The sequence below is a fragment of the Oryzias latipes genome, chromosome 15 (assembly GCF_002234675.1).
Source record: "Oryzias latipes chromosome 15, ASM223467v1".
NCBI classification, from domain to species: domain Eukaryota; kingdom Metazoa; phylum Chordata; class Actinopteri; order Beloniformes; family Adrianichthyidae; genus Oryzias; species Oryzias latipes.
This window is the reverse complement of record NC_019873.2, coordinates 15,298,150-15,362,843: the sequence shown is the minus strand read 5'-3', so window position 1 is coordinate 15,362,843 and position 64,694 is coordinate 15,298,150. Positions and strand designations below refer to the sequence as shown.

Genomic DNA, 64,694 nt, shown 5'->3' with positions numbered 1-64,694 from the left:
AAACTTGCAATCATTCTCCAATAGAATTCCAATATTGTTCAAAAAACTGTATTTTAAATGTTTTGCTTTACTTTACTTTTATTATCTCCCAAGTTTAACCTTAGGCTGTTTGATAGTTTCAAGAATAAAAATGTTATTCTTTTTTACCAAAGCAATTAAATTATATTAAGGTATTAAGGTTTTTCTAGAGTAATGTTTTCACGTTTTAAAAAAATCATCTGGTTGCAAGGTGAACCCCTGACCAATTAAACGTGTAACCTGTATGAAGCAAAATTATGTTTATCGCTGTTTAATTCCTAAAAATGCACCCTTCTTTTTGAGAGGTTTTGAAAACCGTTTTGTTTAAAATGCTTTCTCACAAACAGGTACACGCGTTCTCAATCATTTTTAGAGTCAGCCTGCATGCATATATTTTAGAAAAACAGAAGAAATTGGGTCAGATAAAGTTGGATCTGTGGTTATCTTTTATCACTTCAACTGTGATTTTAAAAACAATGCCGTCAGAAATGTTTCAATTTTTAACTGAGTTAGGGTAAGATATGAGAGCTATAAACTTGAGCTTATTCACTTTTTAAAAAATTGAAGACATTTTCGAATATGGGGGGAATTTATTAAAGGCAAACAAGCCTATTAAAATTTGTACAGCTGTACAGTACAAATAATGACTGTCTGGACAAGTGAAACAATGTTTTCACTTTTGCTAAATATTTTGTTCACCAAAGTATTTGTAAAAGGCGTATGTAAAAACTCTTCAAAAAACACTTGTATGTGCCCGAAATTATATCTTTTATGTTTCAAATGTGTCACAATGGTCACTTTGTTACTTTGTAGAAATGATTGCTGCCTATTTTTAACAGTTTGGCAGTAAATATTCTGCAAAAAATCTAATTCTGTTTGCTTTTTGATTCTAAGGTAAATTAGTCATCAACGTCACACAGCCCTTTTCAGGCTTTTCGTTTCAAAAACAGCTTGAATTATTCTAATTCTGTTAGTTGACAACTGAAAATGATGGTTTGGGATTTTGTAGGATGTTCTTGTGGCATTTTCTCATGTTGTAGGACATATATAAAGAAAATTACGCTTAAAATGACATTTCTGAGTATTTCTTTATTGTAAATGCTGTGAATGAGGAGCAGACAAAAAAAGTGCCACAAGCTCCCTGCTCTGCTATTCCGATATATGTCTTTCTTTTCCTCATCTGAACAGGTATGTGGTTTTAAAACTTTACAGCTGGATAGCTCCAATACTGCTCACCATTTCTGTTGCACTGCTAATGTTAGGTTGGGGTTGTGAGGGGCTGTAAGATAGCGGGAGAGAGTGTAAATAGATGAATGATGGGAAGTGGCTGAGCTTATTCCTCATCAACAGTTCGGCCCAGAACTCAGAGGGCAATTTCTACTAAACTCCTATCCCTCTGCAGAAACTATGTCCTAGAAAACGTCACAGATTTTAGCTAAAAGAGGCATAATCATAATTTAAAGACTATTGGGAATGCTTTAACAATAGATCAAAATATGAAAGTCAAAATCAATTCAATGAATCACCCAACAGGGTTTACATGACTAAAACACTCATGGCTAGGATGCTTTGCCCGGGGCAAAAAAGACAGGTGGGCTGCCAACAGAGCAAAATACACCACTTGTTTTCTTCAAGGACAGATAACTGGAACACAGAGGAATCATACAGTAACATTTGTGCTATCCTAGGCACTTTACCATTGGGAGTTGGGTCATCTAGACCGTGCGCTGAACCTTTTTTCTTCACTGATTTGTGAACCTCACTGGTGTCCATGGATTACATGAAATCTTTCCACCTTTATCCACCTTTGTCATGGTAGGAAGAAAACGTCAATGCAAGGGTGGGGTCATCTAAGACAGCACAAGGTTAAAAGATGCAGAAAAGGAGATGAGCACAATAAAAGCAAAACTCTTCAAAATAATATTTTCATCTGCAAAATAGCAGAAATTAATGAGTAATTAAACATACAACTTCAGGTAACTATTTCCTGAGCTAATGTTAGAATGAATTGCTCATGTAGAGAATATGGGACAATTTATATATGAAATAAAATAAGTACTCTCTGTTGCTTTTTGTAGTGTTTACACCTTTTGCCAAAGCAATTAGTTTCATGTTTTTAAATAACATTGAATGTGCAATGTTGACCTGTTTGAGTCAAGGTTGGGAGTAGCTCAAAAGTACTTTTTAGAATATTTCTCTTTGCCATAATGAAGTTATATATAGCATTACTAATGACTTTAAAGTAACATTTTATCCTTTAGGTTGAGTAACTCATTTATTTAAACAGACGAACAAAATGTAGTTCAAAGCAGCAAGACCAGGAGGCATTAACATAACCAACAAACAAAATCTATTTCTGCTCAAAGCTTGTCACTTTGAGCTTTTTTTGTTCCTATTGACTTAAATTACTGAGCCAAATTTCCTGTTGGGGTTCATAGACCTAAACACTTTCATTTCCTTTTTGTGTTCCTAATAAGTGTTTCAGTCTTTGTTTTGTTTTTTTTCTCAAAGCCAACCGCTGTTTGTCCTGTTGTAGGAGACTAGATGAATTGACATTAACCTGCTTTTATGAAGTTGTGTTTTTCTTTAATATTTTATATTTGACATGTTTTGGTCTATACTGGTTAAAGCTGCTTTGTTTGGGCTTCCTGTGCTTTCATTGTACAAAATATCAATGATCATATTATGGACTTGCACCTGTGTGTTCCCTGTCTTCTTCCTTCTTCCTCAGAAGCAGGAGCAGGTTTTAGAAAAGGAGCAATTTACCAATGACTTCAAGAAAAAGCTCCAAATTTATACACACACATACACGCACGCACGCACACACACACACACACACAAAACTTTAGTACTGCCTGGTTTTAAACACTCTTTAGTGCAACATTGTTTGATAATTGTGAAGTTGATGGGTTATGTTTTTCTTGTTTTAAAGCTAAATTTGTGCACAATAAGGGTCATTTTAAAAAAGAAAACCTTGTTGGAAGGTCGGTGGACCCAACTAATCCTTCACTAACTTTGCTAAGTGGGGCAGTTAACTCTAGTCAACATGGCCGTGCCACATCAAGCTTCACTGCTGCAGAGTCCTTTAAGTGACGTCAAAGGTTATCCGTCCAGTTGTTACACTTTTCTATAATTTTCACAAAGGGCCCACATAATAAATGGACTGCGCATATTTTATTTTTCAAACAGCCAAAATCCCTAATGTTAGTTGATCAACTAAGGTACATGATGGGCTGGCTTTTGTGAACAGACAGTCATTCTGATTATGGGAACAGAAAAGCTTGTGGTTAGTGAGGTGGCTCAACAGATCAGTGTGAACAGAGGAAATGGAAAAACAGAGATAGCTTCTTTAAAAGATGGTCTCTACTGTGTTTGTTGGTTGTAATACCTGCTGGGGTCAAGTCAAAGAGTGGAAAAAATGCTGTACTGTTCGGTGCACATGTACATTTTGTCTCGTTATCTCTGAGAAAGATCTGCAAAATGTTTTGGCCAGGCCTGGTCTGATTTTGAACATTTTCCCCTCTGTGTGCCAAGATGAATACATATTTAAGTCATTCAAGTTCTGTAACCTCAGGCGTAGAAATGTGTGCTGCAAAAATAGTGCCAGCTTTGTTTAACTACAATACCACATCGCCTGCTTAGATGCAGTTGGATTTCATGACATAACTTAAAATCTTTTAATTGTGTGAGAAAAAGTTAGGGCTGCTGAAAGTGACCTCTTTAATGAGGCTGTTTGGCCTTTGATTGATCTGCAGCACCTTGGTTACCTCAGTTAGTCACTGTGGGCAGAAGCACGCAAACACTGGTCAGACCAATTTATCTCTGTTAGAATTCAGAAAGACCTCCCATGAAATGAAAACTAGAAATGAACCAAAAGGCAGAACATTTTGCAGGTGCCATGTATTACAAGCATGAAATGAAGATTTTAACCTACGAAGCTCTTCATTATCTCACTTTTGGCAATACTGCACATAAATGTTGAAACTGCTAACCACATGTGTTTTCAGGTAGATCTGCCTTTCTCAGGCTTTGGTTAATGTTTATGTACAAATTAAAAAAGGTTATATTCCCAACACTGAGAAATGAAAGAATTTTAACCACATTACCATCTGAAGGAAAGCAGAGATTACGTTGTATCCACTTTGGTAAAAAGCATCAGCAGTTTAGTTAAGGAAGCAAAATTCAAGAGATTATTCATTTGAATATTCTTTTGAATATTCTTTTGAATATTCAAAAATAAAAAGTTACCTTAAGATAGAAAACAGTGGAACGTTTTGTTCCGTAAAGTTCCACAAATATATTTTCTCAATGCAGCTAAATTAATAACGGCACTCACATTAAAGGTAAACACAAATCTGTCAGTGAGTGGTGATCTATTGTAACCCTTGTGCTATCCTAGGCACTTAAACGTTGGGAGTTGGGTCATCTAGACCCACTAGACAGTGCGCTGAACCTTTTTTGTTCAATGATTTGTGATCCTCTCTGGGGAGCCGGTTTAGCTCGTGCTGGTTTGCAGCCCCTTCCATCTGTGAAACCAGGGTTCAACTCCGGGCTGCTCCCTGTTCCCTTCTCTACTTCTGTGCCAGTCCCAAGCCCGGTTGCTTTGAGAAGGTTGCATCAGGAAGGTCATCCAGTGTAAAACATTGTCAAGTTTACCATGCGACTCATTCGCTGTGGCAACACCTGATGGGAAAAGCCAAAAGAGAATCATCATTTGTGATCCTTTCTGGTGTCCATGGATTACATGAAATCTTTCCACCTTTATCCACCTTTGTCATGGTAGGAATAACACGTCAATGTAAGGGTGGGGTCATCTAAGATTGTACAAGGGTTAAACAATCATTAATGAAGATGTTAGTCTCATTTGGAGGAAGACTCCAAAATGGAGATGAAAGGGAGCCATTATAGACAGTTGATTTGAAAAAAAAAAGTAAACAGGCCATGGAAAACACATTAGAAGCAAATTAGACTTTTGTTTAACTTCAAGACTCAGCTCAATGAAAATCATGTTTTTGGTGTTTTTAATATGTTCTTGTGCTGTTTTTCTCGTGAAGGAGGACAAAAAAATACTAAGATAGCCAAGGGTTAAAGTGGTTAGGATCCATGTTTTTGTGATGCTTAAAAAGAATAACCATTCTAAACTTCTTTTTCTTTTTAGGATTTGGGTTGTGTTTACTGTCATATCTTCTGAAATTAATTTTTAGTTTTTCATTTTTGTTGCCTCTTTCATTTTAAATTATCCTCTTGGCTTTAAGGTTTTGCTCCTTCCATCAAACCACGCCTTTTGCAGAATCAGACTTTATTCTGTTGGGCCTCCCCTTTTGTTCAATGCTAAACATTGTAAAAATTAGACCTTTCTTATTCATAAATTCATGGGCATAGAGACATTTGTGCTGCACAGGTTTCCCCTAACTGGCTAACTGTCTGGTGTGTGCCCACCCTAGCACCACGGGATTGCAGTGGGTTTAGAAAATGAATGAATGGAGGAATTTTCTGCTCATATTTGTTTTTCAAATAAAACTCTGTCTATTTAATGTTGTTTCTCTTTCAGCTTTTCCCATCAGGGGTCACCACAGCAAACAAGTTGCATGGAAAATTCAGCAATGTTTCACACCAGATGCCCTTCCTGACACAACCCTCTCAAAGCAACTGGGCTTGGGACCGGCACAGAAGTAGAGAAGGGAACAGGGAGGAGCCCAGAGTCAAACCCTGGTTTCACAGACAGAAGGCGCCACAAATCAGCACAAGCTAAACCGCCCCCTAAAACTCTGTCTATTTGATATTGGTACAAATAGAAGCTTAGTTCATACGTTTTTTTTTGTATATTTGACATTTATATTCATGAATTTTCAACATACTAGGCTTCACAGCTAGAAATGCAATAGGTAAGTGACAAAAAATGTTTCAAGTTTGCTGCTTTGAGTTTTGTAACTTATGGCAAACATTGACTAACTACGATATAGAAAAGAAACTGATTACAAGTATGTAATCAGGGTCTGTTCCTTTCTGATAACATGTTGATAAAGAAGAAGAAAAAATCCCAAAATAAATTTTCATTCTTTTCCAGCACAACTACTGTGCATATTTGAAAGGAAAAAGCCTACTAGAAATAATATTTTTAATGTGAGATGCAGGTATTTAGATGGAAGATTAGGAAATAGTAAAAAGAAACCTTGATTAGTTTCCCTCAAAGGGGGGGGGGGGGGGTAATTTGAAGTGCATTTGAAGTGGTACATTTTTACAGAAAAGAAAAGAGACATGCTTTCTTTAAACTTGTATTTGGAGAAGTAAAAAAATCTCGTGCCATAGGAAGTATAGGTGACGACTCAGATAGAAAATGAGACTCTGAACTCGCTTAATGAGCATAGGCCCACTGCCAACAGTACAAGGAGCTGCTCATGCAGCTGGTGTAAAGAAACACATTTACTTTGATCACAATCTGATACGGCTGTGTAGTAAGTACGAATGTGTCCTTTGGTTTTGTAAATGGTAAATCAACACCAAGTGAAACAAGCACATTAAATAATGGTTTCATCTCAAATTTGACAGATTAAAAAACTTACTGGTGTGATTTCAGCTAACTCGTTTAAGTGTTTTGTTTTTTTCCAGATAGTGTGCCGACATTAAAAACCCAGCAGGAAAATCTCATACGAGACGCAACTTTTTTTTTTTGCATTTAGACTATATGATGCAAAACATGTTTACAGCATGTTCAGTCATATAGCCTTGTTGGTGTGTGAAGTTTCCACAGAGAGCAGTGGGCTGACTCAAAATGAGAGCTTATGGGTTTCCTCTAGAAGCCTGTGAGGCACATGGTGAGTGGAAAACTGCTTTTACTTACAAATAACAACACAGGCACACATGATGCATACACAGTTGATGTTACATACTGTGTCACAAAAAACACATACATTGTGTCTTTGACATGTGTGATTTAGTGCAAAAAAGTGGCACACACAACTCTTCAACGAGCCGTCAAAAGAAAGTCACAGTTTGATAGAAGCCTAAGAATTTTGCAATCAGACAACATAGCAAGAACATCAGTACATCCGCATTTATCTCCATAATGGAGGATAAATAGGATGTGAGGATGTGCAGCAACTATACTGAGTGGGAATAGGGGCTCCATTTGTTAAATGAAGTAGGAGGAACTCCCAAAATACTCTTCCAACAAACACTAAATTTGTTGTAGACTGGTTATGCCATGGATTTTGCACCCTCTTTGCATCTGCATTTGGAGGAGGCACACGGGCTTAAAGCGAAATCTTCACATATTTATTTATAGCTAAAATCAGAACTCTTGTGGCAAACATAAAACAGCAGTACAGAAAAGACAGCAGCCTGCAAGGCAAAGACACCTGCCACAACAAAGCAGAACACCTTAAACCTTTTTTGTGTTTCTGTTTTACTCCTTTTCATTCCTGTTGTTTTTGTATGCTTTTAACTCAGTTGCTCTTCACACAGCAGCTGTTAAAAAAAAAAAAAAAAAAAAAAAACGTTCATAATTTGACTTGCTAACATTGCTAGTGTTTATTCTGGCTTATAATGTTTTATTCCTCGTTGACTATTTAAAAGTTCTCTTGTCTGTCTGTGTGTGTGAAGATTCAGAGCAGGCCAAAACGGCTGATGGTCTCAAAGGTGTGAAGTAGTGTTGTTTTTCTCCTCCCCCCTTGTTCCCACAATGCCAAACATAAGCACAAAACTGATTGCAGATCAGATAAGGCCTACACTCATTTTCCCCTTCAGCCCTTATTCCTCTTGCATTTTTTTTTTCTGATGAAAGTCTATATAAAAACAAATAACAGACATGTCTCTGATGCACAAATTGCAATTGAGACATGTCATGTTCTTTGTGTGCACTGAAGACGCAGGAGCATCTTAGTTCAGCTTTCCAAATGAATTATACATTAGATCTATATAATAATTGCTAGCCAAACATAATCAAATGCAGTTGTACAGCAAACTAGCCAATATGTCTCCCAATTAGCTCTTTAAACTCATGTTCTAGAAAGTTCAAATCTCCAGTTCTTTGGACAACTGTCTACAGTTTTGTGAATAAAATGCTCTACATCTAATATTTTAAGGATAGTGCTAAGCCACACTTTGTGAAACTGCTTTCATTTTAGATCTTGTCATAATTCAATGCTTAAGACTTTGAAGACCTACTCCAAAGAAAATCGTATATTTGATGTTTTTAGCATGTTCTTGTAAAAAAAAAATCATGATGGAGGACACATATAAACAAAATTAAGATTAATATTGTATTTCTTAGAATTTCTTTATTCCAATCATTGTGAATCAATAGCAGACGAAAAAATGCCATTTGTAAAAACTTGTAGCTGTTTTGTAAAATCTACAGTTGGCAGGTTAGAAGCTCCCTATTCATTCTAACGCATTCACTTGCAGACTAATAGATCCATTAATGTCAGGTTTTTTAACATTAACAATCTATTCTGTGCATAATATTATATTGTTAGTAAATTAATTAAAGCAACAAATCAATGTGAATAGCTGATTGGTCTGAAAGAGTCAGCTCTTTTTATTGAGCTGAACCAGAAGAAACTGTTTTGTTACAGCTGTGGCCGTAATATTTGTTTATTTGCACTTTTGGATCTGTATCTGTTTTCTTTTGTTTTCTGCTGCAGTGGGAGGTTCTGTCTTTCCCTTTTCCCCCTCCTATAGTTGTGTGCAGATTGGAGCCCAAAGTGTCCAGAGCACCTGATTGGCTGTGGACGTCCAGGCTTTGGACCTTGTATTTTGGTTTGGTGGTTTTTGTGTAGTTTTTCCCTGTAAATATGTATATAATAGGTGTTTGTGAGAGTTTTTGAGTCATTGGTCAATTTAGTTTTTCCTTTTACCTTTATGTTACATCCTTTTTTTTACATGGCCCTAGACAGGGCGGTAACAGTTTTATAAAAAAAGAGCAAGAATTTCCTTCACTGAATGAATGAATAAAGATGACTTAAAAGACATAATGACTCTTTCATGACATGCTGGTCTTTTGTGTTACATACTGATGCAATTTTGCAGTATGGTCAATGAATGTCACTAGTTTCAGCGTGTCAAATCTTCACGACCCTGAACCATTTCAACACAACTTGATTCATTTTGGTTCAGTGGTTCAGAAAGCTTTGGTTTCTTCATCACTACCTGTTGCAGAATCAGCCCATAAAATTACTTTTTGGTGGAACTTCTGGCAAAAGACCCAAACAGATAGGATACCAAGCTCGGTGGCAGAAACTCAAACATTTTATAAACAAAATTGGAGATGAGAAAACCATGAAGGGAGCAACAAAAGTGTAATAAAGCGGATGCCTAGACCAGGAAGAAATGAAAAACTAAGCATGGAAATACACTGAGGGTCATTACCTGAAATGAAGACACATGTGGATGATTAACAACCAGAACCTGATGTGACTTTGACACGGGGTCAAACGCAAAACCTGAAAACAGAATATGAAAAAGACAACAGAAAACCAAATCTATCTTTGAGACCATTTTTAGAAAACTGTGTTGATTTCAGGTGTAAAAGTATCCTTTGAATGTGATTAAACTTAGGTAAATAGGTTGCCATTTTTCAATGAATTAGTCCTTCAGAAACATCAAAGCGTTTCTTAAAAAGTTGATCATACATAAAACCAATAATCCATTTAATATTTTTTTGATTAATTTGATTGAGCTTCACTGTCACGCAACAGCGAAGCCCCTAAAAAGGAACAAGTTTTATTAATGTAAATGTACATTGTCAGCACTGATAGTGAGAGAAAAGACAGTGTTTTAATAAAAGCAAGACAAGAGGCCGGAATCTTCTTATAAGGAAATTTTAAGATCCAAGGAGCTGCTAATTCTTTCAGGGATCACATGAGTAGATAGAAAAGTCCATTTAAAATGATTTTTATTCCTTTTAACAGACCTTTTTTTGATAATGTATTTCTGGAATACCCATGCGAATCTGGTGTTTTCCAACATCAACAATGAGCATCCTCATTGTGCCCTCGCTTGGCCACAAGATGTGATCCATGTGCTTCTCATGACTGCTTTTATTGAGAAAAAGCGAGTGTAGCGTTAACCTAATTATAACGCTGCATCTCTACAAATGTTGTAGACTTAGTCACCACAGATCAAGACAGCCAGTTTTCCCATCTGTCTTTAATGCAAGAAAAATCTGGTTTGTCTGCATTAGTAGTAGATGCTTAATAAACTCAGGTTTCAGCAGAAGATGGCTGAAGCCGAACAGAAAAAACATGAGACCAAATGTGGAAATTGTTCTGCAACAAATAAGAAAAAAAAATTCTGATTGTAAAATGACTCATGGAGGGTTTGATTGTCATTTAATCACTCTGTCTGAACACTTTGCCAACAGAAAATCAAAAAAAAATCTATCCATCTTTTTTCTTCCACTATATCCCTTTTGGGGTAACAGGGTTGCCAGAGCCCTGTGATCTGTCTGGTACCCTGCCAACCTACTGTTAGCAGGGCACACCCTGGACAGGTCACCAGTCTGTTGCAAGGCACACAATCACTCTCACATGCACACCTAGGCACACTTCAGGGTTCCTAGGAAGTAAGGAAGGAAGGAAGGAAGCATGCCCAGAGAAAACCCATGGGCATGCACAGGGAGAGCGTACAAAGTCCACACAGAAAGGAAGCTGAGATTCAAACCAGGGCCTTCTCGCCATGAGCCAAGAGCGCAAACCACTGCGCCGCCATGCAGCCCACAGTATCATCATTACAGCTATATTGTGAAATATAATGTGAAAAAGGTTTGACTCAGTGTTTTAAGTTCTATAGTTTTTTTTCTTCAAAGTTTGATATACAATCCAGCCGGGTGGATGATCCACAAAAACCTTCTCAGCTGTACGCCATTAAACAAAAGATGTTTCATATTTGACAGATATTAATAAACCTTTTTTAATGCTATAACATGACCCAGATGTTCATAACACTTAGAATTATGGAGCAGCTGTGTCATGAAGCAGAGTTTATTGTGTCAGCGATGCAATTCTTTACTTTTGAGTTTATTAGGAGCAACAGAGTCTGCCAGAGGTGTATAAATGAGTCTAGGATTAGTCCACGCTGGGATGTGCCATGCTTCTTCTTCAAAAGTTATTTTGTTTTTGTTTTTTAAAAAAAAAGGTCATACAACTACCAGAGTGTTTCATTAGGTAAAAGATAAAAATGCACAATGTTATGTTTAGAAGATAGAAACATGACAATATGTTGGATCTTGGAAATCTGATGGGAATTTTCTTTTGACAAATGACTTTGACTACTGGTTCAGAAAATCCTATTTAAAAGAAATACATTTACAACATCTCTCTGTGTCCAAAGACTGTATAACCGCAGATGCCGCAGCAAACGATCCTGTCGATCTCATGCTCCGATCTCTCCTCACTTGTGAACAAGACCCCAAGATACTTATACACCTCCACCTATCTTCTAAACCATTAACATAGCTTGGAGGGACAATGGCCTGTGAAAAATGACAAAGCCTAGTGAATGCGAAAATTCCTAAAAACACACGTTAAAAGTAACATTCTTTATTGGGTCGTTTAATAAAATAAGAAGTACTGGCAAGAAAAGGAGACTAAAAGAAACTTTTAAAGTCGAAATAATAATCAATTTCCCCACATTAAAAATAAAAGTCAGCAACAGGGCATGACATAATCAGGGCTTGAACTCCCGGAGGTCTGGCAGAACAGCAGAGTGTGAAAAATACAGTGTTGCACATTTACACAGCTTTACCCTATAGTTAAATAAGTGCAGGACAGGCACATGGGAAACCAGGGTTAAATTCCCAGGGGGTGCACTGAGCTTCATCCAGTGTGAGTCCTTGGGCAAGTCCGTTTGTGCAACTGTCTAACAAGATAGCCACAAGAGGGCCCAAGCCTGTGTTGGTCCCCAGCGTGGATAAAATAAAGGGTTGTGTCAGGAAGCGCATTAAGCGTAAAAATCTCTGCCAAACCACCTGTGGTAATCAGTGTAAGCTTATTTGCTGTGGTGACCCCTGATGGGATTTGCCAAAAGGTGAACAGCAACCCTAAAAAATTGTTTATATATCAACACAAACCATAATAAAATTGACATTATAAGCGGATCATGCATATTGGGAATACACGTTTAAACACTTGTTTGTGCAAAGTAAAATGGGAATTTTCAACTGTTGCGTCTCTTTAATTCATTTTTAGTCAAACCCTGAATTTTTTGCTAAAACCACAAGAGAACCCTAGACGCATTCAAGCACAATCTGAGATATGGCTGCTGTACCCTTGCTTTAACTCATTTACGGCGCTATGACTATATAATCTGACAGAAATCACAAATGTTTAATTGCTTTCTGGAAAGATAAAAAAAGGATACATAAAGAATAAGATAAACATTTGAGGACTAAGTTTCCCCTAGAGTGTCTTGTGTTTTTTTTTCCGTGTTTGTCTCCCCACCGAAGCATGAGTGTAACTGATGTGGTAAAACACAGACTCATACAAACATGCAGTGGCATCATGCACCTGGCTGTAGTTTGAAAAGACTTTATCAGCAAAGTAGATCTAGTCTAAACCAACAATGCAGGTGTCTCGGATGTGCATGTGCACACACGAGATCCCTTTCCCGGCTGACGTCAGCGCTGCTGTTTAGTGTTCTTCATCTTTGATTAAAGTCGGAATTACAATTGGATTTAAAACCAGAAATGTCATATTTCTGAATATAACTGACTATCATCTCCAGAGCATTTCCCTGCTCTTATCAATGATAAAAAAACATTCTAGAATGTTTTATTTTAGGGCTGGAAAAACTTTAAATAACGAATTTGTCCCTGTGTTTCTGAGAACAACTCAGGAGAAACATGCAGACAAAGTCTGATTAGTAAAAAGCATGAAAGCAAATTCTTATGCTTAGATAAACTATCTTCTGCTTTGCCTCCCCCATGTGGATCAGCTTTTGTTGTGTCTGTATTGAGAAGATGTCAATATTTTATTATTGCAAACCAATTCATGTTTTGACCTTAATCTAAATTTAAAAAATTGACAAATCAGACAAACGAGTTTATAACTGTGATTTTGTGTGTTCTCTATCAATTAACACATTTTCATTTCAATTTTAGTCAAGCAGAATAACAGATTGTGTGTTTGTGCATGTGTGTGTGTGGATGGCTATGTGTGTGAGTGTGTAATTGCAAGGGGAAGTCCTTTTCTTTACTGTGTTCGGGGATGCCAACCTCAAAGGAAACCTCTCCTCTGCCTGCCTCCCACGCACCCACCTACAGTGGAAACCTGTGTTTTAGAAACACAAGTAAACACACACGTACACATATACACAAGCGTACAAACACAACAGGCAATCACCAAAGCCACATGTCAGCCTTTCTGGTGACATTTGTGCACTTCCGGCAATCACATTGACTCTATCAGAGAGCAGCTGATTTACTCAGTAATTACAATATTACTTCATACATATTTATTTACTTTTTGCTTTGAGAGGCATTTATATGACAGAATTCACTTAGGCTTGACAAGAAACAGAGTAAGGCTGTCGTATGAAAAACCTTTAACTTATAGGAACCAATTTAAAGCCATCAGTCAGTCACAAAAATGGAAAAGTGTACTTTTACACTGGCAGGTTTGATTTGGTTTGTTTGTTCAGATAGTCCACCTTTTTGGGAAATGTAAAAACTTATCTGATGGCCCCCCAAGCAGGGTCAGACATTTTCCAGAATTTTTATTAAAGGACAAGCTTGCAGGGTTATCCTGTATCCTATTTTGTTATTGAGTTAGTCCGTTCGAACAAAGAGTCTTGTCCCAAAAATTTAAATAATAGCTCAGTGCTTCAATAACAGATGTGGTGTTTTAGGTTAATCCCTCAGAAAATTCTAACACTCGAAGCTACATCCACTCATTGGCAAATAAAGATTCACAATTCACAACATTCACAAAAAAAGTGCTCCTTGTCACTCATCTTTCATTAATACCAACACAGGCACTTGGAGCTGCTCTATGTTTAACCCCTTGTGCTATTTTAGATGACCCCACCCTTACATTGACGTGTTCTCCTATCATGACAAAGGTGGATAAAGGTGGAAAGATTTCATGTAATCCATGGACAACAGTGAAGATCACAAATCATTGAAGAAAAAAGGTTCAGCGCACTGTCTAGTGGGTCTAGATGACCCAACTCCCAATGTTAAAGTGCCTACGATAGCACAAGGGTTAAGGCAGCTTTCACATCAAGATTGACTTGTGGACTGGTAAAACAGTTGGCATCCCGGTTGGCTTAGTTTGTTTTCACAAACATTTCCTGCAGACACTCTGCAGCAAACAAAAGACTAAAAGGAATTAAACTATCTAAAAAAATATCCTGCAGTTCTAACAATTGTTCAAGCAAGGTCTGGAGGACATAAACAAAAAATTGAGAAAAACAGCTGGCTGACTGATATGTGTTAATGACCCTCACCTCATTGACCCTTGTGCTATCCTAGGCACTTTAACACTGGGAGTTGGGTCATCTAGACCCACCAGACAGTGCTCTGAACCTTTTTTCTTCAATGATTTGTGATCTTCACTGGTGTCCATGGATTACATGAAATCTTTCCACCTTTATCCACCTTTGTCATGATAGGAAGAACACGTCAATGTAAGGGTGGGGTCATCTAAGATAGCCAAGGGTTAATACTGAATGGTCACTTGCTGGATATGTTGTAGATTTTACAAGATTATTTATTTAAAAACACACAGAGAACAAACTATACATTTTTTATCCATCTGCTTTCCCAAACTTTTCAATCCCTTTGGGGTTAGGGTGTTGCTGGGGCCTATCCCAGTTACTGTCGGGTGAGGGGGGGGGCATCCTGGACCAGGATGGACAGACACACATACACAGACCCAAATTCACATAAAGGGACAATTTAGAGAAACCAGTCAACTCATGAAGCAGGTTTTATGAACTGCATGTAGAAGGAAGCTGGGGAATACATGACAAGAAGACCATGAAAACTCCACACAGAAATGTGTCAGTTGAGCTTTGAACTGGGGCCTTCCTGCTGTGAGGTGGAGGGCTAACTACTACACCACCATGTAGCCCTGTAAGTTTATTTCTTTTGTAAAATTGTACTATTTCACTTTGGAACTATAAAAAACAACAACAACTGCTTCCAACCTCAAACTAATAATGTAGAAATACTAACACAATGTGCGCTTAATGCTCCTTTGTTTCCCTGAATTGCACCTTGTGTTGTGACTGTATAGTGAAATAGGGCACACTTGCAAAAATGTCAACAAGCTTTAAATCTGTTTATTTCTTTCTTTTTGGAAAGAAAGATAGAAAGTCAGATACATTGACTGGGGGTGTGCACTGCTTTTTACCATTTGTCCTTTCACACATCTTTAGCACATATCTGAAAAAAACGGCAGCTGCCAGGACTGAGGAGCTGAGCATGAAGGAAGCACCACTGAGGAAGAAGGTTGTCATGTAGGTTCCCGTCTGGTCTACTAGCCAACCTGGAGGGACACACACACAGTTGGTTTTAGCAACATTTGGGAACATAGTGTGAAATATGATGTATTTTAATTCTTGTTTGATGTCCCAGGGGCAATAAGATGCTTTTTAAAGCTAAAATCACAATCTTGCTTTTTTTAGATTTTTCTTAAATGATTACAATAAGTTTATAAACATTTACCTCCAATTGGTGGGCTGAGTAGGTACGGGATGCCATGCAGGAAGTAGACCACACCAAGAGCAGAGGTGAGGTAGCTGGAGCCCACAGTATCAGAGGTTACAACCGGCATTAGCGCCACATAGGCCCCATCAAAGTACCCGTAAAGTGAAGATAACAGAACCAGGAGTGAAAAGGAGTGGAGAAAGGGAAAGAACATACAGCAAAGGCCTTCCATGGCAATAGCCACCATGTAGCATGCCATTCGATACTTCTTCAGGCACCTGGAGGGACAAACGTCTCCTGCTTAGAGAATGTGTGTATCTATCAAAGAAAATCTTTAGCATTGCCTTACTTCCTGTCTGTGATCCATCCAAAGGTGATGTTGCCAACAATGCCACTGACTCCAAATGTGGACATTAAGAAAGCAGCATGCTGATGGTCCACCCCAACACTAAGTGCATAAGGAACCAAATAAACAACCGGGGAGCTGCAGCCATATGCCAGAAACAAAAACGATACTGATAGGATGAGAAAACTGGGTATCAAAATGAAGCCAAAGTACTCCCTGGTTTTAAGACAGAAATTCTGGCATCTGGATGAAGGTTTTGTTCTTATTAAGGGTTCTGTGTGGAGGATTTTATCCATGCGATATGTCGGCCTTGCTTCATTGCATCCGGAGTCTTTAGTCTTGTTGTTCTTGTTTGCTGATGAAGTTTTTGAATTCATGTTCTCCAACTGTTCCAGCAGTTTCAAGCTCTCACTGCTCTTAATAGATTCTTTGGTGTCTTCCAGAACAGTTGCTTTTAGTTTGTTACTAAGCAAAATGCATTCAGCTAACTTGGACTCTGCTAATGTTGGATCATTCAGTATTGCCTGTAACAGTGTTCTGTTTTCTTGAAGTCTGTCTTTGTCAAATCCAATGCTTTGAAATGTTTCTGTAGCAAAAACAAGCGTCTGGGTGTCTTTGAAGCCCTCTTTGTTCTGCTGCTTTGGTTTCATGTGATCACTGACTTCAGTTTCAAGAGCGTTCTCCAGATTTGTCATATCGTCCATCCAGAACCTTAAAAGCCAGAAAACATATGAGAATAGCAATCAATTAGATAAATAAAGTTATTTTTAAAATTAATCTAAACAGAGGTTTTGGCTGCCTAATCTGCCTTGTGACAGACAATTAAAAGAGCATTTTTAAGATATTTGTTTTTAGTAAAAATGTGGCAACCACTTCCTGGTTGAATACTGACTTTTGAACTTCCATGTCTTCTAAGGGTCTCATCAGAGCTCCACAAACGCACAAGTTGGAAACAATTCCCCCAAGGATGAGCAGAGCTCCTCTCCATGAGTAATGCTCTATAAGCAACTGAACCGCTGGAGCCAGGAGGAAGGTCCCGATGCCACTGCCTGAAGATGACATGAGTTGGAATTCATGGCATAAATTTAGGACAAACAAAGGCACCAAAGGGGGAAATTATATAAAAAAGGGTTACAACCAAAACATAAATGAGAAGTGGAGATGGGAAAATACAATAAAAAATATGACAATACCAGACAAGGCGATGCCATAAGCCAAAGCTTTCCTCTCAACAAAGTATTTCCCAACTATTGCTATGGCTGGTGTGAAACTAAGAGCAAAGCCAAGCCCTGTAGAGGACAGACAAACCTGATGTTACGGATGTTAAGAAATTCTTCACCTGTTTTCTACTTTTGATTAGCATTTTAGCTCCAAGTACACCTGCATCATGCTAACATTTCAATTAATTCACATGACATATTTAAATTCTTGGTTTTGTATATGAGCAAAACCTATGCAGAGATAAAAAATTAACCTTTTGAAATCTGATGTGGATGTTTGTACCTGTGATGACACCCAGAGAAATGTAGAGGAACTCAACACTGGAGGCAAACGAGCTGAGGACCAGGCCAGCAGAAGACAACAGACCTCCCAGCATGACCGTCACTCTGCAGGAGAGGCGGTTACCAAGGAAACTGCCAAGAGGAGCTTAAACAAAAGTTTCCATGGATTACTTGCAATTGAAAATAAGACTTTGTAACTTTTGTCCTGTCTGTCATTTGTATGTATTTTTACGGATGGATTATATTTGAGAACTTGTTTTCCATTTCTTTGTTTTTATTTTTAATACCTTTTAGTCTCCCATCTAATAGAAATCCACCTTAAGCATAAATACAAAAGCATACGTGGAATATAATACAAATGCTTTTCTTACCACAAAGCATAGTTGTGGAGTCAATCAGACTGTGGATCCAAGCAGTTGTGGAATAATCCTTCTCAAAGTGCATCTGGAACTCCACAAAGAACATGGACACACATCTGGAAAAAGGAAAGCTGCCAGTTACAATAATGTAAACATGAAAATTTGCAAACATATCTTTCTGATAAATTGTTTCCAAACAGCAAGTATTATACTTTTAGAAAAGCTTTTACAGTTCCTGTGAAGAATTTGTCATAATTGGCAAGAATATTGAGTCTCCAGTTTGCTATTAAACAGAAGTTCAACAATAAATTATTTTATTGATATTTCATTGCTACCTTTGCTTTAGAGTTTGAACCTTCCTCTAATGCCATAATGATACTGTGATTCTTAGTTGACAAACCAAGGATGAAGGATATTCACAGACGTTTATGGCTGTAGCTTTAATCTAATACTGGAACAGCTCGCACTCAGTGACTTTATTTTATGGTCACTTTCACCCAGAATCAAGCTCCAGCAAGAACCCAATGAAACAAAAACCATTTATCAGCCACATTATAAGGAACATCTAATCTTCTTTGCTTCTATAAACTGTGCCACGTGGTTTCATGTTGTACAATTTAAACGTATTTTGCAATTACAACATTTTTTTTTAAACAAAGAAAAGAACACAACAACTTTGAACAATATGCTACATCAGCTGTAGATTGTTGTCCTAAGTCTTATCACCTCTTATCAGGAACTGAACCCACAGTGGAAGAAAAACAGTTATGTAAGGATTCCTTATGATGGAAGTTTTATGACTCTTACATGTTTTAAAATTACTATATATTGACCTTTTTTTTTACGTTTCTATTCGGTTAATGCTGTACTCACATTGTGTTTGGGAATTATTTCTTAAGAAATAACAACATCTGTAATAACATATTGATACAGATTTATGATCAGTCTTCTTTTATTTTTTTGACTATAAAAATCTATAATTAGTCAATTTCACCAATATCTTCTTCCTCTTTCGGCTTCTCCCATCAGGGGTCGCCACAGCGAACAAGTCGCATGGTAAACTTGGCAATGTTTTACGCCGGATGCCCTTCCTGACGCAACCTTCTCAAACCGGGCTTGGAACCGGCACAGAGGTAGAGAAGGGAACAGGGAGCAGCCCGGAGTCGAACCCTGGTTTCACGGACGGGAGGCGCTGCAAACCAGCACGAGCTAAACCGGCTCCCCAGTCAATTTCACCAATATAATATAATATAATGCAATGCAATGCAATGCAATGCAATGCAATGCAATGCAATGTAATGTAAGGTAATGTAATGTAATATAATAAAATATAATGTAATTCTTCTTCTTTCTTAAACGTGACAATAAATCCTTCTATGCAAAGAGAAGATTGTTTGAAATTTACTGCTTTAAAATTGAACCTTTCCACTCCTTCCCACTTTACGGGCTGAAATGCATGCAAAGAAACTTTACCTGGTCACTGCCCGGATGCAGATGGTAGCAAGGAAACAACCTGCGACAACCATCCAGCCCCACCCTCCTTCAGGAGCGTTTGGGCCTTCAGGTGCCCTCTTGCCTCCTTTAGGCTTTTGCTCCTTCATAACTGCTATCCTCCCAGATGTTAGATGAGGTTACCCCCCTGACTCTCAATGTGTAGCACCGTCTTTATGGCTGGATTTGTTCTTTTTAACTCCATTTACTATTTCCAGGACAGTGTTGTACTTCTTAATGCTCCTCTTGCGGTCAAGCTTATTCTGCATCATTTGGAAAAAACACATTAAATAACATTGATGAGTTTTTGCTAAATACTTTTTTTTTTACATCCAGTCTTGCACAGTTACACTCCACAGCCTCATGCTTTTCCTTTTTACAAAAACAAAATGAGTAGATTTTATATGTGTTAGTCAAAACCCCAAAACATCACTTACAGATGGATAAATGAAGAATGAACAAATTGCTCATGTTTTTGTCCAAAGGTTGTCTCGCTTGTTCCGCTCCTCTTCCAGTTAAGCTTACTTGGTCTCTTGAAAAAAAACAAAAACAGAACTAGAGTGAGAATCAAAGTGTCATTATTCACCTCAGATATCAAATTCCTTTCTGACTGAACCTTAAAACAATCCCAATCATTCCACAGAAACATAGGGCAAAAAAAAAAAAGTGAACATACAAAAAAAATCTTGACTCGGAACAGACGCAAGTTTATGGCTTTGCAAATAACTTCTCTTCTGACAGTCCAAATTTAATCGACCTAAATATAAGTCATTAGCAGATTTGACTGTAGCTTAGGCAGGGCAAATTTTAGGACTGTTTTTTTTTCGAACATTTAATTGTGCCATAAAACGCAAGTGACTCTTTTAAAGAATGTCCTTAACATATTTGAGCTTTGGCTAAGAAAACCATTACAAACTTTTTTTTTTTTTTTTTTGCAAAAAAAGCTTGAGTAAGAACCATTAACATCTAGAATGAATGATATTGTGAAAATCTTCAGTCTGAGCAAATCTTAGTGTAAAGTCCAAAGGCAGAAAACTGCGGTGGGGCGCTGTTGAACTTCGAGCTTTCAGCAGAACATGAGAAAATGTCTTTCCATTGAGATCGAGTAAAGCATGCACTCTAAAATCTGTTGTTTTTCAAAGCATTACCGAATGACTTGAAACTGGATCATGGAGGAATGTAGAATTGCTAGAAACTTCATCTAAGATAGAAAGAAATAAAGCTGAATCCAACTCTCATCTTGTAAAAAAAAAGACTTATTAAATATCAGAATACAGGCATCCAGATATTTTTTAGGGAGAACAGAACTTATGTCGAAGATCTGTTTTGTCCTTTAAGCTACTCTGCAAAGTTTAAACTGTGTAGCATCAGTAATGTTTCATTCTGCATCTTTTTGAAGATTACCATCAGAAAACAACAAATACAATCCGACGAGCAGCAAAGACAAAATTTAACAAAAAAAAAAGATCACGATGCATCCATAAAAAAAGCTCTAACACTCAATATCCCACGTTTACAAAGTTAAAAATGAGAATGGAAGGAGCAGAGTGGCAAAAAACTCTCAACTTGATTTTAACAAATGATTCTTTGTTTTCAAATAAGTGCAGCTTGACACAATATTTGAGGCCAATAATGCTGATGTGATAATCCATGTTTTCCCTTGAAAAGAAAATCCAGAATGAAAAATTAAAAATTAATGTTTTGAATAACCTGACACCTTCCACTCTTTATCTTTATAAATAAAAACAAGTCCTTGCAATTTTTGCTACAGGACGTTTCCATTTTGCTGCCACCTTTTAAGGTCCAAACACCAAACAATGCTGAGTTTAGTGGAATATCTATTATCATTTTCAATCTATTGGTCTTTTAGAATGAAAGACCACATCCTCATTTTCTCGCATCTGCAAAATAAATTCTGAAATGTTTGTTTCAGAATCTAAACGGAATGAAACAATAAAATAGATAAACTCAAGTGGGTCAAGTGTGTCATACTTACAACAGCCTCACTCGCTGTTCCTTTGTGTCCCAGCTTTATGGCCATCAGTTAAAAATCTAAGTTCTCCTGCTGCTGGCTTTCCTGCAGGGTGCTTTGCAACACAAATGAGCCAAACTGCAAGCTATAGATATGGCAGGAGGTGGAGCAAAGCAGCAGCAGGGGGAGGAGAGGTCCCCAAATATGTGCACAGATATGACAAGATGTTTCAATATTTATTCACTTTTTCTGCTTTATGGTGTTTTTCATTGCTGTAGATGATAGCTATGCTCCGAACAAAGATATGCACAAAGATATGGAGTGCGAACTGTTTCAACTCTAACAGTTAGGGACTAGGAAAGATAACATTTTAGATTTCAATTTAGATTTTATAAAAAAAAATAAAAAAAAACATGTAGAGAAAATCATTTTGTAATATTTTTTTACATTTTCATTAATGTTTCATTAAGTTACTACTGTTGTAGCCACAGCTGCCCTGGGGCAGACTGACAGAGGCATGGCTGCTAGTTGGCGCCTATGGCCCCTCTGACCATCACCGGGACATTCATCCACATTCACAGGTGGGCAGTAAGGTCAAGGGTCTTGCCTCACTGGGTGGTGAGGGCCCCTGAGGGACCATTGCTAGCTCATTCCCACCGAGAATCGATCCCTGGATTCCTGCGTGGCTATCCTTCACCTTAACTGAGCTACCCAGCCGCCCTTAATGCAAAAAAACTTAACATAGTTAAACAACGTGGAAAAGGGATAGAAACCTTAAGTGGATCATGCATCATCTTTCTACACCTTTGTTCAGATCATAACCATTCAGGAAAAAGAGGGCTACATCAAGTTTTGTACTAACCACAATTCAACTGCTAAACAGATAAGTCAGTGGCATCTTGGGCTTTTAAGTTATTATTTGGTTAATGTTTTTATTTGGTCAGCAAGTCAGAGTTTATATTGTTTGTGTCTTATTGAGTGTATGTGTATTAATTCTGCTGATTTTCTTGATGATTGTCTCTGCTTTGTGTTCCCACCAGCAAAGGGAGTTCCTACCAGAAAAATAAAGTAACTTTCATTTGAATGATTCATTTTTTACTGCTTTTTGTTGTCTTTCCTGCCTTTTCCATATTTAGTTGTTGAAGAAAATGCTGCTCTTCTCTGGTTTTTCTGAGGTTTTTTTTTCCAAGTAACTACCGGTAGTTAAAAAAAAGCCTGCCTTTTCTTCTCACCCAATCACCATCATGCTTTCTACCTTAAATATGTTCATTTTTCTGCATTCCAGATGGATTTACCGGTCCTTCTCCACCCCTTTCTCCACAAGAATTGATGCATTGTCACAGTCTGGTCCTCAACCACCATCAAGCTTGTAGGCTCTGAGGTTTTTTTTTATGGTCTGAGCTTATTCCAAACACACCAGAAGTCATCACCCAGAACCTAAACGCCAAAGATTTATGGACTTGTTTGCTTCTGCACATCTTTTTATAAATTATAACTCGTGTTCCTAAAATCTCTTCATATTGAAATCAGTAAGTTCAAAGGCCAGAATTCTTGAAGGAATGGAGATGAATAAGCACATGAGTTAGGCAGCTTGCATCCCCTAAAAGTAACTATGAAAGGTTTAATAGGTTTCAGAACAATTAATACCTCCTTCCAGACAGCATTTGTGTAACCCTTGTGCTATCCTAGGCACTTTAACATTGGGAGTTGGGTCATATAGACCCATTAGACAGTGCGCTGAACCTTTTTACTTCAATGATCATCACTGGTGTCCATGGATTACATGAAATCTTTCCACCTTTATCCACCTTTGTCACGGTAGGGAGAACATGTCAATGTAAGGGTGGCGTCATCTAAGATAGCACAAGGGTTAAAAAAAAAAAAAAAGGCTTCTAGCAGGACAGTGCAGAATCCCATACTACAGTTTTTACAACCGCCTGGCTTCCACTAGAACAGTCTGGTTGTTGATTTCCCTATTCATCCATAAAGATCTTTACCTATGGAAAACATTTGATGCATCGTTCAACGAAAAATATGTTAAAACAGCTGGAAAATGTATTGAGTGAAGATACCCCACCATGCTAAACATTCCAACTTATTTAGTGACTAAAAAAAATCCATTTCTTTATACTTTTGTTTTATCTTGGAAATTATACATTGGTTTGAAATGAATTTCGTTCTTTTCAAGTTTAAAAAAATGATCCAACCTGTTTAAATTGTGCTTTTTTAAGTCTACATCACATAATTATTGCCTCTTTTTTTAATCCCTTTTAAGGAATGTTTTTTTTTTTACATTTATAGGTTTGGTGCTATCATTTATATGCAGGGAAACAAAACAAAAAACCCTCAAATTCACACTTCTCCATTTTTAGTTTATTTTTTTGTTAGAAAAAAATCTCACTTCAGTACATACACATTGCACAAGGCAGGGAGCCTTTTTTTAAACTGCCATTCTTAAAAAAAAAAGTCAGATATTTTATTTTCTTCCAAAACCAAAGTTAAAAGCAGCAGCAAAAACCAACGCTAACAACCAGCACTTCCCAAAACCACCCAGGCCCATGAGAGCTGAGATGAACAACCAGCATAGAAGTCCTGCAGACAGAAAAACTGCCATCTTGACTCTTCACCACATCATCCTCCAATCTCTAAAAGTGTGATTTTTTTTTTAAGGTCAACCAACTAAAAATGATATAATGATGGCAAGGATCTTTAGAACCTGAAAACTATGTCACATTATATACAACTCAAGTAGTGATCAACTAATTTAAAAAGTTCTGGTTGATGTTTGATCAGTTCCTACAGTGGCTCAGTGGTCGGTCTCGATCCGTCTTCTATCTACAGCAGAACTGTCTGAAGTGCTGGGCCGTCACCGAACAGTTAAAAACAGCGGACACAGCGCTGGTGTTGAAAATATAATATTATTATATTATTGTTATTTACAAATCTTTGTAAAATCAAAGGGAAAAAAACAGGACAACATTTGCGCTGCCAGCCACACCTTCCAGAAGTCGATTTACATGCTGGATATGATCATGCAGCAGGATGTCCCACCAGATACTGCAGATCAGGACAAGCTCAGACAAACAGACGGAGGAGTACAAGACAACCTTCAAAGAAAAGAAAATTACACACACACGCACGGTCATGGTAATGATAATCTCGTATGAGGCATGATGATAATCCATGCTTCAATTGACATATAATTATAAGGATGAAATCATGAATACATTAGTATAGAAAAGGTCTGATCTTGATTATTGCATTTGAACCATGACCAGGAAACGCAAAAACAACTGTTGCTTCCCAAACTGTGAGCATGAACATCTGCAGAACATTCTGACATCAAAATCCATCTTAGGCAGGTTTAACAACAAAATCAGCAGGATTAAAAACAGGAAAAAAAGACTGGCTCAAGTTTTAAACAGGACTTCTCAGTGGGAAATACTAAAACCTTTGCATATTCTTTAAAATGAAAAAAGCAATTCTGAACAAGCATGAGGGTTTGGAGATGAGACAGCTGGATGAGCGAGCTGCTGCTATGCTTGTTGGGTAGATTTCACGAGACTCCTCAGAACGAGGAGCCTGAAGCCATTTTGAACGACACATTTACAACCACTTTTTAAAGCTGACAATAGGAAAGCTCAGATCACATTGGTACAACAGATAGGTCCACAACTACCACAAGTACACAAAGTTCAGTGTCACCAACACTGGTTTGGGGTTGATTTGAATTACTGTGAAAGCTTCGCGGCCTTGAAAAACAAATATCTGAGTGTATTAATGACTATAGGGGTATTATGGCCACCAATTTTGAAAATTAAAATACAATATGGGTGTAATAAAAAGCATTTGTCCAAAGACAAACTCCAAAATGTTTGTGAAAAGGAATTCTTTCATTAAGTAGGGGAGAATCAATACAGCAGTAGTCCAGTAGTGGAAGAAGTATCCCAATTATTTATGGAATAAAAATTATTACAATAAAACAAAAGACACACAAAAAACTTTCAGACAAAAGAAAAAAAATGTGGGCAGAACCATGTAAAAATGTAAAAAACACTTTCAATTTTTTGACAATATTAATGTATGAAATCTTCCAAATGAATCCAGGCCAGCAGCAGCAGCAGCACTAAACTTGATATTTTAAAAAAATCTCTGACAGGAAGCAGAAATATATGAATGCTGAGGTAAGTTTAAAAAAAAAAGATGGGGAAGGGCACAAACATCGACACAAGCAGGCTGAACAAGAGTGACAAGGCAACTGATATGGGCTTCCTGACGAAAAGAAAAAGGCGACACAAGAGAGTTTCCTCACTGGAGCGCTAAGGCATGTGCACGGATGACAGCAGAGACTGCACGCTCCAGCATCACAGCCCTGCTGCTTGTAGACTAAAGAAGTGAAAGGCGGCAGATATCCAGGATTGGGAAACCACGGATCAAGATCCTTACAACAATAAAAAGAATAAATACACTTGTGGTCCATTCTTGTTATACTCATTACCACCCTGTGGTCTATAATCTTCTGTAGTTGAAGTGGTTGAGGCTCTTTCTTTGCAGTTATTTGCAAATCCTGCCCCCTGGTGGCACGTGCATTAATGGCATAAAGCTGCTTAGAAACCCTTCTAAAGGTGAGACTTTAGGCTTAGCTTCTGCTCTACCAACTGCTCTTCAGCTAACTCTGACCAAAAATGTTGCACCTCTACAAATATTAGTTTCTACAAATACAGTAATCATTTCTGAGTGAAATAGTGGTGAAACAACCACCACAACTTTTCATCTCTACACCTGCACCATGAACACAGAGGCTACACAGATTCTGCTACTAGCAATGAAACACAAGTGGATCCAGTAAGGTCGATGTTAGGCAAAAGGCACCATGGTCCCTGTAGTTCATTAAGCTTGTTATGATGTGAATCTACAGGGAGGGGCTGGACTTATCTTATGCCACTTTTCCCATTACTTTGACATTATTTTAGCTGAAATGACAAAAAAAAAAAAATAGAACAACAAAGAAACCAGAGGAGGAACTCCACACATCACAACCGCGAGCTGCTTAGCCAGAATGGACCCTGAATAAACTCAACAATGAGCTCCAATTTGTTGGAAGACAAAGTGTTGGTCCCGTCATCACAGGCTGAACTCAGCAGGTTGGGTAAGTGTGTGTCTGTGTGGCAATAAAACAGTGCGAGTCTTGCCTACAGTTTGACAGACAAGGAACAAATAATAAAGCAAAGGCCATGTGCAGTGGAACAAGAAATAGATTTTTTAAAAAGGGTTTCATCGCTTTTCGGTCTAAAGTGAAGAAGGAAGGTGAACCTCGTCGGGACTTGGCTGCAGTGCACTTCCTAAAAGTCGGCAGCACTGAGAGTGACTTTTTGCACAGCAAACATGTAAGCCAGTCTCCCAACACCAACCCCATTCATACTTTCTGTAGGTTCAAAAAACTGTCTGTAAGCTGCTGGTGGGGAAATAAAAACCATTCGAGAGGGTCTTCTTTTCTGAGCAGGAGTCTTTTTCAGGAGAGCAACTGCATAGTTACCCGGTGTTCTGCTGTCCCCAGGATAGATTTGTATGACAGCTACAACACAGTCACATACTCTCCAATAAAAAATAAAATCCAAAGGAGAAAAAAAAGAATTTCCATGTTTCCTGACAGCACTCAAAAGAACCAACATGTAACCATAAATTAAGGATCAAATACTTAAGACCTCTTTGACAGAGAAGAAATTAAGAAGACGGTTACAGGCTATTCATATTTACAAAAGTTAAATTATTAAAATGGCTTTTCTCAGTGTCTGCGTCTCCAGTTTAGTGTTCACTTAGTGGCCTCTTGGCATGGGACCTTTCAGCAGCGTCAGAAGTGGATGACGCCACAGCTTTTAGTGTTGGTGACGTCGAGAGAGTCCAGGCGACGTCTTCTCGGGAGCAGCTCTATTTCACGAGTCATCTGTTGTCTTGAGCAGCTCCATCAGGGCTCCAACGGCTCCAAAATAACCCTGTGTTGGAAAAACAAAAATTCACACATGAACTTAAATGAGATTTTAAACAAAGCTCCTACGAAATGTACTGCGACGCAAAATTGAAAGTAGAAATAAAAATTATGTAGTATTTGCATTTACATTTTGACTTAGTTAAACATTCCCTCTTAAAGAGAATTCAGCCTGTTAGTCAAAGCCCCACCTCATGTTCCAAAAACAGTGCTCTTAGTTGTCCTTTAGACCAGAAGTCCATGGCGTAGGCCAGCAGCTTTGTGGACACCGTGTTGATACGAAGAAAGTTCCCGACAAATACCACCCTCTCAATTTTCTGGTAAGAAGTGAAGAAGAAAAAAAGAGAAGAAATGACATTAAAAAATATAAACATGTAAAGCACCTCTACTGCAGGAAGTCATGCCCACCAACTTATTCACTTTTTAGTCAACTAAAGCCACATTTACCGAATGTATAAGAGTTTTAATGCATCTAACATTGATGACATTCGTTATGTCCGTGTAGAGCTAAATTCACGCTAAAGAAAAGCATAAAAAAAAACAAAACAACTTCAGTCACATGTTAACAGTGTGATATTGTAATATAAGAATAGCACGCTAAAAAAACCCAAACCCATGACCTATAACTAGACGAAATGCGTATGACATCACCCATAGAAAATGACTTGCTTCCAGTTTCAACCAACTGGAATCAATTCAGACGCCATTGTTTTGCGAATTTGTCCGTCACCATGTTGGAACCAGACATCCTCGGTAAGCTGTATTTGGTCCGTCTACATTTCTATGACAACCACTCTCTCCAATCAGAAGTGAGCATCTCGGGAGAATCTGGGATCAGCAGGTACCTCCTATTTCGAACGCAAGGGCAGGAAAGCACGATCTAGTTCTCATTGACCGTCAATGCCTCAAACGCATCACATGAAACAAATCTCTTCTCAGCCACAGGGTGGTGCTAGAGAGTTGGAATTAAGTTTTGTGACCACCTGTGGAGGAAGGTAGCAACCAGATATAAACCAAAACATGAAGCAAAAGTAAAAATATTATTATTACATTTAGCTCATGACCAGACATAACTCCTATTTTATTATTTAAATGTTCTGGTTTCACCTCAAATCCAAGTTGAGGAAACTGTTGGCTGGATAAACTGATATGAACATGACTGCATGCAGGACACACTGAAATATGTTGTTTGCATTACTCCTCCAAAAATCATGTCAAATAAAGGTGACAAGGTCTTTAAATGAGAGTGAGGCTGAGTGTGAACCAGCTGCAGTTCTGCATGCAGTGATAGCCCTGTACAATGCTGCTTGATCGCCATGCCACAAGGCAACACTGTAAAGAAGCTCACAGCACACAGATGTGAGATTTATCCTTCACTCCAGACAGCAAGCTCTGTGTCCACTGGGACACTTCCAAGGCTAACTTGATCCATTTTGTAGAACTTACAGTTAGATTTACGAACATTATTATGATAATTCACAACAAACCATCATTATCCCTATTACTACTCACCACCTTCTAACTGATGGCAGCTCTCAGCTGATTGGCATAAACAAACAGTGCAGCACAGATGAACTTTTAAAGTGTAATGGCTGAAAACTAAAGTTTTGGTTTTTTTTATGCTTCAGCATCCTAAAACAAAATTATAGTTCTCCTTTTAACAACATAATAGTTCACAAACACAGCAACAACAAAAAAAGCAAGAAGGTACATGCATGTTTTTTTAGTTTTAGTCAGTTAAGAAGAAAAATCATAACAATTACAAACATGTGGTACAACTTATGTTGTAAATAAATATTCCAAGATTAAAATACAAAAGTTTCTAAAAGCTCTAAATATGAATCCGTTTGTATTTACTTGCTGAGAGCAGCTATATTTCTACACTTCCACTCATTTTATGACAAAAACTAATAAGCATTATGATTTATCCGTGTGCATAAAAACACAAGTTGAAGTTCTTATCCTTGGACAAAAGAATTAAACTCTCAGTGTTGTTTCCGAACACAACAAAGGAAAACGAGAAAAAAAAATCCTACATGAATCTAGAATTTCAATATACTGTAACACTGATATTATCCTGGTGATATGTGTGTAAGAAGAGACGTGTGCATGCGAGTGTACCTCATTAACGGCACACATGCGCGCGATGGATCCTATGTTGTTAGTGATGGTGACCAGAGTAGCTCTGGCCAGGTCCTCCTTGCTGATGGAATCTCGCTTCTCTTTGCACATCATGTGACCAAAGCTGTAAAGCAAAAACACAAACATATACACTTCATTACATCTACTAAAAAATAAAGATAATATGCGGGGAAAATGTGTATTATGCAATAGTAACATGCATATCCTTTTAACAGCATTTCAGGGATATGTCTTAAAAAAGGATCAGTCGTTTAACCTTAAGGTGCACCATAAGAACAAACTGAACTGATGCTAATCTTCTTGCTGTGATAACATTTGTTTTGACTTTGATTTATAGACCAACCTCTGAACTCACATGCACGTTTAATGTTAATCACACAGATAGCTTGGTGTGTAAATGTAAACGAGACTATCACAGCATAACAGATCACAGGTATTTGTTGATTCATACATTTTGCTGATTATTTGAGCTGTTGTTGTGTAATGTGACAAACCTAAAACTGTATAAACAGGTGTTTCTTTTTTTACATAATCTATTGATTTGGGCAAACAGTTGAGTAAAGGTTAGCGTATCTAGTTTCTGACTATAAAAAAAACGAACATCCACAACTTCAACCACTCGTATCCACTGGACATTTAAGTGAAATCAGGTAAAATGTAATTATTCTTTTTCTATTATTAGTGTTGTGCCCCTTTTTTAGTAAACCGTCATCTGTTGTAAATAAAAATAAAAAACTTAAATGCATCTTCCAATGCTCTATGGCTTCACAACTTCCCTGTGGGTACAATGTATTGAAATGGTCGTCTTTGAAAGAATGAAAACATGAGAAATCAACAAAAACACACTCACCTGGATGCAACAGCAGAGCCTTGGAGGCCAAAGCGCTCGTAATCTCCACCGTAGATATCTTTCACCAGTTTGTCCACATTCTTAGAGTCCCCCTTACTGGCCATTTCCAAAGCCTCCTCAAACGTCTCACAGCCCGTCAGCAAACAGCAAAGACCCAGGAATGTACCACCTCCCAGACTAAAAATAGGACAAGGCACGATTAAGAGAAAGACTGTCGACAAGAGAGGCCAAAGAAAGAATGGAAATACACTAATGAGATGGAGAAGGCAGGTAAAAAACAAAACTTGGCCCCTGTTAAGAGGCACAAAGTTGGGAACTGAAAGTGTGGAGCACCTTTATGTGACATGGCAAAAGGACTCTTCAAAACCTCTTGAACATGGCAGAAAAAACTGCGACTCCAGTATGATAAAAGAAGCCAGTAATCCTCACCTGGTTCCAGTCACCCGTTTGTAATTGTCCTCTGAGTACACGGCCAGTACGGAGACCCCAGAGCCGATGTTGACCAGCAGCATTGGGAAGGGGTTGTCCAGGTTGCAGGACTTCTTTACACAGTTTTCAGGGTCCGATGGGTTCTGGAAGTAGTAGCACTCGGGGTGACCATTGAAACCTATCCGGTCGATAAACAGCAGGCCCCGGATGAGACAGTCAAGCTCATCTAACTTCAGTAGCTCCAGGTCGGCCATCTGTAGAACAAATTCATGGGATTAGGGTACTGAGGGGGGCGCCCGTTGGTACTGAACAGGAAAAACAAGTTGAACGATGGTTGAAAGCTATTTTAAAATCATTTTTGAAGATTTGGGTCATTCTAAGATGCCCAGAGACAGTTCATTGATCCTCGTGTACTTTAACTGGGTGATTGAACTCAAGTAAACAATGTTTTCACTTCCAAAGGGCAACACATTGAAATCACAACAGCACTGCAAAAATAGACTCCAAATCTCAAAGATCAAAGAACAATAAAGTCAAAATCAAACAAATAACTTAGGCAAGCTGTTCAACAACAATGGAAACTGCACCTATATTCAATCATAAAAACAGACATCAATGTCCATTTTGACAAAACTGAAGCTAAAATTAGCCAATTGATTAACAACAAAGAAATACAAATTTGTTAGGGTAGTTGTTTATGTCTAAACTTTAAGGCTATGAAAAATAAAGTCACTTATTTGGCTGTTGGTCAGACAAATTATGACAATTTCAGTCAAAGAATAATGATTGTTTTTCTTCTTAAGAGCCAAGAAATTATTAGTTTTTGCACATTTTGAGAAAAAATAATCACCAAACAGCTCAAGAATGCTTCAAAAAGTAGGCGCTGTGAACTTGCACATACCGCTCTGAAATCATTTTCAAATTTGTAGGCTCCGCCTCCTGTGGCGCAGAGGGTTGTGTGCAAACTGGAGAAATTCTTGTCGCGGCCCATTTGAATGAACCGGGGCATGGCCTGTGTTGGGAAGCGGATAAAGTGCAGGTTCCCCGTTCTGCCGCACATGGTTAGGTTTCTCAGCTCCAAGTGGACGTCTCGGACGCCCGTTTTCCCTGATTGAAGAAGAAGAAATCATTCTCAATACAGGAAAGATCAGGATAGATATCCTTTAGTCTTTCATTTACAGTCTGACACACAAAAAATGTCTCTGAACTGGCTTTTCTAGCACACAGACGGGTACGTTTAAGTGCACATACCGTAGGCCACGTTTGAGGTGAGGTAGCGACGAATGGACTTGAGGTTTTCAACTTCTTCCTGTTCTTCCTCTGCAGTTATATCTACTGGCTCAAAGTAAACCAACTTGACCAACGTCCCTCCAATGTCCATTCCAAACCAAGGAAAAGCTGATGAGACAATCACAAAACATGTCTTTTAACAGATAAAACAACAATCCAGCAATTCAAAGGATATACACCTGTTTTGTGTGATGCTCAGCACCATATTGAGGGTAAAATGTGAGATTACGTACAAAAAAATAAACTGCATAGTAATCAATGTAAAGGTTATTCAAATGCAAACAAAAAGACATCCATCTGTAAAAAACAGGTAAGATCATTTTGATTGTAATATTGCCATCAGACTCTCAAAAAGGCAGCACAAAGAAGTAAGGCGAGAAGTCAGGAGACACAATCTTCCAAAACTGAGCTTGGAAAAAAGGTCACTACAGCTAACCAAGAGACACAGTTGCCATGGAAACAAGATACCCCCCTCCATCATCTTCGCTTGCCTCCATTTCTCACAGGCTGCCTTGAGTCTCCTATTTTTTGTTTTGTTTATAATTTTGTGTGACTTTGCCACAATTGCAGTCTCATATGCACTTCTTTGATCCACCCATCCCACAATCTACCCTTCAAATTTGAAGTGGATTGACCATTTCAGCTAGCACCAAAGTAACAACAATATTGTAAATAATAATGGCAAATTGTCCTGTGATGTAAAAAAAAGTAATGAAAAAAACACACCAAGTGCAGTTGTTTTAACAATATTTGTACCACTGATCGAATCAGTACTTGATAATAAAAGGTTTGTACTAAGAAGTAACTAAATCCCTCTATGCTTATTGGGGGGGTTACGTCACTGAGCACTAAAAACCAAATCTATTTACATGTGAGAAGACTCACTTATGCAGAACACCTGTTCAGACAGGTAACTGTACAATCAGTCCTGTTCCAGAACATTTTAGCCACCACTGCCCAGCTTGACCTGCGTCCAAAGTTTAACTGCAGATGTCCTAGGAAGTAATAGAACTGAGAAGGAGAAAAACTGACATTGAGCTAAATGAATCCAAACCAAAACCAATGAATACAAAAAAAACTAAATTAAAATATCTTTTTTTTTAGAGAAAAAAATTGAAAAATGTTCAGAAAACATAAGTTTGTCTTTGTTTTGTCAGATAGGATGTAGACCTGAGACCCCACGCTTTACACTTTGAGTCTTACAGAGGGGTGACATTGAACAAATTTGAAGCATAAATGAGCGTACAAATGTATAACATGGAAGGTGTTTGGATGTCATAATTCTAACTTTTTTTTGGTGTCAGGTGACTAAAAGAAGGAAAATGTTGCACCGTTGATATAATACAAAACACAACAGCAATTTCCATAAGAAGAAAGAAAATGTTAAGTACTTTTCCAGTAAGAAACCAAGTCCAAAAAAAAGATTCTTAGAAGAATGGCAGTAGAACTTTCCTGTTTGCAATGTTGCTATCATTTAAAGATATCATTTTCCTGTTAAAAGGGATGACTATTTTCATCAAGAGTTTTATCTTACAAGGTTGGTTGAAATCGAGGATGTTTTTAAACAAGACAGCTTTATCAACATGTATGCTATTTCACTTATTTGATATAATATTTAGCTCAAACGTTTAAAGTATAGTTTACTGCACTTCACTGCACTTTTACTTTGTTTTTTCGAGTTTCAGTGGCAAAAGACCTACAATACTTTTCTTTTACCTTTTTGATCAAATAGTTGAACAGTGCCTGATAGAAACCAACATGTAGCTCTAGAACTGCACGAAGTCTCTGCGGTGCATTAACCATTTTGCTTTAAGATTGCATCAACGTGAGGATCAAGAGATACAGTTATTTCACAATTGATTGCTACAGAGAACAGGCTGACTCTTTCTGGTTTATTGGCACAAAGTCCATGTTCAAATTTGAGACAGAGAAAATGCTTGTACTGAGAAATATACTTGGCACACGCAGGTTGCCAGATAATCGGTCTTGCATTGAAGATAGAAGAAGCAAAGCACAAGCAATGCTTTTTCTGCTTTTTCTTCCTTGTAGATTTTCCTCTATGGTAAATTTTTGTAAAATGCAGAGCCCTTTGGGTCAGGCATCACACTAACTTAAAAGTATTTTTTTTGAGGAAAGTGGAAGTACTTCAACATTCTTGATCATTACAAACTCTACTAGTGATGAACTGAGAATCGAAAGTTTGAAACCCAGACATCTGTTTTAAAAGCAAACTTTTTCAACTTGCAGTTAAACCAAAAAGACTTCTTTTGAAAAAATCTCAACAATGGGATCAGAGCATGCATTCCCTATAAACTTTTGTAAACAAAAAACAAAGATACTTACTCAAACTTGTACAATACAAAAACTTAACAAATCTTACAACTTTTATATACCACATATTGACACTTTTACAGCTCCTATCCTTCACTCCACCTGTATCATTGCATTCAAAAGGATTTTGCTTACTTCTTCGCTGCTATCTTTATCAAAGCTGTCCCCTCTCACCCACTGTCCTGTTCTAGTGTCTGTAAATAGGAATTTAAAAGCATACATGCCGCAGCAACTGCAATGGAAGAAGCACAAAGAAGAAAACAAACTGCTTAACATTTTTGGATATATTTAGACTGCATGTTTTTTTTTCAAGAATATATATATTTAGGCAGCAAATTAGATTATGTAATATTAAAATGTTCATATTTGGTATTTAAATTAGCGAAGAAATGAATTCCATTGTTGGGTGTCATTACAAAAACAAGACGGCATATTTCCCATGACATCTTTCACTTACGGCCTCTGCTGCTTCACCTTCTAGGTCTAAAAACGTTTGAGAGCAAAAAGCAACGCTGAGGCGAGGCTGTGCTGTGGCATGTAGGGCCAGTGTTCTCAGCTCTAGACGTCTACTTAGAAAAACTTTGACGACATGACGTAAGGGAACTCAAGAGCCAAAGATTTGAGAGTGCTCGCCTTAAGTTAAAATGACAGTGTACCGTCCTCCAATAGTCGGTGGGGTGACAAGCGTTAATTTACTAACACTTCATGCAAAATAACGTAACTCAGCTCTTCTTCTTTAAAGGAGTTTCAAAGTATCAGCTTTCCATTAAAGCTCAAAAACGGATGGCTGTCTAATGTCCATCTATCCAATGAACCCGCTATTTCCCTTCTGGGGTCACGGGGTTGCCGGAGCCAGTTCCAGCTACTGTTGGGCGAAGAGAGGGTCCAACCTGGACAGGTTGCCAGTCTATCGCAGAGGGCTTTCTAACAAAAAAAAAAAAAATCTTAGGATTATAAAAGGTGTTTGGAGCATCTTTTTCTCTCCTCTAGTCACTTCAGCCAATAAACAAGAATACTAACGGCAGCATTTGCTCATGAGAAAAAAAGGCAATATTTTCATTAAAAAATAACAAAAATCAACTAAGTACCACAAAGATTTTAATTTTCTTAAGCCTTTTCCCTCCTTTTCTTTGCAGTTTACATATACATTGTTTTATTGTATATGAATTGCCGACATTGTGTTTTAACTTGGTTATAAAGCTTTGTTTGGAAAATCATCCAGTAGCTTCTGGCAATTCCTTCCAGGAATTTGAACCCAAAACGTTTTGGGCTGAATAAAGATAGTAATCACGTTATCACTGCACATAAGAAAATTCAACCTTCTACAGAGATGGAGAGCTGTGCTCTGCTTAGAATCTGCTTAGAATCCAAGTCATCTGAAAAAATTGCTATATAGTTTTACAGGTTTGGCTGCAACAGTGTTGAGCAAGTAAAAAGTAAACTAAATTAATAAAAAAATAAACAATAGTCATGGGATAATAATTGTCAGTCATCTTTGGATGGTTCTACCCAAAAATAATTCAACTTCTAGCTTTAAAAAATGTATAAAAAAAGACAATAAAATATAGACTTTTGGTGCAGGGTGTGCGATGTTGTCCACCATGTTTTTTGACTCGTACAACAGCATGTTTTGTGGCTGATGAAATAAAATGTTCTCAAGCTTCAAGGGTTCCAGGCATGTCCCCAGCTCAGGTCCAGCCCTCTCTGAGACATTCAGTACATTTCCATGTACGTTGACATTCTATGTTAGCAGAGCCTCAGTTACTGCTTACTATGCATTTTTTAAACAGACTAGTCCCACCGTCTCAGTTTACCATCACAGGAGAGGAACTGTTCTATTCCTTATTGATGATTGGCTCATCAACATGTATGATTTTTTTTTTCTTGACATAAATAAATGTGTTTAATATTAGGATGACACAATTCTAAATGAGACATGCATGTAAAATTCTTATCTCTTTCCAAAGAAAGAAAGGTTAAATATCAAGCAACTATCAGTGCTTTGAAATGCCATTGGAATACTTTATTTAAGCTCTGATTTCTGGATATTTTAGAGTTGATCCAAATTTTGGCTGTTTTTACATACAGTTTAAGCGGCACATAGATTTAATTTACTGTTAAATTGCACAATTGTTTGTTTCTTTTTTTATTTATTTAAGGGACATTTACATACTCTGCTCATAATAACATTTTGCTAAACCAGTTTTAACTGGAGTATTACACATTAGAGCTTAAAATTTTTAAATGTTGGCAACAAAAAAGGTAGAATAAAAGTAGAAGATACGCTGCATATACAAGTAAATCAATTAATCTTTGTGTGTGGATTTAGTTGTCACTGTATCATTTGATGTTCTGATATCTATTGATTATGGGTCTCCAAGTAAAATTCCTCTCTACACTGACAGCAGTAAAAGAAGAATTGATGGCTCATGTCCAAAACACTTCGACAAACAAAATTATTGGTACAACTCGATGGGAAGGTTTCTCCAATTATTTCAAGGATTCAAAGAGTTTTTATTGCCATTATCAGTGAACAAAGCAGTTTTACAGACTAAGAATCTGCTGCGGTGCCAATGTGCCACATAAACACTTAAGAATTAAAAAAAAATAAACAGTAAGCAAAAAATAACACAATGGTCAGAACAATAAATAAAATTCCTAGAAAGTGCTAAGGAAAGCCATTCTTCTTTCTTACACTTTTAATGTCTTTTATGACCAGTCGTTCATTCTTCTCAGATTTTAGTCTGCTGAGAAACTGTGAAATAGGAGAGATTTTTCTTCATATTCAAAATGTGTTTTTTAAGCAAGGTCCCCTTTATTATGGATCCTAGAGTCCTTACGTAGGGTCTCTTTTCAAGATCTGCAATAAAAAAGCTCAAAGCCATGAAATGTGCTGTGTGTATTATGCGTGCAGCCAAAGGTCATAGTGACAAGGAACAGGGTTGGGACATGAGGAGTGAATTGTAGCCATGTAGGTGAAAGGCCTTTGGCCCACCACACACAGTTGGCGTGTGCAACGTGCCCACATGATGGATTCAGTCTGGTAGTGCGAGCCGTCTCAGCTGAGTAGAGAGCAAAACAGTTGCTTTAACATGTTTGGTTGTTTGGTTCATCTTAGGTTGTTTAGTTCGTCTTAGGTTTTAGTGTACTGTTCTAAGAGCCAGTCTGTGATTAGATAAGAATGTAAACCAGTATGGAGCTTGACGTCAAAGAAGATACAACAATCAACATTTAACAAAACAACAAGGCATCGTTCTCAGGTGCTCTTAACATGCATTTATACGTTTTACTCTTTAGACTGGTCAAGTGGTATATCATAATACTCCTTTTAAATGAATTCCTTTGCATTACCACTGTTTTAAATATTGAATATGTTACTACTAAATTTTATGATAATAGCCGTTATAAGACAAAAATAATTGAGTGATTGTTACAAAATTTAAAATTAATAGACAACTGATTCTATAAATCCTCCATCTGTTCTTGAAGACATTTTCCAACTTACTTTATTCTGCTCTGATCCAGTCAAAAAGTGACTAGATCCTTTCTCAGCCATCCTCAATAGAGGGGATGACTACACCAGCGATCCCCAATATTTGCTGAATCTTTTTTAATGGATCACAAGATCAAGGAAAGACAAAACACCGTACAGTACATGCTATTATAGAATCTAACTTCTGTGACTGACTTCCCGAACATATGTATTTTTATGCATTAAAGGCTTTTTATGTGTATGAGTCTGTGTGCTTAAGTACGTCTAATCAAACTCCCAATCTTCAGGGTACATCCCTGCTTCATTATAATAACAGTCAGTACAATATTTTTAGATCGCGCCGCAAAAATACATTTGATTTATGCCATTTTAGATTTTAAAGAAATACCATAAGTTAAAAAAAAATACTAACTGACTCTGGTTGACTTTTTAAAGAGTAAAACCACTGTGATGAATGTATCAATGCTTATATTCCTTCAGTACTTTTAACCAAAAAAAATGTAAAAGAACTTGTTTGCTATTCAACAAGACAACATAACTTTAACCTGGTGGTACAATTTACATGAGTAAAAACAAATATCTCAGTGTCTGGTAACATGAACAAATTATCTGTCGGAATCTGTTCTTCCTTTATCTTTTGAACCAGTTTAGGAACAGCAACACAACAAGAAGACATTGTATTCTCATAATAGATATACCGTAATTTCCGGACTACAAGCCGCTACTTTTTTCCTGCGCTTACAACCTTGCGGCTTATTCAGTGACGCGGCTAATTTATGGATTTAATTGGCGGCCGCCATGTACGTACTTTCGACCTCAGTGAATAGTTTGAATTCTCTATCTAACACCAAGCACGAGGCATTTTTATTCAACACACCTCTTAGCAGCCAAACAGCATGGACTTGACTTCAGGTCTTAGACACTTCAGTCATGGTTCAACAAAACGAAACACGCATGCCCGGCCGCATCCCAGAATCCTTTGGGGCATTAGACCCAACGTGCACGTGATCGCCGCTACATTATGATGAAGCTTTCAAGTTAAAAGCAATCGTTAAAAGCAGCGTAAAAAAGTCCACCGTCACCAACGGGTTTGGAAAAGCCGGTTTGCTGCGTGACGGAGAGAACAGCGCATGGAGTGAATTTACACTCCATTTACGGTTTCTAAGGAAACCGTAAAAGCTGAATTTTGCTTTGAAAAACTCACAGCCTCCGTGTGAGCTGGAGACATCTTCTCCTGCTGATTGAGCTGCGGGGCCGATGGCAGTCTGATGGCTCCCACACGTAACAACGCATCCGCCCCTCATACACAAAACGTACAGTATTAAGTCCGATTGCTTTGCACAGAAACGATTTGCTCCATCCACCGGCGCAACGGGGACGAAGTGCTCCTCCTTGAAGCTGCCCTGGCCAGAGGTGTCGGAGTAGATAGGAAGGGGAGACAAGGAGCGCGCGGGGCGGGAGCGGAGCGCAGAGGCGTCCGCGGAGTGCAGAGGCTTCTGAATTCTGACGCACGCGCCGCACTGAGGCGCGCGTATCGCGCTGAGGCGCGCGCTTTTCAGTCGCCGCTGCTTTATTTTACCGTTGTGTTTTCTAACCAGTCCTGTTACTCCCATAACGCTGCTGCGACACAAGCGGAAGGAGAGCTTTTCCCGTTCACCCCTCCATGCACTGCTGCTACTTGCTAATTCTTAAACACGTACAACAGAATGGCGAGCCGGGCGTTGGCCCCGCCTTTAGCCCCTAAGACTCATGGGAAATGTGGAATCGCGGATGTAAATTTCCTCATTATAACTGAGGGATGTAATGTTGATTATATGGTTACTGTTTGTAATTTTATGTTAAATACCTAGATTGTCAATAAGTAAAAAAAAATGAAATAAAAACACCATAACTGAGGGACTTGTGAACAGAATATAGGTCCATGCTGTTTGACAAATATCGATACACTCAAATACATGACCCAGAGGCAAAACTGGCACAACCCACAATGTACTAATAAATTGCACTCACTCTGGGATGCTGGGCGTGATCTGTCAGGATGACAATATCGGCTAACACATGCACGGCTTGTACTCTGACGCGGCTTGTGTATCTATAAAAGCAGTCAAACACGTGAATATGGGTGGGTGCGGCTTGTAATCGGGTGCGCTTTGTAGTCCGGAATTTACGGTATATGGCTTTTAGAGTTTCAGACATTAAAAGGGGCTTTTCCAGTGTGTATGTATGTATGTATGTATGTATGTATGTATGTATGTATGTATGTATGTATGTATGTATGTATGTATGTATGTATGTATGTATGTATGTATGTATGTATGTATGTATGTATATATATATATATATATATATATATATATATATATATATATATATATATATATATATATATATAGTTTTTTTGTTTTTGTTTTTTTGCAAAGCAGGTTGATCTTTTTATCCTAATTTGCATGAGACAGTTTGTTTCTATATCAAACTGAACCGACTTAACTGACCTGTGAGACATGATCTTTTTAGTGGGGTTTTGTGAGTTACTAAATAGACTCAAACTGTGAAGACTGGCCACAGAGTACTAGGAGCTGGGTGTATTTAGAACTTGATTATTACCTTCTGTTTTCTTTTACCTGAAGAAGTCACCAGATCCCTCAGTAATCTTTATTTAAAGGAATAGCTGTTTTTATTCTTCACCTTCCACCTTTTGTTTTTTTAAGTGCCAAAAAATTAAACTGTCACCTCCAGCTCCACCCAACAGAAACTGTCTTTGTATCTGCAACTTTTGTCTGAAACTTAGTCCCAACTAGGGCTGCACGATATGAGAAAAACTTGCGACATGCAATATTAGTGATCAATATTGCGATGACGATATAACTTGCGATACATGAACAAATACTAAAACAACAAAAAACATAATTTCCATGTCATTGCAACCGTTTAATTTAAATACAGTGAACATCTAACATAAAAGGGCTCCATCCGATTGGTCAACAACATGATTGCATAAAGGGATTTATGTGTTGATTAAATACTTCAAGCAGCCAAAAGGTTGTTTTAGCAAATTTAAGGTTACCATTTATTGCAATTTTTGCCGTCTTTTGCGCTGTGTGTATTGCACAGTTTGATATCGTGATGACGATAAATTTGGGATATATTGTGCAGGCCTAGTCCCAACTATGCATGTTCCACAGATAATTAAAAACAGGAAGAAAAAAAAGTGCAGACTTCACGGGTAATGTTTTGGATAACAACAGGATGTAGTACTAGACAGAGGCACAGCGTCCCATTTTACAAAAATACAGCATTGTGTTCACAATACTGATTATAGTTTTTCTTCCCTCATTGGGGTGTAAACAAAGGTTAAAATAAAGGTGTTTGCACCCACATCTTTATTTTTATACAGGAAGATTATGGTACATTTTCACTACTTTACAGTATAAAGCAGGGGTGTCAAACTCCTTTTTATCAGCATAGTGGCTGTCCTCAAAGGGCCAAATATAATTTAAACATGTAACTAACTGTAATGAAAAATAATTGTAACTACTCCTTAACGTTTAAAAACTCATTTTTAAAAAACTCAACTTTTTAAAGTGACAATTACAGTTGCATAGAAAACATTTGTTTGCTTGTTACTCTAGCATAAATCCTTTTAAATTTGATTCTGACAGGTTAGGTTGTATTGACAGTGTTTAAGTCCTAATGTATTGTTGCCCAATCGTGATATTTCAAGTCTGATTCCTCCAGATATAAATAAATACACACCAATTTTTATTTTTTATTCCAAGAAATTAAAAACTTTTATGCTCTCGCGGGCCACATAAAATGACATGGCGGGCACCATTTGGCCTGCGGGCCTTGAGTTTGACACATGTGGTATAAAGCTTCAGTTTTAAAAATAAACTTACATTGACAATAAGAAACATCTACACAAACTTTTCACAGAAAATGTTCAATTGATACAAATATTGATCTCAAACAGGGATGTCAGTGTTAACCATACATCTTCTGCGTCTTTTTTCTGTTCTCTCTCAAAAAAACTACTTTTTCTTATTTTAATTTACAGTAAAATATGAACAATTGCCTGAAGTGTAATCAGATCTCAAAGGTTGTAACCATAATCTAACTTTATGGTTAACTTTAATCTTACACTACAACTAAAGAAAATAAGAAAGCAAATCTTTGAACAAAAGAGAAAATCTCATCCTCAAAGAGATCAATTTCCAGTGCAATCCTTTGGTGAGGAATACTTTAGAGTCTTTATGCTGGTTTATGGAGACAATTGGCCTCTATCCAACGATAAGTCAACTATAAAGGACAGGAACTAGAACCGGACATTTCAGACTTTACTGATACAAAGTCCCGTAATTATGTAATTCGAAACAAGCCTGTTTGTCAGAGCTTTCATTCTTTAGCTAGGCTGCAAAAAAAGCAAAAGAATTCCAACAGGTTGATGTCCCAGCTTACAGCAACACATCAAGGATGTGCAGATCATATTGCCTGTAGTAGCTAAATAGCTTTTTCTTATATTATCTAAACAATTGTTTTTTTCCATCCCAAAAAGTACTATGCTGCAACAGTAACCTGAAAATGTATAAATGCACAAAATGTAACAGAAAGTTGCAGCATCTTGATGCATGGATATGCAAAATAAAAAATGCAGAGATAACCCCCCCAAACAAAAGGAAGAAAGTATTCAACCCATTCCCATGTGTGATCTGAATCAATGCTATGATAAAAGCTCAGCATTGTGGGGGGCTCCCTACTAGTGACAGATAAGGAGCCTACAATGATTGCTATGACTACCTTCTTCAAAACCCATCCAAAACAAACATTGACGGATTTCAGACAATGCTGTCAAACTGCTTAATAAACCGGCTCCAATGTCCACAGCTGACATTAGTGATAAGATCACTTGGTTGGTGGTTTAAATATGGCATCCCTTCAGTTCAGTCTCAACCCACAGAGATCTGACCAAGCAGGCAAGAAACACAAACAACACACTGACAGAACACCTAAAGTGCAGTGTATTTCTTACCAGGTTTCTTCTCAGTTATAAGCCTCATCGTTAGGCAAGGGATCAGCCCTCTCGTGTTTACAAAAATAAAAAAAAAATGATCGAAATACGCTTGTTAGTCAGCAGTTCAGAAAGTTTTGATAAATCTTAAGCAGACTTCACGGAGCGCAGAAAACCAGACTTTTCAGCATTCTGCAAACTGAACTAGGATAGGTCTCAATCACATCATCCGAAACAATCGGGAGGCAAAGGGGCGGGATCGAGGGTGGTGTGGCCGCTCATTCACCCTTCCTGATGTAGACAAGAGTCGCCTGCTAATTGGCTGAAAGAAGCCAAGCCCACTTATCAGGAGCTTTTCCACCACCAAAAACGGACCAATCAGAGCCCTTTGAGGGCAACACGAGCGTTAATAAACACATAGGAAGGTTTCTGTGACAACGGAAGGCTGCTAAAATCATTTAGGTATATCAGAGCAGAAAAAAAGATATCGAGATTGTGTTTGAGACAATAAATCGTAAATAAAAGGAGAAAGTGAAGATAAATTGTTCCGCTTTTCCTGCTTAGTGCTGCTATGTGTCACACAAACAGCACAGTGACAACCAAGTACACACGATTTAAATAAAGTATTATATTATTATTACTATTATTTACTTACGACGTCGGTTTCGTCTGATCGACTCCGTCCTCCTCCGCAGCCGGGACCTCTTAGCCGGGGAGCCGTTGCATTCCCCTTCATCCCCGCAGTGATGGATGCTCTCTAACGCGCTGCTGCTGCTCGGTCCCGAACTCAGACCATTATACGCGCTGCTGCCGTTTGCAGGCATCACGACATGGCTGTGAAACCCCCTATGGCTCGGTCCGTTGTTCACATGAAAAGGACCCGCTCCTTTCTTGTCCATCAGCGACTTGGCCTTATCCATGACAAGAGATGTTAGCTACGCCAAGCCAAGCATCAACCGGTGGCGAAGACTACAAGCTCGGCTGCTACTAGCAATGAATGCACGGAATACTTTAGCTTAGCTAGCTAACGTTAGCTTCGCTGTCAACCATTAAATGCTCAAAGTCTTTTCACCGTAAAAGATTGAATGAAATGATAGCGTACATTTTCCTCTTACTTATTTAAATCGAATACTTTAAACCGTCTAAATGCAGCGTTTCCTTTGAGGTCACTCGCGGTCATTCCCCCTCATCGAGGTTCTGGCAGGCGCAGCAGCAGCAGCAGTCAGTGTTGGACTGTTACGTCACGCGAGCCGTTCCAACCGTAACCCGAACTCGTTCACCTCCCCTGACCGGTTTTTACTGCACCCTTCATGAAATACCCAACATCAAACCCAGCTCGTCTAGTATCGTCGACACAGAAAACGTGTCCGACGCCGACTGAGGTGTGAGCAGCTGCTGTCGGTGCCTTATTTGTTTGCGACGCTGCTCGCTGTCATCATCCTCGAGTCATTCCCAGCTGTCCTTTCCACGCGTGATATGTGCGCGCACTGTTGACATGCCACGGTCAGTCTGTCGGTCACGCATGTGAACTGTGAGAACCAGAGTGCAACATCCAATAAAACGTTACAAAACCTGCGATCACATGTCTGGTCAGTAATAGCAAACATGGCGTTAGATAAAAATCCCATCAATAGTATACAAAGGTCGGTCACCTTTTTTAGTGAAGAAAGCAGATTGAAAATTAGAAAAGGTTCAATTAAAAAAACAATCCCTCACCAGAAAAAAAAAAAAAAATATATATATATATATATATATATATATATATATATATATATATATATATATATATATATATATATATATATATATATATATATATATTTTACTGTCTATTTTTTCCCCCCAATGTTTTATTTTAAGTAAAAATGACCAAATTTTGTCTAGACTAAAACATTTAGTAGAGCATACATCTTTTAAATAAAAAGTCTGATATCCTAAACACTCTTAATACATTTTAATGCAAGCATTATAAAGGTGATTGAAACCGCATATTAATAATTAAAAACACTATTGGTTCTTTTATTGAGAATTTGACATGGTCGATAATAAACATGGGCAAGGCGGGGGGACAATAATGCCTTTGTCTTCTGCTTCCTTCTTTTTTGGCTTTTCCCATCAGGGGTTGCCACAGCAAAACAACCTCTCCTTTGAGGATGAGTCGCATGATTAACTTGGCAATGTTTTACGCCGGTTGCCCTTCCTGATGCAACCCTCTCAATTTATCCGGGCTTGGTACTGGCACAGAAGCAGAGAAAGGAACAGGGAGCAGCCCGGAGTCGAACCCTGGAGTCACGGACGGATGGCGCCGCAGACCAGCAGGAGCTAGGGTTCGACTCCAGGCTGCTCCCTGTTCCCTTCTCTAACTCTGCCGGTTCCAAGCCCGGTTTGAGAAGGTTGCGTCAGGAAGGGCATCCGGCGTAAAACATTGCCAAATTTACCATGCGACTTGTTCGCTGTGGCGACCCCTGATGGGAGAAGGCGAAAGTGGAAGATTGTGATAAATAATAATAATATAATAAATAAATAAAGTAAAAGACTAAAAAAACACTAGGATGGACAGATGGACACATTGTACAGACATAAAAAAAATAACGGCACAAACAAGGCACAAACCGTTTGTGCCTGTCCCAAGCCCGGTAAATGCAGAGGATGTAGCGCGAGGAAGAGTGGAGGGATATGACACCCCAAACTGTCAGCACACTTAGACTTCCCCCCCTGATAACTGCACTCCATAGTGAGGCAGGCTAAATCAGGTCCTGATATTTGGGGCAAGATGATTGAATATGAGGTTTTGCAAAAGCACAGCTAGATTGACAAAACAATAAATAGTTGCAGTTATGAATTATGTTTTATATCTGATGCCACACAATCATTAGGTAAAGATATATGTACTATTAAACTGTTCAAGGACAGAAATGAATGTTTTGGAAATCCAATGTATTTACCCGTAACCCAAAGGATGTGGGAATCAGGTCAGTAAGATCCAAACATCCTTTAACAGGATTGAGTGCAGTGACAACCCTGGTAATTAGCCCCAGCTTACTATGTCTGCTGCACACATGGCATGCACAAGCACAACAATCACGCCAATTAGTGTAAGAAAAAATTGCTGGGAGAATATCTCCTACTTAAACAATATTTAAATCTGATATATTGAAATAAGTTAAACTTTAAATGTTGTTACCGTCTGTTTGGAAACCACCAAAGTTGGACTGTGATGTCACACCAAATCCTATTCCACAGAAATGTAAAAGCACACTTTGGATCTTTGCAAACAGAAACATTTGCTGCCTTTCAAGGAAGTTCCTCTTTGTCACTAGTCCTATTTCAAACATATTTTTAGTAAAATGACCAAGCAAATACTTCAAACCTCCAGCATATTTTAATGGTTTCTTATGCAAATACATGATTCTGTTCGACTTTTTGGTGAGTCACAGGACTGCATAAATGTAATGATTACAAATATAAAAATTAAACAGCATACATTCTATAAAAAAACTTTTAAAACGAGGTATCGGGGGTTTACAGAAAATCTCAGTTTGTACTTTTAATTATTCTGTAGGTCTAGATGGCGTGTAACAGTATAAACCATGCAGCTTTCTCCCCATTCTTCCAAAGTATTTCAGATGATAAACATTAGAGACTGTATATTTTCTGTGGGGTCACTGAGGCATGTTTCTTATCCATTCAAAGTTTTGTATTTCTGTTTAGTATAAAATCCTTTGCTCTTTTTTTTAAGCAAAAGGAATAGAAACAAGATTAGGACATTTATTATATTTAAGGCAGAACATAAGGTTTATTTATTTTCTACTCAGAGCCTGTTTCAGTTCTGTTATTTGAGACATCCAGCTCATCTCAGGACACTCATCTTATACAGTCAGTTCAAGAAGCGTAACTTCTCTTTTGGTTTTCCGACTTTGTTTTTCTACCAAGGAAGTTCGGTCCCATCCCAGTTGTATGCCTTTCCAGTTTTTTCAATACTTAGTGAGTTTATGATGCTCATTAAACAGCTCACAGACTGTTCAGAACTAAACAACTTGTCCTTTGGAACATTTTTGTGATAAGGCCTGGAGAGCTCTGTGTTCACGGTACCTGGATGTAAAGACACGCAAACCACCTGAAAGAAGAACAAAATAAGGTAAATAACAGCAATAAGCATTTATGATGCAAAATTTTAAAAATGCATCATCTAAGACTTTACTGAATATACGGTATGGAATAAGAAAACAATTGTCATTTGATTTTTTTTTTAAATAAAAGACATGAAGTCAATCTCATTGAACATATCATATGTTAGTCCCACAAGGAGTGGATTTAAGGGGACGTTGGCCTTGTGTGCAGACAGAAAGGTGCAGGCATAAAAAAGCGGACTTGCTGGGTGAGATATACGGATCAAGAGCATGGCTTGGTGCTCCTCCATACTGCAAATATGAGATCTGCCATGAAAATCTGCCCACACACAATATCATTTGACATTTTTAAACAACAATGTACGCAATCCCACCTTTAAGCTCCTATTATCTGACCATTTCCTTAAGCGCAACAGCGATCACAGCTAAACTATACCCAAACCTACAGCATACATCCTGAAATACTTTCCGAATTATAAATCTAAATAAAAGGGATGCATTTCTTTGGGTTGATGAAAGTTTGTCTGTTAACATCAGAGACTTCTCAGTCGCAAGTTGCACCAAAGTCCAACACATCTACAGTCAGGACCATAAATATTTGAACAGAGACACATTCTTTCTAATTTTGTTTCTGTACATTACAACAGTGAATTTTAAATAAAAAAACTCAGATGCCACTGAAGTGCAGACTTTCAGCTTTTATTCCATGGGTTGAACAAAAAGATTAGATAAAAATGTGAAAAACTAAAGCATTTTTTAAACAAAATCCCTTCATTTCATGTTAAGTAATGCAAACTCCAGGCCTTTTATCTGCTTCACTTATAATAACATAACAAGAGAATTGCCCACACCTGCCCGTGCAATAGCATGGAAGTCAATTGTCCAATTACTTACTAACCCACGAAATGAAGGGATTGTGTTAAACCCTTGTGCTATCCTAGACCCACTGGATCAGGGGTTTCAAACATACGGCCTGTGGGCCGTATCCGGCCCGCAAGATGGTTCAATCCGGCCCAGTCATGAAGAGTAAAAATTATAAGGATGTTTAAAAAAGAAAGCACGTTTCTAGTCCATTCCTGTGGCGAGTTATGATTTTTTAAAGACATAACTGAAATGCGCAAATCTGCCACTAGGGGGAGTAAAGGAAAAGCAAAACAGGTGAAACAGCATATCTTTGAACGTGCCAAAAGCGAAACCTAACAGCTCTGTGTCTGGATAAGAGGTTATTTGGTTCTGCGCTAGCCTCATCGCTGTTATGTTGCTATAAGAATGATCAGTTGTGACACCATAATGACCAAAATGTTGTCAAAAAGGAAAAAAGGTTGAAGTGGAGTGAAAGTGAGCTTTCCAGGAAAATAAATGTTTTATTTGTTCACGGAACTGAATGCAAAACCTGAATGCTTGGTATGTCATCAAAAAGTGCTCAAAGAATATAACTTTCAGCATCACTATGAGACTCATCACAAAGAAAAAGCTTCACCATTTGCAGTTAAGAAAAGAGAAGATTTACTAACTATTAGCTGGACTGAAAGAACAACCATCTGCTTTTACTGCAGCGTGATGTCAGTGATAGAGCAGTGACACCTAGATACCTTATTGCAAACAAGTTGGAGCAAACATCCAAAACATTTTCGGATGGTGAACTTATTGAAAAATGCTGAAGGATGCAGAAGTCTTGTGCCCCAAAAAGCAGTTGACCTTTGCTAGCATAAGTCTGTCAAGGATCACGATTGCAGATACAACATCTCTGAGGAGACTTGGGCGCCAATTGAAGGAATCCAGTCATTTAAACTGTGCAAAGTAAACAAAAACTGACACATCCGATGCGAACAGCGAAATCATCATCACCTTCCTGAAATAATCAGCTTAAGGTCTTTCACTAACATTTTCTTATGACCTGCATTGGAATAAAAATAAAAAACAAACTTTAAAAATATTTTTCCTTTCATTTTGTAACAGTAGTATTCAGCAAATTTCAAACAAGTTTTATAGTTTTTAGATTGGTACTATGAATATTACAGCATGCAATGTGCATTGTAACAAATTATTTTATTTTATTTTTCGTTTTCTTAAGTTTGGGATGTATTCTGTTATTGGCTAACATGGCTCTGATATTATGGGGTGGATAAGAAACTCCAAAGTGAAAATGTCTGGAAATACATATTTAAAGTAAATATATTGCACCTTTAGATTCCATTGTTAATTAAAAGGCAATCAGAAATAAGAGTTAGTGGCTGCTTTTTGACAAATGGGAAGCTATTTCTTATTTTTTTAATAACCTACCTTTGGTTTTTAAACGTTTCATTTGTGTTTTTCCAATAGTTTTTAATCTGCATATATGGATGATTTTTTTTTAGGTAAAACAGTAAAGCTATGACACCTTTGGTCGACTGCGGCCCAGCTCTATGGACAAATTCCTGGTGGCCATGTTCAGAGCTGCTTTGGACATTCGATAGCTATACCAGCCTCCAAGTCCTGGGAAGAGAAAAATAATACTTGATCAGAAGGAAGTCATTGTTTTTTTTTTCTCTCTGCTCAAAGTTTGCATAGATAGAAAACACCCACAGAAAGGGCTTCAGAGACACATGCGTGTGGTAGATACCATTGTCTCCAATGGAGCCTACTTTGGCTGTAATGTTGACTATGATGCCGCTGTGCTGCTTTGCTTTCTCTGAAGGCTGTTGACCAAAACCGCCAGCACCCTTCTGCAGGAGGGGGGAGAAATATTTGGCCATGACCAAGGGACCCACTGTGTTGGTTGTCAAAGTGGAAACGATCCCCTGAAAAGCAAAGTTTCAATTGTCATAAAGGAAACTCATAAGAGAGCAATCTTTTCTTTTATTGTTTTGCATTTGTTTAGTTTTTTTATATGACTGATTGGGCTCCCTCCCTTCCTCCACCCTTCATGAATGAATCATGATAGAAATTCACATTGCATGGCCCTTTTGAGTACAGTACTGTACCTGTGCAGAAACGTCCCTCAGGCTGGTCTCTCCTTTTCCGGAAGGGTGAAGCATAGCAGAGGAGTTGACAAGAAGATCAAGCCTCCCAAAGGCCTCCTTCACCTGCTCTGCGGCTCCACGGATATCATCCTCCTGGTTCACGTTCAGCTTCAACATCGTGAGTCTGGCCGGATGTTGTCCAATCAATCCACGCAGCTCGTCTGCCCCGTCCGGGTTTCTGCAAGTCGCTATTACGGAAGCGAACTGGTTGTTTTTTAATATATGTTTGCAGAACGCAAGCCCCAGTCCTCTGCTGGCACCTTGAATGAGAGCTATGGGGGCAGCCATGTCAAGAAAATAACAACACGTGGGACTGTGAAACGACGTACCACCTACTATTTGCTGCTTTCAAGTACACCTACGGAGTCGTAAAGTAGAATTTTTGGAAGAAAATAGGTCGTAGAAGTGAGAGTATTCAAATGGATTAAATATTCAAATAATTTTCATTGCCACAAATAATGGACAGTAAGACTGACAAGTGACCCAATATATTCTAATTATTCAATTGTCCACTTTCTATCTATAAAAAACTGAAACTAACGAAGTAAACCTGACTACAACACGTTTCACAACAGTTGAAGTGCGCCCCCTATGGTCATTTAAAAAAAGACTTACACAACTGTCATTTTGCGCATGCGCACACAATTAAAGGTGAGGACGGTGAATTATAAAAGGCCAAACAATCCCCCTCCCCCCAACAAATGTAAGCTAAAATAATGCTTAAAAAAACTGAATATGTTGAAATATAGTATTTTAAATTTAGACCAAAATGGCTGAAGTGAATATTTGTAAATAATTAGATATTCTAAAAACATGAATGATTTTTCAAAAATAACGTCGATTTGATTGATTTTGATTTTGATTTTTTGATTTATTTCAAGCATTTTAGTCAAAGCAATATATAATTTACACATATTTATCAAACTCATTACGTAAATGTTGAAATGCATAGATTAAAAAGACAGAAAAAAAAAAAATCAAAACTTCACTTAAATCACATTTGCTTAAATAAATACAGTGATTAACTAAAGTCAAGTAGAGCTTGATTTATTGCCTGAAAAGGAGTGGAAAGAAGCCAAAAACCCCTATTGAGTTAATTCATTTTATAGTTTTATAGTTTTTGTAATCAAGTTCTGATCCGATAGATTCTTTTCAAGGAACAATATCCAGTGTCTAGTAATGATTGAATATCTTCAGAAAACATTCATTCTTGATTTCAGTAAACAGTAACGGTAACCATTATGTAATAACAATTGATTATTATTAGAACACATTATCACATTAAACCAGTAATTATTGCTGCACATTGCATATCAAGTAAGGAAAATCAATAGCTTATTGATTGTAATTCAAACATTTTAGTAATCATTTTTGCACATTAATACTCATTGGTTGTAATGATTATTTCACCACAGTCAAGTTCACACATATATTTGGAATTATTCACACACGTGTTGATCCTTAACTCCTCTTATCTTCATATTGTGAATTCAAAGTTTCTTTATACCTATTCTTCAATAGTTGGATATTTGAAGATTAAGTTCATTACTTAACCCGTTCCAAAGTTTAGTTCCACACACCGACACATAGAAACTTTTCTTTGTTTTTCTTATCCATTTGATCCTAAAGTTCCTAAATCTTCTCAGTTTGTAGCTTCCTAAGAACTGTTTTTGGATATTGAATGGTAATGATTCCCGACTAGCTCTGTAGAGAAGTTGTGCAGTGTAAAAATCCACAAGGTCATACAGTTTTAAAAGTCCAGATCGATGAAATAAATTAAATAAATCAAGATATCCGGCTTTATGTACATTTCTGATGGCTCGTTATTTAAGTAAAAAAGAGGATGTAGTGAGGTATTACAATTATTCCCCCAAATTTCTATACAGTAGGTGAAATATGGTACTATTAAGGTGCAGTACAATAAATATATACTGTCGTATTCTAATATATATTTAGATTTATCTATCATTGAAATACTTTTTGAGACTTTAGTTTGTATGTGTCTGATGTGTTGCTTCCAATTCAATTTGTCGTCGATAACAACCCCTAAAAATTGGATTTCTGTAACACTTTCAATAAGGACATTATTTATTTCAATTGAAAGCTCAGTAATGGCGTTGTAGTTACCAAAAACATCACTGTGGTTTTTTTGTTTAAAAAATGCTATATGAAATTATTTTTTTTCCAGTAAAGAAAACTTTTAGAAAGGTTCATTTTAAATTCGTGTAACGTCAGCTTTTCTTACAGCTGCTTACATTTTTTGGCCATGTTTCACGCCAGGCCACTGGGGGGCGGTAACTGCGCATTATTTACTTGTTACTGAAGCAGGGATAGTCGCGTTTCAGATATTTTTGCATTTGTTTCTAGTTTTACAAAGCTTATCTTTAGTATTCAAACAATGCGTAATACATAAAAATATACTTTTAATACATAAAATATTAATACGTAACATTTTTTAACGATTTACACAAAAGTATGTTGCCTAGCAACTAGTGATTCTGGCGTCATATTAGCAAGCTAGGCGTTTGGCTAACAAATGAGACTTTCTTCAGACCCAAAATAGAGCCTAGATGCCGCTTAAAAGAAGAGGACCGTTACAACTTGTCCAGAGAGAAGTGGATGAACTAAAAAAGCAGGTGTGTTTTATAATAGCACCCTCTCGTGTACAATAAACTAACCGTAAAAAGCAGTGTTGGGCAGGGTAAGAAGAAATAAATCTTGATTTGAAGCCTAGATGTTGCATTTTTAGGTAGGCAAATGTAAAGTAAACCCCTGTAAACTTGTGCTTTTGAACAAGTCCGATTTAAGCAACGGAGATGCAGGCAGATGTGAATAATAGCACAAAGAAATATTTTATCATTGAAAAGCTAGAAGGCATCCACTGATCAGATCATTGAATTAAGCAACCGAGATATTATTATTCAAAAATCATATACCATACAATTAAACATACTCACAATTTCTGTAATTTTTTTTCCTAAAACAGGTCGATAATTTGGTAAAGGATGTGCAAAGTAAGGTTGGATCTAATGAAGAGGCTTTTCGAAGGTATGAATCGTTTCTATACTAGTTTCATTGCTTCCAAAAAGCAGTGTCTGTTCATTAGCCAAACAAGAGCAAATAGCTATAAAACTAAAAACTGTAATTCCAACTATAAATGTTAACTTTTTTTGTCACTGTTATCTTAAGTACACAACAGAGTCCACACCCATTATACATGTAAAAATGTAAACATTATGCTTTCAAGAAACACGTCTGTGAAAGCTTTCACAATAAATAGCAAATTAACTAGGAGCTTCTCAAAATATCATTGGATCACATCGTTTCTGCTCTTCTTAAGGCTGGAAGTCTGTCCAGATTTTCTCTATACATATTTTTACCTTCAGTGGTGATCTTTATAGTTGGATGGATATTGATGTTGCTTTAAATACAATTTTATTGTTGGATTTTACAGTTCTTTGTCTCTTTTTATTAGAGTAAATTAATACTTAAAGAAACTCTCAGTTTAAATGTACTATCGCAAACAAGAAGTGTTAAATTAAACTTGTGTTGCATTTATATTTCCCAACAGATGTCAAGATCTGCAGATGTCAGCAGAGAAGACACTAAAGACTTTGCAAAAGCTCACAAAGGTTCATATGCCTCCAACTGTCATTTGTAACCCTTGTGCTATCCTAGGCACTTTAACATTGGGAGTTGGGTCATCTAGACCCACTAGACAGTGCTCTGAACCTTTTTTCTTCAATGATTTGTGATCTTCACTGGTGTCCATGGATTACATGAAATCTTTCCACCTTTATCCACCTTTGTCATGGTAGGGAGAACACGTCAATGTAAGGGTGGGGTCATCTAAGATAGCACAAGGGATAATAGGTGCAGCAAAGTAAGACAACAGTCTAAGTAGTCAGTGATGTCACTTTATAATGTGATGTACTGTTTTGCAGGCCGAGGAGCCAGCTCCTGTGGGTAACTATGATCAGAGGAAACAGGAAGAAGAGCGACGGCTGCAGAAAATCGTGGAGCGTCTGAATGATCTTTCTCTGGATCTTTCACCACCTGGACCCAGTCGTGACACCGGGTCAGCTCCAGCAGAATATAGAGAAACAAATTCCAGACTCATCATTTTTTACAAGAAGTTCCATTTGCAATTATCCCTGCTGCTGTTGAGACTTCAAGAGTCTCCCAGAACCAGAGATATTTGTGTGTGTGTGATGGAAAACTTAAACTTCCTATCTTGTCTTATTCTACAGTGACGTTTCAAAGGATGAGAGTCAAAGGGAGGCTAATGAAGATGAGGAAAGCAGTAGTGATGATGACAGTGATGAAGACTCAGATGATAAAAAGGCTGTAAAGCCACCATTACAATCAGACCTCTGGATCTACACTGTCCTGAGTGATTTCAAAGGAGAAGAGGAAGGAGATCTGTCAGTTCAGGTAAATCCCCCCTTTTCAGAAAGACTGAAGCTAATTTTATGAATTTGTTTTTTTCTTTCTTTGCATTTTTAAAAGTAATGTAGCAAAAGAACATCAGCTTAAATTGTGTGTCAATGTATGCATGCAATATAAAAACTTATTTCACTTTCCAGGCACCTTTTAAATGAACTGCTTATGTGTTGATTCTTGGCAAAATTGGAGCATTAGTGTTATTTGAATGTTGAATGTTATTTGAATGCAGTACTTGATAAAATCAGAAGATGGAGCCATAGCCACTTCATGGCAAATAGTTGTACTTTGTTTAACCTTTGTGCTATCCTATGGGGTCAAGCTTACCATTGACATGTCCTCCCTACCATGACAAAGGTGGATAAAGGTGGAAAGATTTCATGTAATCCATGGACACCAGTGAAGATGACAAATCAATGAAGAAAAAAGGTTCAGAGCACAGTCTAGTGGGTCTAGATGATCCAACTCCCAATGTTAAAGTGTCTAGGATAGCACAAGAGATGAAAGACGATCCATCTTAATAGGTTTTCCATCAACATGCTTTTAGATTTATAGCCTTTTTAATGTTGTAAAATCATATTCTCCTCATTTAATTCAGTGTTTAAAAATGTGCTTCTGTGAAAATGTGTTTTGTACGTAGCTCCTGGCCAACAAAAACCTTAAGTCTTATTGCTGTCTCTTTTTCAGAGAGGAGAGGTGTTGAGGATCATCCGAAAGACGGTGGATGGTTGGTGGCTCGCTCAGGACTCGAAAGGCAACAGAGGAGTGGTTCCAAAGACATTTCTGAAGGTACATGGTCCATTTCAGACACCTTCACTCAGATTTATACAGTTTTAGATATTTAAATAAATATTTGCTCTTCACCGAGAAGAAGAATAAACTGAAATGCAAACAAAAATTAAAGACTGTGGAGGTGAACATTGTCTTTTAGTTTGGCTGTGGTGTTGATGATGACAATGAGGAAGACAATGGCGATGAAGAAGACAGCGAAGAAGAAGATGAAGCTGAAGATGAGGAGGTAGAAGCAGAAGTTGGCAAAGACTTCAATGGTGAACAGGACAAAAACAGGTTCAGTTGAACTTTGATGAACATCTCAGAAAACTTTTGTGATATAAATCAGAGTATCCGTCAAGAACAGAACGTTCTTATAGTTTTCATCATTTACTTAATCAGTCAAAAAGCAAACTAACAAATATCTGTGCTTGTCCTTCAATTGCTTTGACAGCAGTGTCTCCAACTGGTCGACGGTCAGAAAGGCTCTGAAAGAGGTAAACTCTACAAAAATTTAGTTTTCCTCTTTTAGAGCTAACAGGCGCGGCTTTAAAAAAATAAAGTTAAAAATTAAAGTTGAAATTTCTCATGCTTCAGGTTGATGCAACTGATGTGCTGTCAGCCATGGGAGCTATTCCACCGGGATTCAGACCATCCACTCTCGGTAAACTGCTGGAGGAGGAAGGTAATCTTTTGCTAACAGCACTATTTGAACGCAGTAAGAGCTTAGTACCAGGGCAGATCACGGTACTCTGACAATAGCTACTATTTCCGTCTTTTTGTTTTTTAAATACCACAGATATCCGACTTTCTGGTGTAGAAAACTGGACCGGACAAGACTAGTGACCAGTTTGTCCTAATGTGTTTTTGCCCGATTGTAGACGATGTTTCATGAAATGAAAAGTTCTCTAAAAATTCACCTTAATGTACATTTTATAAAATAGAAAGTGTTCACCAGTCTCCCTGTGTGTTTGGATTCACTTCCAGTTATTTCTTACGATGTGTGTGTGCCAGAAAGATAGTCAGAGTGAAGGCATTTCAGTTGATAACCGCAGTCTTCCTCACCGCTGCAGTTGAATCTTCTGTGTATAAACTGATTAAGTAACAAAGCTCTTGATATGTGCGTAATGTCGCAGGTGAAACGTACAGGGCAAGTCGCTACATTAAACCTGAGCTCAGCCAATCTCAGCTCTCCTTTAAAGACCTCCTCCTGAACCCAGACACCGGCAGGGTGAGCGTGACCATCTCCATTTTTTTCTCCTCTGTTTATGTGGAGATGTGGGGGCTCATAATAGTGCTTTCATTTGACCTAGGTACATGCTCGCCAGGTCAAGACCAGTGTTTGCTTCACTTTGTGGAGTTGCAGGTTGATTCCCACTCCTGGGGTCGGAGTTCAGGTCCTCAGCAGACACGTCCGTGTCTGTGCCTTCGATGGATCACAGGTAGAGTTTTAAGTAAGTCCTGCCTCAGTGGCAGAGAAGTGGAAATTCATGTTCCTTATTAAACTCCTTGTGTTTTAGGTTTTGAGTAACATCCACACAGTCAGAGCAGCATACAACCCCAAGAACCCCAAGACATGGAGCTTTTCTCCAAAGGTATGTCTAACCAGTTTTATGTCCCATCATCTAAAAAGAGTATTAGTACTTATTTGTTGATTTTTTTGCAGATGACCGGCTTGCTGCCCGTCCTAATGGACGGAGACTGTTTCTTGCGCTGCAACTCTGTGTCTCCTAATCTAGGAATCCTCTTTGAGCTTGGAGTCACTTTTATTCGAAATGTAAGAGTTAATGCAAAATAAAAAAGAGAATTTTTTTTGCCACAGGACTGGGAAATTAGACTTTGTGGAGCCATATTTGTCTGATGTTGCTCTGCTTTTAGTCAACAGGGGAGAAAGGAGAATTGAGTTGTGGTTGGGCCTTCCTGAAACTATTCGACGAGACTGGAAATCCACTCTCTAACAAGTAGAAACACAAAACTCTTCAACACATACCAGCTAAATGATAACCGTATGCTATGAGTCATTTGTCACAAACACCATATAATGTCGTTTCATGTGTTTAGGACGTACGAGCTGCCAGTGAATGGTGGCACTCCGTACGACAAAGATGTCACATTGGAGACTTCAGTCTCAAGAGGATGTAAGAGCATCAGAAAGTCTAATGTTGTCATGACGCCAGAAAAACTGTGCTGATGAGTGCAAACTGTACACCTTCTCTCCTCCTAAGCCCCTGGCAGTGTTTTCCAACAGATGCTCAATGCCAGGCGGCTGCCCAAACTGGTTGTAAAGATGAAATCGACCAATCGTCGAACCAGAACGCAACTATGGTGGGAGGACCAATGTCAAAAGCCTACGGCAAAGCCTCAATGCATGCAGTAGATCATGGGAACTGATGCTGGATCAACAAATTCCTATTAGGTGTAGCCGCACACATTACTGACTCACATGAGTCCAAATAATTGCAGTGATCAGAGGAAGGCGATTTTGGGTTTTTACTGTATCATGCTAAGCTAGGTGCAACTATATTGGTCTAACTCTACAACATAGCAGAAATGTGTTATTTTTCAACAAAATACAACTCAGATTTTGGCTTTTTTAACAGGATAGTAAAAACATCGTCTACGTTAGTTTGCACTTTTTTTCAAACACGCTAATTTCAACATTTTTCTACCATTCCCAGATGTTCTCTTCCACTTTCCTGCTTTTCTTTTCCTTCATATAGTTGTCTTGTTGATATAATCTAAACCAGGGGTCTGCAATCTTTAACATAAATGGAGCCATTTTTCAAGTTTTTTACAGACCATAAATGTTAAAACCTAACTGACTGACAAACCTATTGTTTTTTCAAACTGTTAGCATTTTTCTTCAAAACCACAATGGAGGGATAAATGAGGCACACATGGCCCCAGAACCTCAGGTTCTAGACCCCTGTTCTAAACAAATGGGTTCCATCAGTCACTTGTTATGTCGTCTCATAGAAGTCAAAGTGTTTTTTTTTTTGTTATTTTAATCAGATAACATTAAGGGAATGATTTGAAGCAAACCCAGACAAGACGCTTTTAAACCCCCTTTCAAATCTTATTTTCCAAGTCATGTATTGACTTATATTTTCTTTTTCCAGGTAAATGTTGATTTGATTTGAAATAAACTTACTACTACTTAAACAGTTAATGGAATTATAAAGTCCTTTTTTCTCCCTCCTCCTTCAGTGTGCTTCCAGAGACTCTTCTGCACTGTCTGAGCTGCGTTAACCTCCTGGCTCTGCACCGACAGCTGCTGGCCGAGGCTCTGCTGATGGACCGCGTTTCCATCCAGAACGCAGGTACCGCATACCAGATCTCCACACATTCCCACGACTCAGCGGGATCTCCAGGTCCTCCTTTGTCTCTGTTTCAGATCTGATGTGCAGTCCGATACTCTCTAGCTTTCCTGTGCTGCTGGACCAGACGGACCTGCTGGACGCTCTCAGGGTCTGAAGGGAGAACTTTGTTTACCCATTTGCCTTTAAATGCTTTGCAAATAGGATGCATTCATTTGTAGTAGTTTTGAATGTATTTGAATGGAAGTGTAATTGTTTTCTCACATTCAAATCTTTCAGAGTGCTTGGTTGGAGGCTGAAAACGGCATGAGCAAAGCGCAGAAGGTGACTATTCCTCCTCCGTTATTGAGGAGATATACACACCCTTCTTTCAGCAGGGAGGAATACATCTCCACATTTAGTATTTAGTGTGGTAGCAAACGTAGAAGCCTGTTTGTGCAATAACATCACAGGCCTGCAGAGGATGCTGTCAGAATGAAAATCCCAGTGCTTGCTGGGCATTGTTGATGGACTGTTGCCTGTCAAATATTTTTCAGAGAGATCTTTCATATCTGAAGCAAGAGTTCACTAAAGTCTACTTGTCATCTGCATACTTCCTGCTTCACTCGCCATCCTTGCCCAGTTATTGCTGGACAGACCAGCCCTCAGAGGAGCAACGAGCCAGAGTCATCTATTCAACTCTAAGCACTCTCCAAACCTCCCAACAGAGTAGCGGACAAGTGGGAAATGCAGACATCTTCTCTGACTCAACACAGGAACATCTGGCTTTTGAAATAAGTGAGATGACATTTGATCTCCTCCAGGCAGCTGTCTTTAACCAAGAATAAGTCTCTTCTGTTTTTTTATCATATTTTTGGAGATATAAATGATTGTTTTTCTATTATTAAAATCTGTAATAGCAGACAAAAGACAGAAGCAGTGAGATTTTTGTTGGCAGATTTTTTTTTGAACTCAAAATGTTGCCAGACTGATTAAAGAACACTTTCAGATAGTAAGTGGCTTCAGTCTTTTGCTACATACATGACATGCCTCAGAATCTGTTTGTACTGTTCTTGTTTACATTAGTACTGGGGGGTATTCCAGAAAGCAGGTTATGCTAGCTCCCACGGTAAGTTTGAGACTAAAGAAGCAGATAACCACAGCTTTCGGTTCCAAAAATGGAGGTATTTTTCAGTGTATGTCAAGTTGCCATAGCAACTCATGCTCTAAACGTAACCTGGTCTGGAGCAGGTTTAGTTGAAGCAAAGTCCAATCTAGCCTTCCTGTTCTTGGGGCTCATGAGTGGCTTGCATCTTGCAGTGTACCCTCTGTATCTACTTTCATGCAGTCTTCTTTTTATGGTAGACTTGGATATTGAAACGCCTACCTCCTGGAGAGTGTTGTTCACTTGGTTGGCTGTTGTGAACAGGTTCCTCTTTACTATGGAAATGATTCTGCGATCATCCACCACTGTTGTCTTTCATGGACGTCCTGGGGTGTATTCCAGAAAGCAGGTTATGCTAGCTCCCACGGTAAGTTTGAGGCCAAGGAAGTTGATAACCTCAGCTTTCGGTTCCAGAAATGGAAGTATGTTTCAGGGTAGGTCAAGTTGCAATGGCAACTCATGCTCTGAACATAACCTGGTCCGGAGCAGGTTTAGTTGAAGGTTAGTTTGTTTACAGAGAGGTGAAGCAGCATGGTGTGTCCATTTGAAGATGAGTTAGTGGATGAAGAAGTTCAGATAATACTTTTTTCCACCACGAGAGGGTGATAAGACCACATATGGATGTTGGAAAAATAAACTTTTTTACATTGATCTAACTTAAGTATTATAATCATTTTTTTTAGTTAGGTCAGCTTAAAAATATCACGTAGTTAACAGACAGTTATTTTACTTTCATTCAAATTAATTCAATTAAGTAGGTGTAACTCTGGTGCTGCTGTTAGGTCGGCACTGCAAGGAATTGTGGGAAACCATTCCCTTTGCCTGTCTGGACGGATTTGGGTTTAAGTGTGGGTTTTTGACCAAATGTGTTTAGTTATTTAACTGTTTTACTGTGTTTTGCCTAGTTATTTTGTCCTACTATGCTCAAGTCTCTGCACCATGAGTGTGAGGGAGGGAGAGGATAATGAATTTATATAGCACCCCTACTGACAGGTGCTGTAGGGGTAATTTTGGAAAATTGGTAAATAAATGTATCCATGTCAAGTACCAGTATATAGTTTCTTTCTTTTTATTGTTATGTAAATGAGTATATCTGCCGGCTCAAACGTAGACATATGAGAGTTCAAGAAATATAATAAATTAATATGGAAAAAAGATTAATTGAATTGGAGTAATATGACATTTAGTTAGATAAATATGTAAATTTGAGTTGTATAAACACTAATTTTTTTAGAAGTAAGACATTAGTTTGAATAAATTTAACTCAGTTACTTGTTACCAATAGAAGTAATTCATTTAAGTTGGCAAAATTGGATAAGTTATATATGCGTCACAAGGAAAATGGAAATAAGATCAGAAACTCGTGCTTTTACTTTGTCTGTTCTTTTACTACAAGCAGAAACTCTTTCTTTTGATGATGCAACCGTGTTACTTTTTTGATGGGCGTATAATCTTCATACGCCGTCATTAAAATCTCAGACTCGTGTCACTGAAGCGCTTTCTTTTTTTTTCACCACGCGTTTCCATGGTGACTCGGGAAATCGCCGATCCATTGAGAATGTCTTTATGTACCTGATGTGCACATGCATTAACCCAGGGTTACCAAGTCTAGTGTAATTACGCTAACTCATATCCGGTCTTTTGGAACCGACATACCCAGAGTAAGCAAGTTCAGGCGGATTTCGGCCAGAGTTCAGGCTTTAAGTCAGGGTAGTTTAAACATGCTTTCTGGAATACCCCCCAGGTGACTCCATCGTTTCACTGGAATTGTTTTTATATTTACCCTTTATCACAGTCTGCTTTGCACCTTTTCCAGTTAAATTCTAGGGGGAAAAAAAGAGTCATGTTTCATTTCTCTTGTAATAAACAGCACATTGATGTTAGTCACCCTGCCTCAGCAGGGTGGCTTTTTTCTACAGGCAATCACCATACGGAATACACACACAATTCCACCAACTACACCTCAACCTGACTTTTTACAAATGCTAATTACTGACTACACACACAATGGAGTCAAAAAAGTATTCAAATAATTTATTTGTAAATTATGTTGGAAAATAAGTATTTGGTTGCCTACAAAACTAGCGAGATTTCTGGTTCTCACAGACCTGTAACTTCTTTTCTAAGAGGATCCTCTCTCTGTCTTCCACTTGTTGTCTGTATTAATGGTTTGAGCTGGTCATCTATAAAAGACACCTGCCCACAACCTCAAACAGTCACACTTGAAACTTAGCTATGGCCAAGACCAAAAAGCTGTGAAAACCTCCCTTCAGCAAGGACATTAAAGGCTACATTCACACCTCAGGCCGAAACGACCCAATTCCGATTTTTTTTTGCCCCTATGCGACCTGTATCTGATCTTTTCATGACAGTCTGAACAACACAGATCTGATCTTTTCAAATGCGACCCAGGCCAGTTGGGTATGTGGTCCTGAATCTGATACGTATCCGATCTTTTCAAATGTGACCTCCGTCTGGACGCCCCGGCCACATGTATCCGACCCGTACGTAATTGATATGCTACAAATGTCATCATTCTACGTTTAAGTAGGCAGGAACGAGAACATAAACATCAACCATGGTGGAAGATGCTGCTGAGACCAGTCAGTGGAAGGGAAGCGAGGTCACCGATTTGATTAATATTTGGGGTGACAGCTCTATTCAGGCAAAACTCGAGGGCTCTTATTGCAACCGGGCGTATTTTTAAAAATTCCCAGCAAAATGGCCGAGCGTGGTGTTGAACCTTTCCCGCGATTACTTTTTTTTTTCTCCCTTTCTGACCATGGTCAGAAGCACGGGGGACCAAAGGCGGATCCTCCTCCGTGGTTCACTTCCCTGTTCTGACCCTTAGATTCTGTAGAACGGGTTGATAAAGAGTCAATAGCAGTTTTGCTGGGGGAAACCTTCTTTTATTACCATTCTCCTTCCTCCCTAACACAGACGATCCTGTCTCCAATGCCTTCTTAAAATGAGAAGATTGTAATTGTGCTGGCTCCTTTGTGAAAATGAATATAATAATGCAAAAGAGCGCCGCTTTGACAACAATGTTGCTGACATCCATTGCTAACGTTAGCTACTTCTGCAAACAACAGGGACGTCGTTCACTGTTGAGTACTCTTCTGCGCATGCAGGTCACTTCTGGGTCATTTCCCGGTCACACAGGAGATCACAAAAGTTCAGATTTAATTGGAAATGTGAACAGCCTTGCAAAAAAAATCAGATTTTTTCAAAAAATCACAATTGAGCATTAAGCCCTGCAGTGTGAACGTAGCCAAAGATGAAACATGGCTGGGTCTTCCATCATGACAGCGATCCTAAACACACTGCCCAGTTAACAAAGGAGTGGTTTCAAAGGAAGCATTTCAAGGTCCTGGACTGGCTAGCCAGTCTCCACATCTCAACCCCATAGAAACTTTTTGGAGGGAGTTGGAAGTTCGTGCTGCCCAGCGACAGCCCCAAAACATCACTGCTTTAGAGGAGATCTGCATGGAGGAATGGACCAAAATACCACCAACAGTTTGTGGAAACCTTGTGAAGACGTTTGACTGCTGTTATTGCTAACAAATGAGACATAACAAAGTATTGTGACCAAATACTATATATGTGTTTCAACGTTTAAGTTTGAACATTTTAAGTTATTGGTGTTTAAACAAGTTTATACCATGGTCCGACTGAATAGTCGATTCTGATTGGCTGCTGGGTGTGCGTTAAGTAAGGGTTAATTGCCGACGAAGTGTGCATACTTCGCGCCGCACCACATAACAAATAGTCCGCGTCGCGCCACACCACCGCTGCAGTGATTCGGCGATATATATATGCTGATCTTTCCAATGGATTGAATAAAGCATCAGTTCAGAGAGAAAGTTCTCCTCTTACCACTTGTTTTTTTTAAATGATGAAGCAAAAGGTTGTTTTAAAGAATCCGGTGCAGTGATACAAATCATTTAAGCTACGTAACCGGAACTTCTTTTTTCACCATGCGGTTATCCTGTGGTATAACACTTTTTATACCATGGTCCGGGTGAATACTCGATTCTGATTGGCTGCTGGGTGCACATTAAAAAGTGATAAACCACAGTGATAACCGCAGGTAACAAATAGTTCACTTTTTGTGAGAAAAGTGATCCAAATTGGAAAAAACAAGAATTAAGGACTAAAGACTGGTTACTTTGTATTTCTTTTGTAAGTGACCATGATATTAGCGGGCTAATGGCCTTTTTAACTTTTTAACGCACTTCGCGGAAGCAAAGTGCGTTAAAAGGCTTCCACGGCATGCGTTAAAGAGTGATAATGCATACTTCATTGGCCATTAACCCTTACGTTAGCGTTACAGAATGATAGAATTTGTGCAGATTTTTGAGAAAAAAATATATTTAAAAGAACTAGAACACTTTGAACAAGAGCTGTTAATAACAAGGCAATGGTGTTTTTTGTCTCTGAAGATCAAAAAAGTATTTTCTTTGTAATGCCTGTGGAGTTTTAAAGGTGCATTTTTTTTATTAAATATTTAACGTAACCCCTTTGTAGATTTTTAAATATAAAAAATGTTGTGGTAGGAACAATGCAGTGGCTTAGATAGAAATATGGTTGTTTAAAAGGCCAATTTAAACTGCAAACTTGTGAACAGTCATATCTAGTTTCCATTGTTTTCATGATAGCCAAGGAATGAATAAGAGGAGTCATTTAGGCAGAAAAGTGGGTTTCTAGTAATCATGCACTGGCTGGACAGATAATCCAAGACCGTGTATATATGTTTTTCTGAAGATTGTGCAAACGATTCTAATGCAGTTAGATTCGATGGGGAAATGTTATGTTTCCAAACCTATTGATGAATAAAATCTCATTTGACAATATGTAGCTGTGGTTGTTTCATCAGTAAAGTGGGAAGACTTATGCATTTAGCTGACAAAATAGTCACAAAACAAACTATTCTGCAACATTCCTTTAACATAAAATGATTATCAACAGGTATACTATTCACTTTAATGTTTCAGAAAAAGTTTAAAAGAAAACCATAATAAACT

General features: G+C 38.1%; 4 protein-coding genes and 1 non-coding gene across 11 annotated transcripts; 1 reads left to right on the top strand and 4 right to left on the bottom strand.

Moving 5' to 3' along the window:
- Positions 1 to 14,708: 14,708 nt before the first annotated feature.
- Positions 14,709 to 21,726, bottom strand: LOC101175502 (monocarboxylate transporter 12-B-like). Of its 2 annotated transcripts, XM_020709418.2 has the most exons (11): positions 21,362 to 21,726; positions 19,803 to 19,897; positions 19,348 to 19,628; positions 17,887 to 17,990; positions 17,517 to 17,660; positions 17,207 to 17,302; positions 16,906 to 17,062; positions 16,017 to 16,724; positions 15,884 to 15,945; positions 15,686 to 15,759; positions 15,395 to 15,506 (listed from the first exon to the last, which is right to left on the bottom strand). In XM_020709418.2, exons 3-11 carry the CDS (start codon positions 19,473 to 19,475, stop codon positions 15,498 to 15,500), a joined length of 1,482 nt encoding a protein of 493 aa, XP_020565077.1. In that variant the 5' UTR covers positions 19,476 to 19,628; positions 19,803 to 19,897; positions 21,362 to 21,726; the 3' UTR covers positions 15,395 to 15,497. The 2 variants fall into 2 exon arrangements, with proteins under 2 accessions (XP_020565076.1, XP_020565077.1); XM_020709417.2 differs by having other exon boundaries at positions 14,709 to 15,506; positions 15,686 to 15,945.
- A 1,962-nt stretch (positions 21,727 to 23,688) lies between these two features.
- On the bottom strand, positions 23,689 to 44,350 carry LOC101175261 (pantothenate kinase 1). 4 transcript variants are annotated; one of them, XM_023963123.1, is made up of 9 exons: positions 43,519 to 44,350; positions 31,996 to 32,142; positions 31,646 to 31,851; positions 30,745 to 30,998; positions 30,316 to 30,492; positions 29,445 to 29,568; positions 27,515 to 27,640; positions 27,267 to 27,330; positions 23,689 to 27,227 (listed from the first exon to the last, which is right to left on the bottom strand). In XM_023963123.1, exons 1-8 carry the CDS (start codon positions 43,781 to 43,783, stop codon positions 27,271 to 27,273), a joined length of 1,359 nt encoding a protein of 452 aa, XP_023818891.1. In that variant the 5' UTR covers positions 43,784 to 44,350; the 3' UTR covers positions 23,689 to 27,227; positions 27,267 to 27,270. The 4 variants fall into 4 exon arrangements, with proteins under 4 accessions (XP_023818891.1, XP_023818892.1, XP_023818890.1 ...); XM_023963124.1 differs by having other exon boundaries at positions 23,689 to 27,330; positions 43,519 to 43,774; positions 43,979 to 44,346; XM_023963122.1 differs by having other exon boundaries at positions 23,689 to 27,330; positions 43,519 to 44,349.
- On the bottom strand, positions 28,585 to 28,691 carry mir107 (microRNA 107). The gene has a single exon (NR_107176.1). It is a non-coding gene; the product is annotated as a microRNA 107 (primary transcript).
- A 1,876-nt stretch (positions 44,351 to 46,226) lies between the features above and the next one.
- Positions 46,227 to 50,343, bottom strand: LOC101175020 (C-factor). Of its 2 annotated transcripts, XM_011484264.3 has the most exons (5): positions 49,957 to 50,343; positions 49,596 to 49,773; positions 49,374 to 49,468; positions 47,154 to 47,284; positions 46,810 to 46,980 (listed from the first exon to the last, which is right to left on the bottom strand). In XM_011484264.3, exons 1-5 carry the CDS (start codon positions 50,281 to 50,283, stop codon positions 46,947 to 46,949), a joined length of 765 nt encoding a protein of 254 aa, XP_011482566.1. In that variant the 5' UTR covers positions 50,284 to 50,343; the 3' UTR covers positions 46,810 to 46,946. The 2 variants fall into 2 exon arrangements, with proteins under 2 accessions (XP_004077326.1, XP_011482566.1); XM_004077278.4 differs by lacking the exon at positions 47,154 to 47,284 and having other exon boundaries at positions 46,227 to 46,980; positions 49,957 to 50,333.
- Positions 50,344 to 52,274: 1,931 nt separating this feature from the next.
- nphp1 (nephrocystin 1) lies at positions 52,275 to 59,521 on the top strand. Of its 2 annotated transcripts, none has more exons than XM_020709413.2 (20): positions 52,275 to 52,631; positions 52,982 to 53,043; positions 53,567 to 53,627; positions 53,940 to 54,073; positions 54,246 to 54,429; positions 55,126 to 55,227; positions 55,370 to 55,506; positions 55,664 to 55,706; positions 55,807 to 55,894; positions 56,346 to 56,440; positions 56,523 to 56,651; positions 56,730 to 56,804; positions 56,876 to 56,986; positions 57,088 to 57,170; positions 57,271 to 57,347; positions 57,435 to 57,530; positions 58,413 to 58,529; positions 58,604 to 58,677; positions 58,806 to 58,850; positions 59,063 to 59,521. In XM_020709413.2, exons 1-20 carry the CDS (start codon positions 52,566 to 52,568, stop codon positions 59,351 to 59,353), a joined length of 2,070 nt encoding a protein of 689 aa, XP_020565072.1. In that variant the 5' UTR covers positions 52,275 to 52,565; the 3' UTR covers positions 59,354 to 59,521. The 2 variants fall into 2 exon arrangements, with proteins under 2 accessions (XP_020565072.1, XP_020565073.1); XM_020709414.2 differs by having other exon boundaries at positions 52,277 to 52,631; positions 55,667 to 55,706.
- Positions 59,522 to 64,694: the final 5,173 nt, after the last annotated feature.

Bases quoted from the DNA above. Each gene is read 5' to 3' on its own strand.
- LOC101175502 (XM_020709417.2), bottom strand. From the start codon at position 19,475: ATGAAGGAGCAAAAGCCTAAAGGAGGCAAGAGGGCACCTGAAGGCCCA. The intron at 17,063-17,206 runs GTATTGTCATAT...TGTCATCTTCAG, and splicing joins TTATGGCATCGCCTTGTCTG to GCAGTGGCATCGGGACCTTC. The intron at 15,507-15,685 runs GTAAATGTTTAT...GTGTCCCTCCAG, and splicing joins ACTCAGCCCACCAATTGGAG to GTTGGCTAGTAGACCAGACG.
- LOC101175261 (XM_023963123.1), bottom strand. From the start codon at position 43,783: ATGGATAAGGCCAAGTCGCTGATGGACAAGAAAGGAGCGGGTCCTTTT. The intron at 30,999-31,645 runs GTATGTGCAAGT...TTTGTTCTACAG, and splicing joins TTGAAAATGATTTCAGAGCG to ATGGCCGACCTGGAGCTACT. The intron at 30,493-30,744 runs GTGAGGATTACT...TCCTATTTTTAG, and splicing joins AAACGGGTGACTGGAACCAG to TCTGGGAGGTGGTACATTCC.
- LOC101175020 (XM_004077278.4), bottom strand. From the start codon at position 50,283: ATGGCTGCCCCCATAGCTCTCATTCAAGGTGCCAGCAGAGGACTGGGG. The intron at 49,469-49,595 runs GTATCTACCACA...TTCTCTTCCCAG, and splicing joins AGGCTCCATTGGAGACAATG to GACTTGGAGGCTGGTATAGC. The intron at 46,981-49,373 runs GTGTCATAGCTT...TTCTTCTTTCAG, and splicing joins TGGGCCGCAGTCGACCAAAG to GTGGTTTGCGTGTCTTTACA.
- nphp1 (XM_020709413.2), top strand. From the start codon at position 52,566: ATGCCGCTTAAAAGAAGAGGACCGTTACAACTTGTCCAGAGAGAAGTG. The intron at 55,707-55,806 runs GTAAACTCTACA...CTCATGCTTCAG, and splicing joins TCAGAAAGGCTCTGAAAGAG to GTTGATGCAACTGATGTGCT. The intron at 56,441-56,522 runs GTGAGCGTGACC...CATTTGACCTAG, and splicing joins TGAACCCAGACACCGGCAGG to GTACATGCTCGCCAGGTCAA.